Raw genomic sequence first — 72,089 nt, forward strand, 5'->3', positions numbered from 1 at the left:
GCCAGAATTCCCACTATGGTCAGACAGACAGACAAGGCCAGAATTCCCACTATGGTCAGACAGACAGACAAGGCCAGAGTTCTCACTGTGGCCAGACAGACAGACAAGGCCAGAGTTCCCACTATGACCAGTCAGACAGACAAGGCCAGAGTTCCCGCTATGGCCAGACAGACAGACAAGGCCAGAATTCCCACTATGACCAGACAGACAGACAAGGCCAGAATTCCCACTATGGTCAGACAGACAGACAAGGCCAGAGTTCTCACTATGGCCAGACAGACAGAGCAGGCCAGAGTTCTCACTATGGCCAGACAGACAGAGCAGGCCAGAGTTCTCACTATGGCCAGACAGACGGACAAGACCAGAGTTATCATTATGGCCAGACAGACAGACAAGGCCAGAATTCCCACTATGGTCAGACAGACAGACAAGGCCAGAATTCCCGCTATGGTCAGACAGACAGACAAGGCCAGAGTTCTCCCTATGGCCAGACAGGCAGAGCAGGCCAGAGCTATCATTATGGCCAGACAGACAGACAAGGCCTGAGCTCTCATTATGGCCAGACAAACAGAGAAGGCCAGGGCTATTGTTCTGGCCAGACACACAGAGAAGGCCACAGTAATTGTTATGGTCAGACAGACAGACAAGGCCTGAGTTCTCACCATGGTCAGTCAGAGACTGGGAAGATAGGGCAAAATAGTTACCTTCAAGGGAGGGAAGAAATAAGCAGAGACTTATATGTTGAGCAACCAGGAAGGTCAGGGAGAGTAAGTCAACAGACTCAAGGACAAGAAGTGGCTCGAAATCAGGGACAGAGATTTCAGTCTAGGGAAGGGCAGCAGAACAGCCACCAGGCATGGGAGCCCGAGGAGGATAACCAACACCACCAACACAAACTCATAGCACAAATCAAGCAAGAAGTGCCACATGGTTATAAAGAAGGTGAATGGCAATCATGTAGTGGTGAGCAGGGCCACAGACAGACACAGGCCAGGCATGAAGAGAGGCAGAGCCACCAGGCAGAGGGAGAGCAGGCCTGCCAAAGCTGGGGCAGACACGGTTGTGAGGGTCAGGAAACTCCATGCAAGATGCAGGCCAGGCAAAACCATGAAGAGGAACAAGGCCATCAGAGACGGGACAGGCAAACCCACGAAGATCTGCAGACCCATCAGAGACAAGAGAGGCAAACCCACGAAGATGAGCAGACCCATCAGAGACAAGAGAGGCAAACCCACGAAGATGAGCAGACCCATCAGAGACAAGACAGGCAAACCCACGAAGTTGAGCAGACCCATCAGAGACAAGACAGGCAAACACATGAAGAGAATCAAAACTATCAGCAAAAATGGGATAAGCAAACCCTTGAGGAGGAAGAAAGGTATCAAGGGTCCCAGGATCAACAACCTTATGGGATCCAGCAAGGCCGTGCTAATAGAGAAAAATTCCACAGGAATGAAAATAGCCAGAGGCAAAATTCCCAGGGAGGATGCAGTAACCTGACACTCCATCCCACCCAGAGCAGTGGGAGGCCCTCAAGGAGAGAACAGGGTGGAAGTCACCCTAACAAGGTAGCTTCTGCTCCCAACGCCCTCTATAACTATGTACAAGAGCAGAAAAGGAATCAGCGCTAGGTTGTGCACACACCAGAGCTAAAGCAGCCTGAAGCCAAAGAAATCTACATGTCAAGTTTATCCTTACTTCTGTTTAAGAGATTGAAAATGTATGTCTTCCTTCTCTCTTCCATCTACTTGTAAAGATGCTTTGAGGACTAGTATTCACTTTTAGGGCATTTCCGTTCTTTAAGCAGCAATTCTAGGGTGTTCCAGTTGGGTTAAGTCTGAGTGGCAAATTGGGTGACATAATCAGATCTCAATTTTGATTAGTTTGGGGATTTAAATCATTTCCTGGTTTTCCCTCTGTGTAGGTGGGGACATGGCTGGGTCACTGAATGGTAGAAACTTCTTCCAAAAGTTCAGAAACAGGGAAGGTATTCCAAAAATACATATTACAGCCCGAAGACAGGACACCTGGTCTTTTGTGAGCTTGGCTCCAATGGACAAAACACCAGGAATTGCAAACCTCATAGCCTAAAATGAAACATGGTGAGATGCTACTAGGAGAGTCAACTCTGAAGTCCACAACACCTCCCACACCTAGGCTCCCAACCCTCACCAGAGGGACATTTCCCTAAGCTGCTACAGCTGACTTGACTGGTTCCAGCTCCATAGCATTCCAGTTTCTGACCATATAAAACAGAGAGAAAGCATATGTCATCTGCTGACAGATTCCAACAAACCAAAACTGTCCCTCCATTGCTCTGGAAAACCCCTCAAAGAAAATCTATGGAAATGTATTAAAATATCCAATAAATGATTGGTGAACAATGACCTTGATGACTCTTTTCCTTCTTCATGGTGGGGATATGCTGTTCTATCTTCACTTGGGTGCTGCTTTCCAAGGATAAGATCTCATTTCTTGACTTCTAAGATGACTTTGTTCTTTGAGTTCCTGAGCACTGAAGAAGGAGAAAGAGGAGGAGGTTGGGGCGGGGGCGGGGAGAAGAGAAGCAGAAGAAGAAGAGAAGGAAGAGGAGGAGGAAGAAGAAGAAAAGGAGTCAATATGAAACAAATAACAAAAAGTCAAAAGGAATTTATCTAAATATTTTCAGCTCCTTCCTCCACAGAGGAGTCAAAGTTGACCCTTACCCTCATTCACCTCCACATTCAAATAGTCATTAAATCTTGCCAACTCTATATCCTTCATACCTTTTGGATCTCTTCCCACTTCTCCATTTCCACTTCCTTTATCTCCCTCTTGTTCAGTGGCTCCCAGTGACTTTAGAATAAAGTTCATACTCCTTAGCATGACACATAGGCCCTTCACCAACTGACCCAGATGACCTACCCAGTTTAGTCTCATGAAGGGTCCCTCCCAGGAGTACCCAATGCTCCAGCCATGCCAAGGATTTGTCTTTTCTTAGGATACCATGGTCTTTCATTAATTCATATCTTTGAATATACCATTCCATAGCCTGGAGTACCTCCCTTCCCTCTTCTGCCAGGTAAAAACCTGGGCATCTTCTGTGTCTCAACTAAAACATCACATCTTCTGGGAAGCCTTTCTGGACACTCCAAGCATTCCTTCCTCTAAATTTCCACTCATTTCTCTTATAGGCTTTGTCACACACTTTTCTGTGATTACCTCTCCTACAACCTGGGAATAAGACCGTATCTTACTCAACTATGCACTGCTCAGCACTTAGTGCAGCCACCAATGTCCAGGGACACTCATTAATTATTTGTTGAATAGGTGAGGAAATTAGTGTGGAAACAGAAGGAGGAAGTTAGTCTTCAGGACTAATTTAGACTTCAGGAAAAAATAAGCTGCACATTTACATAGTAACAGACAAAAGAGGCTAATTTTGACCCTTATTTAATCAAGACTCAATTAATGAAAGAGCAACATTTTTCTATATTTTAAGCAATAGCACATTAAATGCCTAGAATTATGAGATTTGAATTATTAGAAATCAGCAAGTGAACCCCAGAACTACTGAGTTCAAGACATCAATAGAGCTGTAATCCAGGAATCAGAAAGTTGGGATCCAGAGCTGCTGGCACTGATGCCAAAACTGCCTGTCAACATCCATGTTCCATAACCCTATTTACCAAAAGAAATAGCAAAAATCACTGTACCTTGCAAATATCATGGAAACATATCTAATTGGAAAAACATAATTCATATCGAGAACCCTAGCTACAAGGGAGTCTAGGAAATATAGGAGATAAGAATGGATATTGAGGGCCATCAGATTCACCACAGGAAAGATATATAGATTCATAACAACAGCCCCTTTTCTAAAGAAGATTACAATCTAGTAAGAAACATGTGTACAGCAAACAACCGTTAAATAAGGCAAGATGTCATAAGTACAGGAAAATTGCTGTCCCTAGGAATGCAAGCTGGTGCAGCCACTCTGGAAAACAGTATGGAGGTTCCTCAAAAAACTAAAAATAGAACTACCCTATGACCCAGCAATTGCACTACTAGGCATTTATCCAAGGGATACAGGTGTGCTGTTTCGAAGGGACACATCCACCCCCATGTTTATAGGAGCACTATCAACAATAACCAAAGTATGGAAAGAGCCCAAATGTCCATCGATGGATGAATGGATAAAGAAAATGTGGTATATATAAATAATGGAGTATTACTCGTCAATCAAAAAGGATGAAATCTTGCCATTTGCAACTACGTGGATGGAACTGGAGGGTATTATGCTAAGTGAAATTAGTCAGTCAGAGAAAGACAAAAATCATATGACTTCACTCCTATGAGGACTTTAAGAGACAAAACAGATGAACATAAGGGAAGGGAAACAAAAATAATATAAAAACAGGGAGGGGGACAAAACAGAAGAGACTCATAAATATGGAGAACAAACTGAGGGTTGCTGGAGGGGTTGTGGGAGGGGGATGGGCTAAATGGTTAAGGGGCATTAAGGAATCTACTCTTGAAATCATTGTTTCACTATATGCTAACTAATTTGGACGTAAATTTTTTAAAATAAAAAATAAAGTTAAAAAAAAGAAAAAAAATTTGCTGTCCTGACTCCAAAAATGGAGTAATTAACTGTGTGGAAGGACTGAGAGATGCTTGCATGGAGGACAGCATCTAAGCTAAGGCCATGATCCTGGGGGAGTGGAAATGAAAAGTGTCACAGCTCATCCTGGCCCTTAAGGTCAATGGGGATGCCCATATGTTGGCTGCTATTTACATGGCATAATTGTTCAGGGGTAAGATGGGTCTTCCCTACAAATGTTCTCTATAACTGAGACCCTCCCCAGAAAGCTAAACTAGAGGGTAGAAAATAAACCCAAAGCTGAGAGGTCTCAAAATCGGGAAGCTACTAAGGGTTCCTGGGGACTCTCAGTGGGTCAGCCAGGTAGTGAAGGGAGGGAGAGATTTAGGCATTCTAGGCAGGGGGAAGTATGAGTGCCACATGGTGAAGGAAGGTCCAGGGGTGTTCAGTGAAGCAAAAGGCACATAAGCTGAACACTAAAGAGAGAAAGCAAAGAGTCCAAGCTGGAGGGACAAATAAAGCCAGATAACGGAGGACTTCAAAATCTACCATGAAGAGTTTGGAATTTCTTCTGTTAGTAGTAGGAGCCACAAAAGTTTTCTGAGCAGAAAATGAAGGGAAAAGAGGAAAGAGCAGGAGAGATGTTTGGAATGACAAGAAATGGCTACTATAAGGGTGGAGTTAGATAACTTTGGTCTGGGTAACTCCCCATCACAGGTACAACATAAATACAGGTTGGGGGAGGGGATATCCTGGCTCTAAAGCCAAAAGACAAGAAAGGGGGTTCACCCTAAGAGGGTACAAAAGCAGAGAGGAAAGACATCCTACTGCACTAACCAGAGGTGGACTCTGCAGCAGGCAATAAAGCAGCTCTCTGGATCTAAACCAGAGAGCAACTTTCTGAATTTCTTCAACTGGAGCAACCAAATAGAGACCATCCCTTTTAAGCATGATCTCTACTTTCAAACTCTGAGAGAATCATGCACACTGTGAAGCTAATTCACAGAGCGTCCTCCAAATCTACCTGCACCAGAAAGATACCATTCCCTTGTAAAAGACATCTTCTCCTTGGGGTTCACTCCTCAGCTGCCTTCTCTTTTCTAACTACGGTTATCATATCCAGTCCTACAGCTCCAAATGTCATCACTATTTCTAAGCCTCTCAAGTCTTCATCTCCAGCCCTACCTCTTTCCTAAACCCCAGACTTGTGTGTCCAAATATCTCCTTACATTTCCACTGGGACATCAAACAGCATCTCAATCTTAGCATTCCCAAACAAGAGTCTTGAATTAACCTGTTTCTCCTTCAATTTTCCCCAGTTCAGTAAGTTGGGAGGACCACCACATTGCTCAAGCAAACGCCTAGGAGAGACAGTCTTTATTATAATCATTCCCTCTCCCAAATCAAACTCATCAGCAAGTCCCTTTGTTTCTGTCTCAAAATACAGTGTAGCCCAGATCCCACCATTCTTGTCATCTCCCCTGCCATCAACCGTCTGGCCACCGTCTCTCTCCTGGAACCCCACAACAGCTTCCTGATGGGGTTCCCTACTCCTCTGTGAAATGAAAACCACATCAGGTCACTCCCCTATGTAAAAAGCCCAATGACTTATCACCACACTAAGAAGAAAATCCAGCATTCTCCCAGGGCCTTCCTAGGATGGGGCCCTGCCACACTTCATTGTGTACCACTCCCCTCCATCCTGTTTTCCAACCATGCTGGCCTTCCACCTATGATTCCAGAAGGGCAAGCTGGTTCCCACCTCGAGGCCTTTGAACCAGCTATTTCTTTGGCCTGGAAGAGTCCTCTCTCCAGCTTTGTGTGGCTGGCTCCTTATTTCATTCAAGTCTCAGCTAAAGAGTCACCTCCTGGGAGAAGCTTTCTCTGACACTGAGTCTAAAAGAGTAGTCCCCAGTCACTCCCGATCACATCCTCCTCTTTCTGTTGCTGTTCTCAGCATTTTTCATATCTGTTATCTTGGTTTTGTGATACCTGTTTATTGTCCTTTTCCCCCTACTGGAACTTAAGGTCCATAAGAACACAGATTTTGATTGTGCACTCATGGTGCATGTTCAATGGGTGTATGTGTCCACTGAATGCACACAGAAGTCCTCTGTGATCTTGCTTCAGTCTACACTTACAGCTTGCTTCCCCACTATGCCCCCACATGCCACCTAGACTCCAGCCTAACCAGACAACTGCCCAGCCTCCACACCTCTGCTTATACCATTGCCTCCACTGAAGCACTATCCTAACCTTCACCTGGAAAAATTCTATCTATTCTATTAATTAGCAGCACCTCCTGGACCTATCACCAGTGCAAAATTTGTCACATTGCACTGAATCAACTCTACACCCATCTGTTTCCCACACCAAGCTACAAGGTTCTCCAGGCAGAAACTGCATCTTATTCAATTGTATCTTGGGCACCAAGCACAGTGACTGACCAACTCTATGCAAAGAGACTGAGCTTTGGAATAAAAAGACATGTATTTGAGACATAACTCTACCACTTACTGATTTTATGATATTAGAAAACTTAGAAAAATTCTTTGTCTCTTTAAATCTCAGTTCTTTCATCTATAAAATGGGGTTAAAAATTCCAATAGTTGCTTAAAAATAAATTGAGATGACATGCACAAAGTAGTTAGTAATCTGATATCTTCTTACTTATTTAGTTGGTATTTATCATCTTTTCCCCTTTGGCGTTATTTTTAATAGAAGCTTAATAAATGTTTACTGTATTATTGAAAAGCCCAGCTTACGTGTCAGCTCCTCCAAGAAACTTTCTTTGATCCCCATTCTTCCCAGGCAATAGCAACCACTTCTTTGTCTTCAAGCAATATCTTTGGAAAGCTTCTATGATCATCACCACAGTCTATGTTATTGTAGGTATCAGTGAATATTTTCTCTCCCGGAATGTATTAGAAACTCCTTCAGAAAAAGTCCACACTTTATTCTTTACATCATTATTAGCACCCAGAACACTCAGAATGAGTATTTGGTAGATGTTTGTTGAATCAAATTCAACTGAATGGACTCTCCATTACATTACATTGTGGCTCTGCCCCTCCATGCCTGGCACCACTACTCTGCCCCCTTTGTCCTGTTCTGTGCTTTCATCCCCCACCTTCCCCTTCAACCCAGGACCCAGCCTTTCTCTCTCTCTCTCAGACTTCTTGTGCATCCCTACTTAATCCCCATATATTATTTTCTTATATTTTTTATCGAAGTATATTGTATTGGCATGCAATGTTATGTTCATTTCAGGTGAACAACATAGTGATTGGACAATTGTATCCACTACACAACACTCACCACATGGTAAGTGTAGTCACCATCTGTCAACATACATTGTTAAAATATTACTGACAATATTCCCTAGGCTGTACTTTTCAGCCCCATGACTTACTTATTTTATAACTGGAAGTTTGTGCCTCTCCATCCCCTTCTGCCTAGTTCACTCATCCTCCCCCTGACACAGCCCCATTGAAACAGAACTCCTGAGGGTGGTAATCTCCCCTCAGCACCAACACTTTCCACAATTTGTAGGATCCCAGACTTTAGCCATTCTATTTTCTTACTCCTCACTCTACTCTCCCCCTTCTTCTCCCTTGCAGTCCAAACCCAACAATCCCTATCCCCCAACTACTGAAAAGACCAGTTCCAAAGTCCCTCATCTAATCCTCCATGCCGTGTTGACTTTCATATGCTCAGACTTCCCTGTGAGTGCTCTGCTTTCTGACACAGACACACACAAATGTTCTTTCATTGCTTCCGTTATGCCATTCATCCTTTCCACTGAAGCTACAAGCCATTAAGAAGCTGATGAAATTGGGGCGCCTGAGTGGTTCAGTTGGTTAAGCATCCAACTTCAGCTCAGGTCATGATCTTGCATTCCATTCAAGCTCCACATATCGGGCTCTATGCTGACAGTTCAGAGCCTGGAGCCTGCTTCGCATTTTGTGTCTCCCTCTCTCTCTGCCCCATCCCTGCTCATGTGCTTACCTCTTTCTCTCACAAAAATAATAAACATTTTTAAAAATTAAAAAAAAAGAAGCTGATGAAATCAAGGTAATGCTAGCTTCAAGAATGAGTTTGGAAGCTCTCCTCCCATTTCTATTTTTTGGAACAGTTTGATAAGAATAGGTATTAACTCCTCTTTAAATGTTGAAGAAATTGGTAGAATTTCTCTGGGAAGCCATCTGGCCCAGGACTCTTGTTTGTTGGGAGGTTTTTGATAACTGACTCAATTTCTTTGCTGGTTACAAGCCTGTTCAAATTTTCTATTTCTTCCTGCTAAGTTTCAGTGTGTGTGAGTTGCTAGAAATTTGTCCATTTCTTCCAAATTACCCAGTTTGTTGGCATATAATTTTTTTTGTTTTTTAAAATTTATTTATTGTTGAGAGACAGAGTGTGAGAATGGGAGTGGCAGAGAGAGAGGGAGACACAGAATCTGAAGCAGGTTCCAGGCTCTGAGCTATCAGCACAGAGCCGGACACAGGGCTGGAACTCACAAACCCCGAGATTATGACCTGAGTCGAAGTCAGGCGCTTAACCGACTGAGCCACCCAGGAGCCCCTGGCATATAATTTTTCATAGTATTATCTTATAATTGTTTGTATTTCTGTGGTGTTGGTTGTGATCTCTTCTCTTTCATTCATGATTTTATCTATTTAGGTGCTCTATCATTTCTTCTTGACAAGTCCGGCTGGAAGTTTATAAATTCTGTTTGTTATTTCAAAACACCAGCTTTTAGTTTTGATCTGTTCTACTGTTGTTGCTTTTTTTTTATTTCTAATCATTTATTTCGGCTCTAATCTTTATTATTTCCCTTCTTCTGCTGGATTTAGGCTTTCTTTCCTGCTACACCTCTTTTAGGTTTAATAATGAAGCAGTAGAAAAAGAAACCAAGGAATCAATCCTATTTACAATTGCAACAAAAACCATAATATACCTAAGAATAAACCTAACCAAAAAGGTAAAAGATCTGTAAGCTGAAAACTATAGAAAGTTTATGAAAGAAATTGAAGATGACACAAAGAAATGGAAAAACATTCCATTGGAAGAACAAATATTGTTAAAATGTCTATACTACCCAAAGCAATCTACACATTCAATGAAATCCCTTTCAAAACAATACCAGCATTCTTCACAGAGCTACAACAAGCAATCATAAAACTTATAGGAAACAGAAAAGACCCTGAATAACCAAAGTAATGTTGAAAAAGAAATCCAAAGCTGAAGACATCACAATTCTGGACTTCATGCTGTATTATAAAGCTGTAATCATCAAGACAATGTGGTATTGGCACAAAAACAGACACTCAGATCAATGGAACAGAATAGAGAACCCAGAAATGGACCCACAAATGTAAGGCCAAGTAATCTTTGACAAAGCAGGAAAAGAACATCCAATGGAAAAAAGTCTCTTCAGCAAATGGTGCTGGGAGAACTGGACAGCAACATGCAGAAGAATGAAAGTACCACTTTCTTACACCATACACAAAAACAAATTCAAAATGGAGAAAATCCCTAAATGTGAGACAAGAAACAATCAAAACCCTACAGGAGAAAACAGGCAGTAATCTCTTTGACCTCAGCCGTAACAACTTCTCACTAGACAAGTCTCCAGAGGCAAGGGAAATGAAAAATGAACTATTGGGACCTCATCAAGATAAAAAGCTTCTGCACAATGAAGGAAACAATCAATAAAACTAAAAAGCAACCAATGGAATGAGAGAAGATATTTTCAAATGATATATTGGATAAAGGGTTAGTATCCAAAATTTATAAAGAACTTATCAAACTCAACACCCAGAAAACAAATAATCCAGTGAAGAAATTGGCAGAAGACATGAATAGACACTTTTCCAAAATAGACATCTAGATGGCAGACACACGAAAATGTGCTCAACATCACTCATCATCAGCGAAATACAAATCAAAACCACAATGAGATATCACCTCACACCAGTCAGAGTGGCTAAAATTAACAACTCAGGCAACAACAAATGTTGGCGAGGATGCGGAGAAAGAGGATCTCTTTTGCACTGCTGGTGGGAATGCAAACTGCTGCAGCCAGTCTGGAAAACAGTATGGAGGTTCCTCAAAAAATTAAAAATATAACTACCCTACGACCCAACAATTGTACTACTAGGTCTTTATCCAAAGGATACAAAAATGCTGATTCAAAGGGGTACATGCACCCCACTGTTTATAGCAGTGTTATCAACAATAGCCAAACATGGAAAGAGCCCAAGTGTCCATTCACTGATGAATGAATAAAGAAGACACACACAATGGAATATTACTCAACGATAAAAAAAAAAATGAAATCTTGCCATTTGCAACAATGTAGATAGAACTAGACTGTATTATGCTAAGCAAAATAAGTCAGTCAAAGAAAGACAAATCTATGATTTCACTCATACTAGAATTTAAGAACCAAAACAGATGAACATAGGGGACAGGAAGGAAAAATAAGATAAAAACAGAGAGGAGGCAAACCATAAGAGACTCTTTACTACGGAGAATAAACTGAGGGTTGCTGGAGTTGGGTGAGGGGATGAGCTAGATGGCTGATGGGCATTAAAGAGGGCACATGTTGGGATGAGCACTGGGTGTTATATGTAAGTGATGAATCACTGGGTTCTACTCCTGAAACAAATACTACACTGTATTTTAACTAATTTGAATTTAAGTAAGTTATTTTTTTTAAGCTGATGAATGTCCTATTCCTTTTAGAACCCCACACGATGGATTTGCAACCACTTGTGTTCGCTAACTGACTGGGAGTCTCACTCAAGACCTGGAGCTTAATGTGAATTGAACATTTACTGAGTACCCACTGTCAGAACACATTTTGCATACAAGCAACTTGCATTCTTGAGGTGGAGATAAATAGTTAAATAGACAGCAACAGACTAAGAGAGAGAGAACTGAACTGGGAGTCAGAAAACTTAAGTTCTTGTCCTGGGATTGCTGCTAATGCCACGTATGACTGGATAATTTTGTCCCCATACTGTGCTCCAGTGTTCTCATCCTTAAAATAAGAAGCTGGCATAGTACAACTTACAATGTAGATTTCCCTCAAGTTATACTCCTCTGGTTTCATAACTAAGTGTCTAGGTGAATCAGTCAGCTTGATTAAGGACAGTAAATATTCCAGAGGCTGAAAAACACCTTGGCAGCAAACTGAAGGAAAAATATCATGTGGGATTCTAGTGCCACCTACTGGTCACTGGATTCCCTGTGTCCTGAGATGTCTAGAAAACGGACAAAAGCTGTTGAGAAGGGAACAGGTCAGAGTACGGCGCTGTCTGCCCAGTAAACAAGTAAGATTTTTGTCAGATGGACTCATCATCAGTTTCTACTACAGTAGCTACTGTCCCTTCACTGCACAGTGTATATACAGCAGCAGTTTGTGAGTCCAGTAGAAGTGAATTCCAATCTTGTCCCAACAACTTAAGTTCTTGTGTGACTTGAGCCTCAGTTTCCTCATTTTAAAATTCTGATAATAATACCTTCTTTACACAATGGAGTACTAAGTGGCAATGAGAAAGAATGAAATATGGCCCTTTGTAGCAACGTGGATGGAACTGGAGAGTGTGATGCTAAGTGAAATAAGCCATACAGAGAAAGACAGATACCGTATGGTTTCACTCTTATGTGGATCCTGAGAAACTTAACAGAAACCCATGGGGGAGGGGAAGGAAAAAAAAAAGAGGTTAGAGTGGGAGAGAGCCAAAGCATAAGAGACTCTTAAAAACTGAGAACAAACTGAGGGTTGATGGGGGGGTGGAAGGGAAGAGAGGGTGGGTGATGGGTATTGAGGAGGGCACCTTTTGGGATGAGCACTGGGTGTTGTATGGAAACCAATTTGACAATAAATTTCATATATTGAAAAAAATAAAAAAATTTAAAAATTTTAAAAAATAAAACTCGAGAAAAAAAAACTGAGAACAAACTGAGGGCTGATGGGGGCTGGGAGCGAGGGGAGGGTAGGTGATGGGTATCGAAGAGGGCATCTTTTGGGATGAGCACTGAGTGTTGTATGGAAACCAATTTGACAATAAATTTCATATATTAAAAAATAAATAAATAAATAAATAATAAAAAATAAAATAAAAAGTGAAAAAAAAATACCTTCTTTATAGGGTGACTGTAAGGACCTGTGGAGTGATTGCCATAGTGCCCAGCACATTCTAGGCACTACAGAACTATGGTAACACAACTCATGCTCTAAAAGAGCTTGCAATCCGTCAGGTACTAAGCTGAGCATATAAGTAATGATGATTCAATGTACAACACTTTTGTTCACCTCATGCATACGAAGGGCTATAACAGAAGGTGGTATCGTGATAAGAAAGAAAGCACCATGGAAACTCAAAGGAGGTGCAGATCACATGCTGGTGGGGCAAGATAAATGTCTTCATAGTCAAGGCTGCATCTTCAATGGACTTCAGTGAATGGTTAGGATTTAAATAGGCAGATGGGCTCATCCTTAAAATCTCACTTCAAATCTGATCTCCATAGTTATGCCATACACTTACCTTAGTCATACTTTTTCCACATCACGTGTCTGTACCTACTATTCTCATTCCTCTATTGTGACATTCTAATTTTTCTACTTAATTTAAAGTTCATAATTTGTAAGTGTCTTTCATGCTATCTTCCACACACTCAAGGAAATTATTGCTAGTATTCATTTATAAGACCCCACAGTGCAATGTCTAATAACAGCAGCATTTACATATGGAATATTAGGGCTAAAGTTCAAAAGTCTCAGATTCATTCATTCATTCATCCAACAAACAATGATGATCATAATCTGTTGGGCACTGTGCTGGCACTGGAGGTTTACAGAGATAAGAGTCCACCATCAAGAATTCATATATGGGGCAGGAAGACAATCTCAATTCCATGTGATGGGTCCAAAAGAACAAACAATTGTTTGCAAACACAACTGAAAAATAGCCCTTAACTTTCACAGAGCACTTCCTGTGCACTGGGCACAATGCTGATTCCAAAGCATGGAATCCTTTCATGAACCCTCATAAGTTAAGTGCTTTTTATCATCTCCACTTTACAGATGAGAAAGCCAAAGCACAAAGAGATTAAATAACTTCCCCAAAGTCATATATCTTGTAAGTAAAAAGGATAGAATTCAAATCCATGTCTGACTTCTGGTATGCATGTTTTTTAAATAACTTTTTGCCTCCGAAGCCAATGTAAAGAGCCTACCTGATAAGCACTTTAATTCATGGAGCTGAATCCCACACATAACTGCCAAGTCAACCAGTCTTTGCTTAAACAGCTACACATAAGACATGATGCTAGGACTGTGAGAGGTACAAACATAAACCAAGCTGCCCCTGCCCTCAAGGAGCTCACAGTCTACTGAAGAATGTAATACATAGAAACCAATACATTTAACCCAAAGAATAGTATAACAGTCTTATAATCAAGCACAAGAGCCAGAGGAAGACAATTACATCTGACTGGGAATACTAGTGGGATTCATGCTGAAGGAAGAATTTGTCTTTAAGGATGAGTATCTTTAGAGAAACGTAGGTGAAGAGGTAGAATGAAGGTCACTGGGCTTAACAGCATTAGGCATGACAGATGTGTGACCAGGGCTTTTAATTGATTGTCCTCATAACAGGAAAGTAGCAAACTGTAATTGCTTTAAGAAAAAATAAAACAGCCTAAAGCATCACACCAAAAGTAAAGGCAACAAAAGTAAAAATTGATAAATTGGACTACATCAAAATTAAAAACTTCTGTGCATCAAGGGACACAATCAATAGGGTGAGAAGACAACCGATAGAATGGGAAAAAAATATTTGCCATATACATCTGACAAAGGATTAATATCCAAAATGTATAAAAAGAATACCAAAAACTCAACAGCAAAAAAACTCCAAACAATCCAACTAAAAAGTGTGTGAGAGATTTGAAGATGTTTCCCTGAAGAAGGTATATAAACAGCCAACAAGCACATGAAAAGATGCTTAACATCACCAGTCATCAAGGAAATGCAAATCAAAAGCACGAGATACCACCTCACAGCCATTAAGATGGCTACTATTAAAAAATTAAAATTTTTTTTAAAAACAGAAAATAACAAGTGTTGGCAAGGATGTGGAGAAACTGGAACCCTGTGCACCGCTAGTGTTTATATAAAATTGTGCAGGCATTATGGAAAACACGTATGGCAGTTCCTCAAAAAATTAAGAATAGAATTATCATATGGTTCGGCAATTATACTTCTGGGTTCATATCCAAAAGAACTGAAAACAGAATCTTGGGACACCTGGGTGGCTCAGTCAGTTAAGCATCTGACTCCTGATTTTGACTCAGGTCCTAATCTCATGGTTCAGGGATCGATCCCTAAATTGGGCTCAGTACTGACAGCATGGAGCCTGCGTGAGATTCTTTCTCTCCCTCTTTCTGCCCCTCCCCACTCATGTGCGTGCATGTGCACACACACACACTCTCTCTAAATAAATAAATAAGTAAACATTAAAAAAAAGAAAAAAACAGAATCTTGAAGAGATAGTTGTACACTCATATCATCACCATTCACAACAGCCAAAAGACGAAAATAACCAGAGTGTCCATTGATGGATGAATGCATAAACAAAATGTGATATACACACAATTGAATGTTATCCAGCCTTAAGAAGGAAGGAAATTCTGACAGATACAACATGGTTGAACTTCAAGGACACTAAGCTAGGTGAAATAAGCCAGTCACAGAAAGACAAATATTGTATGATTGGATTCATGTGAGGACCCAGAGTAGTCAAAGTCATAGATACACAAAATAGAATAGTGATTTCCAGAGGTTAGGGATAGAGGGTAATGGGGGAATTATTGTTTAATGAGTACAGAGTTTCAGTTTTACATGATGAAGAGTACCAGAGATTGGTTGCACCACAATGTGAATATACTTAACACTATTGAACTACACACTTAAAAATAATTAAGATGGTAATTTTCATGTTGTATGTATTTTACCACAATTAATTTTTTTTAATTCTTTTAATTAGAAAACACTTTCAGCAGGACACCTGGGTGGCTCAGTCAGTTAAACGTGTGACTCTTGATTTCAGCTCAGATCATGGTCTCACGGTTGGTGAGATCAAGCCCTGTGTCCAGCTCTTCCTCTTTCTCTGCCCCTCCCCTGCTTATGCTGTCTCTCTCTCTTTTTCTCTCTCTTTCTCATATAAACTTAAAGAAAAAAAACTTTAAAAAACACCTAAAGAAATCTTAGATTGAATTAACAGAATTAGTGTCCAGCTAGGAAGGAAAAGAACTCCCTGCCCTGCACTGCTCAGTCCAGACACAAGAGAAGCAAGGCAATGGGATGAGGACCCATCTCCCAGGAAGACTTGAAAGACGCTAAGACATTTGCAAGTATCTGAAGATACTTGCATAGTGTAAGGACATAGAGTAAGGAGGGATTGTACATTGTTTGAGAGTAGGACTAGAGCCAATAGGTACAAGTTAAAAGGAAAGCAATTTTACCCAATTCAAAGAGAAATATCCTTATATTTATAACAGAGTCCACTGCTTTAGGAGGTAGTGATCTTCTCATCAGCAGCCCTGTCTAAGAAGAAGCTGCATGACCCTCAAATTGTGACCCTCTTCCCTTGACCATGACCTTTCTTCCCATGACCCTTTTTCCTTCTTCCAGAGAAGCATTCCTGAAGTACATGGGACTGGAGTTGGATGATTTCTAGGTTGAACTAGATGACCCAACTCTCAGATGCTGTAACATAAGGGGGTCACCTAGTGCAACCTCCCACATAAACCAGAAATCTCTGCCTTGGCATCCTTGCCAAATGGTTTCTCAAACTCTGTCAGAATCTCATTTAAAAATCAGTAAAGCTCTGAGATATTTTCACTCCTCTGCCTTACTTCTATGTATGGTGTAGCTGGATGAGATAGAGGTGAGTCAGATGAAAAATACAGAAGCCACTCTTCACATTCAGTCCCTCCATGTGTCTGAGCAGAGCACCCAGGGGCTTGTGAACCACACCACAGAGGCTCTCTTGGGTAAGTCCAGTGGTCCATACAGTCACTGCTTATATGCTAACTATGGAAAAGACAGGCAGAAGAAACAGTGTCCACACACATTAGGATGCCAGTTCACAAGCAACTCATTAGGCTTTAGCTTCTGCAAATTTGTCCAGGCTCTTCTGGAAAAAACCTGCACTCTCAACCCTATCAACCACATCACAGAGTTAATCCCACATATTTACAAACCATAATGTCCTAATTCTTCTCTCTTCATTTGACTTTGAAGTTCAAAGAGTGGGCCACTGTTCTTTAGAAAATCCCCTCCCAAAAAAAGGTAGGAATTTCCAGACAAGGGAGCCACATTCAGGAGACATAAGAGGAAAGAGCTTGAAGTAAGATTCAGTAAACTACCAAAGCCCTCTCCTCTTTAGGATTTATTCCCTTTGAGGGAAAATAAAAAAGGCCAGGAAGCTAAAGAGACTTTTCTCCATAGGAATTAATAAGAGTTTTCATTAGGGGTGCCTGGGTGGCTTAGTCGGTTAAGTGTCTAACATTGGCTCAGGTCACGATCTCACTGTTCATGAGTTCGAGCCCCACATTGGGCTCTGTGCTGACACCTCAGAACCTGGAGCCTGCTTCAGATTCTGTGTCTCCCCCTCTCTCTGCCCCTCTCCTCCATGTGCTCTCTCTCTCTCAAAAATTAATAAACATTAAAAAAATTTTAATAAGCGTTTTCACTATAATTGATTAAATAAAAGCTGAGAAAGAAACAAACAAAAAACCAGAGTAAGGAAAAGAGTCAGATTCCTTGACATACTGTTTCTGCCAGTTCAAAATATCTTTCCCATTGATAAGTAAATTTTATTTATTCATTCTTTGATTCTTTTATTCATTCATCAATAAATAGTGAGTGCCTACTACATCCAAGAACAATCTAGGCACTAGGGATACAGCAGTTTTTAAAAATGGACCAAAAAAAAAATCCATGGTCCTCACAGAGTTTACATCCTAATGGAGAAATACTAGGATATAAATAAAATACATATTACATCAGATAATGACAAGTGTTACGGGGGGGGGTGGAAGCAATGGAGGAAGACAAGGAATTTGAGGGTCACAATTTAAATAAAGTAATCAGGGAGGGTCTCCCGAGAAAGTAACATCAGAACAAAGACCTAAAGAGGAAAGGAACAAAGCAAATGAACACCTGGAGAAGAACATCCAGCCAAGGGAATGGCTGCTGTGAACACCTGGAGAAGAGCGGTCCAAGCCAAGGGAACGGCTGCTGTGAACACTCTAAGGCCACAGCAGGCCAGGTGAGTTCAGGAACAGCAGAGACACAAGTATGAGCAAGGGTGAGTCGCAGGAAATGAGGTCCAAGAGGTCAGTCTGCACACCCACTAATCTGATAGGCTTAAGGATTTTGGATTTTCCTCAGAGCAAGCTGGAGAGCCATCAGATGGTTTGGCCTTAACCCTTTCCTACTTCTTGCACACAAGTAGGATTTGTCCCTTATATGTCTGGAGCCCACTGATCCAGTCTAGATGATACTGACCCAAATAACATCCCATGCCTATACAGGCTATGATCTGACTCTTGGTCCCTGCACAGAGGTCCAGATGTCCTGTCACCTGGGAGCAACACCCTCAGGGATGCTGAGGTTAACCAGCATGATCCCACAAATGGTGTTGGCTGCCTAAGAATCACAACAGCCCACTAAACCCCCTTTTAGAGAGGTAGAAAAGAAACAAAACAGTCTGTCTCTAAGGAGTTTATAATCTAGTTAGAAAATCAAATGAATACACACACACACACACACACACACACACACACACACAGGCTTTGCTTGCAAAGCAACCTATTCACCTGTGTAAAATTTAATACCACCCTATACCATATGTATAACTTTCTTACAATTTCACATACAAATCTTACATCAATCCTTCAAAGTAGTAATAGCTATGAATACCTTACAGATTAAAAACAAAACAAAACAAAAACAAACAAAAAACAAACAAACAAAAAACTAGTGAGCTTTAATGACTTCCCCCAAAAGGCTCAGCTAACTAATTTGTAGTAGAGTCCAGATTTGAACTCAGATCTTCAGAGTCCAAGCTCAGGGCTTCAGGCATTGTCCCAGAGCTGGGCCATCTCTGACAAACCACTAAATGTATGAGGGACTACCTAAGGAGGATTCTCTGAATCTGACAAAATTAGCCAGATCTTTGGAGGAGGAGTTTTAAGCCAAGTCTTTATACATGAAACAGAAGTGGATTGGCATCCTAGCAAAAGGCAGGAATCTGGGTATCTACAGTAGTTTGAGCAGAGATACAGAAGGACATCTCCCAAGTTAAATGCAAGAAATAACCAACAGATTGGGAGCTTATGGGAAAGGGTCATTTCAGGAAGTGACTGAAGACTCTGTAAAAGAGGGTGCTCACTCCTTTCTTTCAGACTGCTCACCTTCTTAGCACCCATGACCCATTCTCTCCCTCCACTTCTGTCTCCTCCAGTGAGGCTTTTCCTGCTCCTCTTTATGTATGCCAAGTGCTTCTCTACTTTGGCTGCCACTTTATCATCTGGTGAGTTCTAAAAAACAAAAACAAAACCAAAAATAGACACTTGGATCCCATTCCCAGAAATCCTAATGTTCCTGTGATGTGTTCCAAGCTATCTGCATCGTTAGAATCTCTCCACCACCCCACGGTTCTAATGCATAGCCAGATGAGAACCACCATGCCACATACCACCCCGTACTCAATCTCAGCTCCTCTTGAGGCTACAACCATGTTGTTCCTGCTGATGGCTTCCAAATTCATATCTTCAGCCCAGACTTCACTCCTGCCTTCCAGACCAAGTATCCTATTGCCTCATAGCCCTCCTCACTTGGTATCTCACAGGCAGCTCAAACTCACACACTCAAAGATTTCCTCTCATGTCCCTCTCCTTGCCTTATATCTTCCCAAAAGCTCCAGACAAACCGAGATCTCCTCCTCATTCCTTCTTCCTCCTTGTCTTCTATATCCAATACTTCAGCAGGCTTTATGGGTTTCTACTTCTTAAAACATGATTCAAATTATTTTCTCCAGCCCAACTGTAAATATCTTAGTTTAAACCTCCATTTCTCAACTATTTCTCTGCAATGAATACCTAAGTGACTTTGCTGTCTTCTATCTAGCCCACCCTCAGTAACTTCTCAGTGTTTCTGCCATAGTGACCTCTCCAAAATGCAAATATGAGTATGTCATCATATCCTCTCCTGTCTTAAATCCTAATGGCTCTCCATAGTCTACAAGATGAGTCTAAATCCCTTCTCTTTGCCCACAAAATCCTTCATGATCTTCCCTGCTTAGCTTTCCCACCCTCACCTCTTATCCCTCTCTATCACACCCTATACCCAAACTGGTCCATAGGATTCAGCACAAGTCCAGCCTTCTCTAAGCTGCCCTCTTCAAGCCCACTGTCTGGGTAATGCGCCCCTTCAATGTGCTCCCATGATACCCTCTTCCATAGCTTTTATTATCCTGGATTAAAATAATGGGTTAACCTGCATGACTCCCTGACCACACTATAATCTCCTCAAGGGTTGGAACCAGGTATAATTCCTCTCTATATCCCTGGTTCTTCACACATCACAGGTGTTTAATTAAGGTGTGCTAAATAAATGAATGAATGAATGATGGATGGATGAGGAAGGTCAACTGGCAAAGAGTTGAACAACTGACTAGTAATTATGCAGCAGGCAGTCGCTGTAAGCTTCTTTTTTTTTTTTAATTTTTTTTCAACGTTTTTAATTTATTTTTGGGACAGAGAGAGACAGAGCATGAACGGGGAGGGGCAGAGAGAGAGGGAGACACAGAATCAGAAACAGGCTCCAGGCTCCGAGCCATCAGCCCAGAGCCCGACGCGGGGCTCGAACTCACGGACCGCGAGATCGTGACCTGGCTGAAGTCGGACGCTTAACCGACTGCGCCACCCAGGCGCCCCCGCTGTAAGCTTCTTAATCAGAAGAGTAGCATAATAAAAATAGTACTTGAGGAAGAATATTTTGATAATAGATTATATAATATATATATATACACAATATATATATATATTATAGACTGGACACTAAACAATGGATATTGGGCAAATCACTAAATTTTTATGAGTATCAGGTTCTTCATCCAAAAAAACTGGAGTATTATTACCTGTGGTACCGTTTTATAAGGCTGTTGCAAACATAAAATGAAATCAAATTTGCAACAGTAACTTTCTGAAGCCATAAATCACTATACAAATGTAAGAAATTAAAATTATGTGAATAACAAGAAGTGCAGCCACCATAGAATTTTTGGTAAAACTCAAATCAGCAGGGCATAGTGGCAAAGACAATGGACTGAATGGGACAACATCAAACTAAAAAGCTTTTGAACAGCAAAGGGAAAGAAATCAACAAAATGCAAAGGCAACCTACTAGATGGGAGAAGGTATTTGCCAATCATACATCCAATAAGGGGTTAATATCCAAAATACATAAAGAACAACATACAACTCAATAACAAAAAAATCCAATTAAAAAAATGGGCAAAGGCATAACATTATTTCAAAAAAGATATACACTCGGCCAACAGGCAAACAACAAGATGCTCAACATCACTCATGAGCAGGGAAAAGGAGATCAAAATCACAGTGAGGTATCACCACACACCTGTTGGAATGGCTAGTATCAAAAAGACAAGAAATAAGTGTTGATGAAGATGCAGAGAACGGAGAACCCTCATGAATTATTTGTGGGAGTGTAAATTGGGACAGCCACCATGGAAAACAGTATAAAGATTCCTCAAAAAATTAAAAATAGAGTTACCATATGATCCATCAATCCCACTACTGGTTGTCTACCCAAAGAAAGCAGAAACATTAATTTGAAAAGATATCTGCACCCCCATATTCACTGCAGCATTATTTACAATAGCCAAAACACAGAAACAACCTAGTGTCCATCAATGGCTGGATGGATAAAGAAGATATGGTATATATGCATATGTGTTATATATATGTATATATGTGCTTTTTTATTTATGTCTGGTTTTTTTATCTTATATATATAAATCTGTTGAACAGAATACTACTCAGCCATAAAAAAGCATGAGATCCTGCCATCTGAGATGACGTGGATGGACCTAGAGGGTATTACGCTAAGTGAGAGATCAGAGAAAGACAAATACTTCATTGTTTTACTTACATGTGTAATCTAAAAGACGAAACAAAACAAAACTGACCCTCACAGATACAGGGAACAGATTGGTGGTTGTCAAAGCGGTGGGGGGTAGGGGGTAGAATGGGTGAAGGGGATCAAGAGGTACAAACTTTCAGTTATAAAATAAAATAAGTCATGGGGATGTAATGTACTGCTTGGGGAATACAGTCAATAATATTCTATTAACTTGGTAAGGTGACAGATGGTAACTGCACTTACTGTGGTAATCATTTTACAATGTATACAAGTGTCAAATCACGATGTTATACACCTGAAACTAATATAATATTGTATGTCAATTACACCTGAATTAAAAATTTTAAAAAAGAATGTGGGCTGAATGTCATGTGACCTTGGGCAGGTCACCTGGCCTCTCTATGCCTCATTTTCCTCATCTGCCAAATATGAATACCACGCTCATAGGCTTATTATGTTATTTTTGTACCTAGTATAGAGCATGACAAATGGAAGGTATTCAATAAATTATAGTTTCCCTTCCCTCCTGAGCAACCACTCTGCACTTAACCCTGTGAGATATGATCCCAAGCCTCTGACACAGGAACCAGAGCCCAGAGAAAAGGAGGATAGGTGGAGAGCTGCACTTACTGAGACTGGTAGTAGTACTTACATAGAACAAGAGATAGAAAACTCTTTGCAACCAAGTAAGAACCACAAGGAGATAATGGGCTAAATGATGCCTTAGATAAATGAATTACATCAAAGATTAATGATGGATGGGATGAGGCAACAAAATAGCTCTGGAACCGGGTTTCTGAGCAAGCAAGATTATGGGAGGGAATGGGCTAGACAGAGTGGGGTCTGGGAGTGAGGTCAGGGGAGAAGAATCCATCACTTATATCCTCCTTCTCCCTTGTGCTCCTGAGTCACCCTGCAGCCTCAGGCAAGTCCATCCCACCTCTGCCTCCATCTCATCCTCAGGAAAATGGGTGTCATAATGACATCCACATAGCAGAACACTGAAATGGTCTGGGCTCCTGAGAGCAAAAAGTTTCTGAGATGCCAGATCCTGATGACTGCGGGTAAAGAAGAGCCTAAGACACCAGTCCTAGTTGTCCTGGACACATGGTAAGAAAAGGCCAGTGACAGAACAAATGTCCAGCAAACATGTCCCAGTTTCAGCAAGTGGGTGTTTGGTAGTTTTCATGAAGAGACTTTACCTGAATCCTGACACATAGTAGGAAAAAGATTTTATGCAGAAACATAAAATAATCAGGCTGAACACCCCATAATTCCAGAAGTTGATATCAACTGATGGATAAAGGACAGAGAGGCAAATCTCCCAGGTCTCTGTGCTTTCAAGGAGGGTAATGTTCCAGGCAACGCTTAGTGAAAGCAAGAGTCTGTGAAGGCCCATGAGCAGCTCCATGAGCAGGCATCTCTTCCTGGCCTCATTGCTCTCTCTTGGGATCTGATCGCCTGGGATCTATTCCCAGCATTCTGCATTTAGACGCCAAAAGAAGGAAAAGAACATGGCGATCCTTAAAAATTCTCTTCTTGAACATGGCGATCCTTAAAAATTCTCTTCTTGCTTTTTTCCTCTAGGCTCAAAACTTATATGACCTCATTTCTTCTAGCACCCCCACCCCTAAGAGGGAGGGAGGACGCAAGAGACATTATCTTAATTTCACACACAGACACCCAGGGCCTGGTGAATTTCAGTGACTCACCTAAGATCGGAGATAATACCAATCTCCAAACTGGACCCATAGCAGGAACTCTGCCCCCAGCCCACCAGCTCCCAATGTACCACATGGGCAGCCAGAGGCTACCTAAAAATTAACTGTTCCTGAAAAAGACACATTCTTATCCCCCTAACACTACTATATGCCAAAAATATCCAAGTACACAATTCTGGGAGGAAATTTGGTGGGGATAACACAAGGTCATTCTTACTATGTTAAAACATTATTGATACAAATGACTCCAAAATGTTGCTCATAATATAGTACAATCTGCATGATCTATACTCCTAAGACCTGTGTAAGAAGTTATGTCCAAACACATACCCCGTAATCAATATTCATGTATTACATTACAATGGCATAATGAACCAGGGCAAAAATGAAAAGTTCAGTTCAGAAGACACGTGGTTCACCTCCTGGCCTTGAGTACAAGCTCATGCCTAGAAGGTACGTGCAGTAAGGATGATATTTCACCTCCCATGAGAAATACAAAGGGAGCATTTCCTCCCCTCCCATGACTCCACAGGGCACAATGAAGTTCCATTAGGAGCCACAGAGAAGGAAGGAGACTGTGTGCTGCCTGTCTGAGTGGAACATGCTTGAGAACCTCAGCTTGAATTTCCTCAGGGATGTTCCAAGGACTGTCACTGTCAGAAGACAGAGTGAAGGAAAAAACAGAATTGGTTGAGTTTCAGATTTGGTGTACACTAGAGTCGCCCCTTGGAAACTCACAACACACAGAAGGCTTTGAGAAGTCCTACTGTTCAAGAATAATAAACAGGGGCTACTGGGTGGCTCAGTCAGTTAAGCATCCAACTCTTGATTTCAGTTCAGATTATGGTCTCACAATTTGTGAGTTTGAGCCCCACGTTGGGCTCTGCACTGACAGACCCTGCTTGGGATTCCCTCTCCCTCTTTCTCTGCCTCTCCCCTGCTTGTGTTCTCTCTCTCTCTCTCTCCTCTCTCTCTCTGTCTCTCTCTCTCTCAAAATAAATAAACTTAAAAAATATTTAAAAATAAAATTAAAATTAAAAAATAGTTTTAAAAAAGAATAATAAATAAATAATGTGTTTCAATTTGCTTAACCCTGAGTTCCTAGATTTTGTTAACATTAGAGCCTGAAGCACCTGCACCCCTAGGAAGATCCCATGAAACCAGTACTTTAACTAGAGACCCTCTGTGGAGAATGAGAGAATATCACAATGTTGCTTCCAAGCAAAAGAGAGCTCTCTCACAACGCTCACATGGCCTGTAATCAGCAAGATCATAACCACACACCACCTGGTTCCCTCTCTAAATGCCTGGAACTTGAAATCACTCATTCAAGACCAACTTCTTCTTCTGGAGCATAGAGGGAAAGCTGGCACATAAAAAAGGGAGAATCGCAGAAGGCCAATAGGAATGACTGAGCTCTTCTACTTTTGACTTATGGACACCAAAACCAAAATTCACACTGGAAAACAAAACACAAGTTTCAAACAACACATCCTACTACCTTCCAGATCCCCAAGATATTATTTCATTAGCTCTAAATTTCCTGATTCCCACATCAAAGGAGCAGAGCACATCTGGCCAACCCAGCAAGTCAGAAACCCATCTCAGCTGCAAACCCAGTTCAGCTATGGGTGACCTCTCACAGAAAACTTAACCTCACCGTGGCCCTGTTTCCACATCAGGAAAGCAGAGGCGGCAGCCCTTCTGTCAGGCTAGCCTGGATAGAGAACAACTAATAAAAAGGAGATCGTAAAACACTTGGCAATGCACTCAGTGTCCTATAAAATCTTAATGATTATAATCAAGCTGTGGCTAGAAGACTGCAAGGTCCGCACATGACATTCAGCAGTCACTGTCCTGGTATCTGATAACAGGACGCTCTCGGCCTCAGTGCATCAGCTGCACAAACTGGTCTAGGCTGACTCTGGTTTCTTCACACAAAGTTTTCAGGGGAAAAATATCACAGAAGTCCAGGTGTCTTGGTCTAAGAGCCACCATGTCTCATGGGAGACAAGATCCTTCCCTCCTTCCAACAAAGACCATGAACTTCTGTGTATTTGTGGCTGAGGCACCGGCCCTCATGAAACTGACACCTGTTGCAGAGGGCTGCCCCACATACAGCACGTGTTTCTTCTAGTTACATGGAGGATGCAAGAGCATTAGCTGACCATGAGGAGAAGTGGTAGAGGGAAGATCTTTTATCTTGAAATGGTACTTTCCATAAAAAAGTATTGCTACCTCCACACAGGCAGCAAAGAATTAAAGGAGTAGTACTGAAGATGGTAAAAGAGCATGGGTTTTAGAGTCAGAGAAATCTGGATTCAAATTCCAGCTTTGCCACTTGCCAACTCTTCAACCCTAGAGAAGTCACTTCCCACCTCAAATTCTCCATCTCCCCACCTACAAAATGAGAGTAGGCGTGCTTACCACACAAGACCAGTTAAGAACGAGAAACAACAGCTACCATCATGTCTGACTCACAGTGATGATGATGAGAGTGGTGGTAGTGGTCGTGATGGTCACAAAAACACAAAAAGACTCCTCTCCACCATGCCACATAGGCCAAACTCCCTTCACCAAACTGGAGACGGAGGACAGAGGTATTTCTCATCCATCTTTTCACTCTCAGTACCTGGACGCAGTAAATTTGATTAGACTAACTGATTATATGATGCTGAGTACAGAAGATCAGGCTAAAATATTTCAGATGCTTGGATTAGAAAGATGAGGCCTCCTCATGAGCCATTGTCTAAGTATGGGCAAAGCCAGTCCACTAACTCAGCCTTGCCTAGGCTGGGGCCCCAGGCACTTTTCCTCACTGCTGCAAATTCTGCTTAGTCAAGTCCTCATCTGAATAATAATAGCAGGAGACGTTCAGACTGGCTCAGGTGATACTCTTGGAACTGCTTTTAAATTACAGATATGAAACTAGCCCCTTGGTGAAAATAATTTCTTTCTCTAAACCTTTGTTTCAAATCTCCAAAAGAAACCACTGACCAGGGCAGTGTAGAAAGAACTAGGATATTAGTTTTATTGTCACTATTCTTGCCCTCCCCATCCTCATTCCCTTGCCACCAGTACAGTCCCAACCACCCATTCCACACTCCCAGCAAGACTTTAAAAAATAAAATAAAATTATGCCCTCCCTCCTATTTCATGGTTCATTATAACTTCTCTCACATGCTCTTAATCTCTCGATGCTCCTAATCTCCCATCGAAAAGTAACTTCTTCCGAACTATTTTAGGGCTACTTTCTGATCATGGCACTTATAGATGGTCTTGTACATGATGCATAAATGCAATTTGTTCATTCTTTCAATCAACAGATACTTCCTGAGTGTGTGCTCTATAACAGGCACTGGGGATTCAGCAGAAAACAAAACAGATAGACAATCTGCTTTCACGGAACCTACATCATACTGTATTCAATTCTTTCCTAAATGAATGGATAGACGGTTGATACTAACATCTCTTCTGTAAGGCCAGACCATGAAAGGACCAAGGAGACACAGCCCTTTATCAAAGAGTGATAAACTCCCCAAAATAGTCCAACTGGTCAACATTTTTCTCAAACATTTTTCTCAAACAAAATAGTCCAACTGGTCAACATTTTTCTCAAAATAGACTTTGCTTGTTCCTACTGCCCAGCTTTCCACACACTGCCTAGCATGCATGAAATCCTTGGCCTGCCTGAAATCCACTCGTCTTATCCAGAAGGAGAACCATCTCCTCCCAGAAGCCTTCCCAAACTATGTTAGCCAGCAGCGGTACCTTCCTTCTTTAACCCATAGACCATGTGTGGGTTATAACCAGACTTCACAATTCTGTCAAACTCTCGAATGCCCAGGGTGAGGTCTTCTTTTCATCTAGTTCAGTGCCTTCCATTTTATATAGGTTTTCTTTTTTTTTTTTTTTTATAACATTTATTTATTTTTGACAGAGTGTGAGGCGGGGAGGTACAGAGAGAGAGAGGGAGACACAGAATCTGAAGCAGGCTCCAGGCTCTGAGTTGTCAGCACAGAGGTGGATGCGGGGCTTGAACTCACAGACCACAAAATCATGACCTGAGCCAAAGTCAGACGCTCAACCGACTTAGCCACCCAGGTGCTCCTATGTAGGTTTTCAATGAAAGCTTTTGATTAGCTGAGGAGCAAGGTGCTGTGAACATTCATGGGACAGGTAAGGTCATACAAGTACTATTTTAGAGTTTGCATTCAGAGACTTTCAAAGAGTTTTGTACCTTGAAAGCATGACAAAAGGGACCCCCAGATCTGATTTTGAAATCTACTGGCACCAAAAGGAGGGATTACATTAATGCCAGAAAAACTTACTTTTCACCCTATGAGAACTTGCAATCATTCCCCATTTGCAATACCTATGCAGGTTGTGGTTCACTTCAAAGACTCTATGCTGCTGAAAGCACTTTTTCTTGTAATTTGGGAAATGCTTTCAAACAATGCAGTTATAGATGAGCCACTCATGGTGCTCTCTCTGATCAGAGCTGACAGCCAGCCAGCTGAGAGCCCAGAGCCAGTGGGGCTAGTTAGACAACCAGCATCCACAGCACTCTTCATCTGGAGATAAGGAAAAGCCTCAAAGAAAACTATCTGAAAAGTTCCAATTATACATCTGGCAGAAGAGTTAAAAGGCTAAAATTAATGCTTAGTGTGCAACCACTGTAGTGAATCTTAAGGCTCAAACAATTTAAGGGCTATTTCATGGCATTGTAATTAATATATATACATATATATTTATATATACATACATTTATTTATATATGTATGTATGTACATATAAATATATATGTATATATATACATATATATGTATATGTATGCATGTATATATAAATCCCCAAGTACCCTGCCAGATGCAATACCAAGTGAGTAAATGAGATGCATTCTTGTCTTCCAGAAGCACTGACACTTAGAAATTCTCCTGTTTCTGCTCTTTTACATCTTAGAATAAAATGTTTGATTCCCTCTATCTCATTCTGCCAGTTACTTTCTCTTTGTTTCATATCTTTTCTCTTGGAATTAAACTTTTGTTCTTAGGGCTCAATGTATTTAATTTTTGCACTGATAACACATTTACATGGCTCAAATATCAAAAAGTATAAGAAAGTATACTGTAAAAAAAAAGACACTTCCCCATCTCTCTCCCTACAGGTAGTTGCTGTTACTAGTTTTTTGTGTGTTCTTTTTTTTTAAATATTTTTAATGTTTATTTATTTTTGAGAGAGACAGAACGTGAGCGGGGGAGGGACAGAGAGACGAGGAGATGCGGAATCCGAAGCAGGCTCCAGGCTCTGAGCTGTCAGCAGAGCTGGACGCGGGGCTTGAACCCACAAGCCCTGAGATCATGACCTGAACCAAAGTCGGATGCTTAACCGACTGAGCCACCTAGGCGCCCCTGTGTGTTCCTAGCAGAACATATTTTGCACATCCAAGGAAATACTAATACATAGCCTTATTTTGGGAATTAAATATGTCCTGCGCCAAATCATCAGAGGACAAGGTGGAGTGTCTTTTGGTGAGAATGGCGGTGCCTGGCACCATACCTGGTGCAGAACAGGGACAGAATGCTTGTGGGCCGGAGAGACAACCACAGGAGGGAAAGAGGGAGAAACAACCACACAGCCAATCTTCTGCGTCACCAGGAATGCTAGGAGCTCACTCGGATCATCATTCGAGCCAAAGGGACAGGGACCTTGACCGGTCCCGTCCAAAGTCCCTTCCACCCTTTCCTAGTTACTTGAGTTTTGATGATGTGGTGGAGCAGTGAAAACTTTTTTCGAAAGCAGAGAAGAGAAAGGAGCAAAGAAAGGCCCCGGAAGAAAGGCATCGGAAGGAAGGCTGCTGGGGCGGAGGGTGAGGCCAACCGCAGGGAAGCCTGTGCTCCTCCGAAGCGGGCCGGGACGGCAGAATGAAAGCCACCAAAAATTCTGAACATTGTTCTCCTACTTGTTCCACTTCCATCCTTCCGTCAGGGATAAGGTGGGATTCAGGGGGCTGAAACACCTAGGATTCGGACACAATAGCTCTATCATGACACAGGTGACCGTTGAATGTCTGGAGCTGGAGAAAATAATCTAAGGCAGACGGGAGCGTGCCGTCTGTGCTGACACTGCCCTTTTCCACGTTGGGAGGCTGCGACTCTTACTCCCACAACCCAAATCTTCTACTAAGTGTAAAGCCTCAGCTCCCAATCTGTTTTATGTTATGCCTTACTATCAGAAGCAAAACCTTTCTCAAAAAAAAAAATTTTTTTTTTAGTTCTTTAGACATAAATCCTCTATCTCATCCCAAAGAGTGACTTACCATTGTATTAGGTACAGATCTAAGTCCAAGAGGGAATGTCACACAGCACTTGACCCCTGAAGAGCTATGGCCCTTCTTTTGTATGGCAGCTGTGAGCCTTTTTATAATAGACATCATCAAGTCTCCACTGCCCAACCAAAGATGCCTGCTTCTTTCCTTCAGTGTTCATAAAATTATTAAAATTAAATTCATTTTTCCCATTCAGTGTGTCCTTTGTTGGATCCCAACACTGTGAAATTGAGGAGCTTCTGGTTAGGATACATAGTTACAGGACAGAGAAAAAAAATCACTTGAAATCTGTGACCAGTTTAATGACAAAGAAAGCTAGGAGCCCTCTGCTATTCTAGGTGAGAGCGGGAGTAAACAGAAGGTGGAAGTGCCCTCCCTGGGCACCCATGCCCAGTCACCCTCCCTGGCATGATGTAAGATGAAAGCATCTGCTGACTCTCAGAGGTGTAATTACCACCAGGGTGGGGGTATAATTAAAGTAAGAATAATTTACCTTAAAGAAGATAGAAATTAAAAATTATTAATGATCATAATAATTAGTCCTCTTATATCTAAGAATCACAAATGCTTTACAAGCTGTAATTATCACAGCTCCCCTCTGAGGAAGAGATTCATATCTTACAGCTCCTCACTCAACAGAGGGGTGAAGTGATGGCCATGGGGGAAGGCAGAGAGGGGTGGAGTAATGCCTCCTATCATCTGTCCCACACGTGGTGAAACTAGAAAGAGGCCGCAAGAGGGCTGACTCCCATTATGGTGTATGCTTTCATCCCCAGACCCAGAGAACTCTGTACCAGATCAAGCAATCATCTCATTCTGACCTGCTGGCCATTTAAACTGCTGCAATGCAATAAAATTATATCATATCAGTAAGGACTTTACTAAACACCTAGTCAAAATGAAAGATACGGCATTGCCTTCAAGGAACTTAAAACCTAATTGAGAAGACAAAAAGAGCCCCCAATAAAATAGAGAAAAAAATCTGCAAATTACACATTAACTAGTGCTAGGTTGTATGACGCTGATTATGCATGCTGTGTAATTTTTTTTTAATTGGAAGATCATTATATGTAAAGGTCAAAGAAGGTTTGGGAAGAGATGGAACTTGTACAGGACCCCAGAGAAAATACATTAGGTCTTAGACTGGCAAAGGTGGGATCACAGCGGATAGATCAATGAAAAAGAAAAAAACAGTAGGAAAACTTGAAAGGTTTAACACATAATTTTAAGAAAAAAGTTCTTCATTGGAGAGGTTTTTAGAGAGTTTAGCAAACAATCTTTTTTTTAAAGCCATCTAAAATCATCCTACTTGGACATTTTCCCGGAGTTCCACATTGTGGCTCATACAGTGTTCTGTAGAAGCCGTTAGGCTTAGGATGACACTGGTGCTTTCTCTGCTTTACCTAAATTTTCACTTTGGAGGTGCTGGGTGGCTCAGTTGGTTAAGTGTCTAGCTTCAGCTCAGATGATGATCTCACAGTTGGTGGGTTCGGGCCCCACATCAGGCTCTGTGCTGACAACTCAGATCCTGGAGCCTGCTTCAGATTCTGTCTCCCTCTCTTTCTGCCCCTCCCTTACTCATGCTTTGTCTGTCTGTCTGTCTCTCTCTCTCTCCCAAAGTTTAATAAACATTAAAAAAATTTTTTTTTAATTTTCACTTTGGTGGTTTCCCAGTAAAGCCAAGATAGGGCCTGGTCCTGGTAGAATGCCACAGAATGTCAAATCTATTATCTCCTTTTTCTGAGTTCTGACAAGAGAAAATGAGATGTGAGCCTTTGACTAGGATATAGACAAAGGAAACCTAATACTTCCTTCGTTCTGTTAATCCAGCAGAGCTCCACCCTGAAAGATTTGAGCATGATTGACATAATATTAAAGCATCTGATGGGGCTCCTGGGTGGCTCAGTCAGTTGAGCAACTGGCTCTTGGTTTCAGCTCAGGCCATGATCTCATGGTCATGGGATTGAGCCCTACTCCCGGCTCCATGCTGACAGCACAGAGCCTGTTTGGGATTCTCTCTCTCCCTCTCTCTCTGCCCCACCCTTCCACATGTGCACATGCTCATTCTCTCCAAATAAATAAATAAACTTAAAAAAATTTTTTTAAGTATCTGAGTGATGAAATTTATTTTCTCTTTAATTCCTCTGTAATGAAGAGCCCAAGTCTCAAAACCAAGTAACAGTACAATACTGTAACTGTGCTCTGGACCCAACAGCATTAACCCTTAATAAAGAAGGACATTCTTGCAAAATGGAGCAGGAGCACTTGGGTCTTCCCGGGCCAGTCAATAGTATTTTCTGACCTCTCAGTGCCTTAGTCTCCAATCTTATAAAAGAAAGATAATGAAATTTTTTCTGTCTATAAAAAGAATGGAGATCCTCAGATAATGAAAAACACCATTCTTTTTTGATGAACCATAATGAGAGAATACTGCTACATCTCAAGGATTCCCACTTGGTCTTAAAAAAAAAAAAAAAAAAAACCACCAGACTGAACCAATATGTTAGGACTTGATAATTTTCTACATTCTTTGGCATTTACCAACCTTTTAAGGAACTAGAAAACAATGAAAATTATTTCCCTGTCCAAATATCATATCAGAAGCTTCTTTTTAAATGGAATTTTAAAAGAATGATATTGTGTTAACTAAAAGAACATTATATAGTAATGAGGGCCACTTCATTAGAGAATATAAATGTGATTTTACAACTTAGCATCTGAATTTACTTAAAATTTTTCTGATGACCGACAAAGAGCAGCAAGAAAAACAGGCTAACTGTCTTAGGTTTTTCAGTTTTTTAAATATTTTGCCTCATGGTGTACTGACTTCAAACAAGAGTGGGTAAGAGAGCCATCACTAGATTAAAGATCTAGCTTCATTCAGAATGGGGGAGGGGCTTTTCTGAAAGCAATTTCAGCCATTTTCTCATGGCTATTCAGAATCACTTTCTTTTTGGGTTTGCCTCTCTATTGTTTTGCTTGTTCAACCATGATTTTAGAATGATTAACATTTTCCCTTTATTCTCATAGAACCTAATTACTGTCCAGTGTCCTTTTGAGTATATTGACTACAGGAAGGTAATGGAAACACAAATGAATCCCAACACCTGGGTTGAGGTTCCCCAACGGATCACATGCTCACAGATAACAGCAGAATCAGACACAAATCAGGGTTTGTCCAGGGAATTCCTTGAAGGACACCCATAAAAAAAGGCTATCCTTCTGTGAGAAATAGAGGTTCTGAGATTATCTGTGGTTACATTGTATACAGTGCTCATGGTGGTTCTACCCTAAAATCCAAAGATTAAGAGAACTGTATAGACCCCTAAATAGAAGGGAAAAAAGAAAACATTAAGTTTGCCATCTGATCCCAAGAATTAGTGACAGTTCCGGGAAAATACCCTAGGTCGTAGTAGGCTTCGGTGTTAAAGTCCTTAAGGATGCAAAGTTAAGATACAAAGGATGCAATTGTCTTCTCACCACCTCTCACTTCTACTTTCCTCTTCACCCACCTCTGGGATGGCAGCAAGTGAGAAGAGAAATAAAATTCAACTCTACTGCCATTTGCACCAATCTGCACATAATGTACTAGCCATCAAGATTTAGGTTTTAAATCTTCACTTTAAAGGGCCCTACAGAGTCTCTGCAAAATTCAGAAAACCAACAGTTGGATGTGTTGGACAAAGGAGAAAATAGAAATGCTGAAAGCCATTGAATCATTTAATAGTCTCCATAAACCTATTGTGAAGCAAAGTTTCATAAAGTGTGAAATGTAAGGGTGGAAATCACTGACAAGCAGGGAAAAATCCAGTTCCTTACAATAAAACAGAGCTGCGATTTGCGAGTGATCGCCAGGGTTGAGAAAGGCCTGACAGATATAATGGGCTAGAATGACCGATTACCTTAATGTGTTTCCAGGAGAAGCAGACTCAAGTGCTTAAGTGTCATAATCATTAGTAACTTAGGCTGAGTAGGATGATTATATCTACAATAATGCATTACACCAGCTCTTTCTCTCCAAGGGCTTCGATATGCTAATGAGAAAAGAAATGAGCAAACTTCATTTAGATGTAATATCCTAAGAATGAAATTTCACAGATTTCATATTCTCTTTTTTTTTTAATGTTTTTGAGAGAGAGAGAGACAGAGTGCAAGTGGGGAAGGATAGAGAGAGGAGACACAGAATCCAAAGCAGGCTCCAGGTTCTGTGCTGACTGGGGCTCGAACCCATGAACCGCGAGATCATGATGGATACTTAACTGACTGAGCCACCCAAGCGCCCCACAGATTTCATGTTCTTATGAACAATTAATGAAATCATATTTATAACGTGCCAAAATTGCTTACCAAATAGGCAATCCCAATCTGTACAGAAATCATCATAAAACCCAAAAATACAAATGCAAACTTTTTCCCACCTGCATTTTTAGAGAAAAAACTAAAACCAATTCTTTACACAGTCTCGTCATCCTAGAATTGCTTCAGGCAGAGTTATATTATTTGGTTCTCACCAGTTTATGTTAAAGTTTCTGTTTAACCCCATTCTAGAATTTATATCTTTTATAAAGTAAATGCCTAGAGGTTACTACTTTTTTATGAAGTCATAATTAACTAAGATTCTAAACATTAATTTCTTCATTTCACTGTTTTATTTAAATTTTAGCACTTTAAAAAATTACAGATTCTGTCATATATTCTAACCATTCATGTTAGGTGGAATCAGTAGCACCTCAACTGTCAGGAGGCACGGTCTGTGAACCTCATGTCAAATAGCTACGTGAGCAAATAGTGAGATAAACAAGTCATTCGTGGAGACAGAGGTGGAGCTGGGCTTGGTTAGGAATGAATCAGGCCATCCCACAGAGTAGGTGTCTCCTTTGCAAGTTGCTCTTCAGGGCACAATTAAATCCCTTATAAAAGGTCCAGCTCCCAGCTGCCCAGTACACTTGCCAGCAGTGTCAGCGAGCGCTCAACTTCCTTTGGTGAAGTGGGTAAGTCCCAGCCAATGGGGTCATATTTTTCTGTACAATTCATTTTCCAGCTGTAGTAGATGCTGGGTGGGGGTCAGGAGGATCTATGTACCAGAAAGGATCAGTATCTTACAGGGATATCAAACTCCCGCTAACTCCATGCCATTTTATAGCTGAAGCCATCACTTGAATGGAAACATGGCTCTTCTCCCAAGTCTCTGAATTCTTTTTTTTTTTAATGTTTTATTTATTTTTGAGAGAAAGAGACAGAGACAGAGTATGAGCTGGGCAGGGGCAGAGAGAGAGGGAGACAGAATCCACAAAGCAGGCTCTAGTCTCTGAGCTGTCAGCACAGAGCCTGACACAGGGCTTGAACCCGTGAACCCCGAGATCATGACCCGAGCCAAGGTCAGATGCCCAACCGACTGAGCCACCCAGGTGCCCTCCCCCCCACGTCTCTGAATTCTATAAGTTTGTTTGCATATTAGGGCGTGGAGAGTGGTTCATGTGTGACTCTTATGGGGGTTCATCTTCCTAAAAACTGCCATCTCAAGAAGTCACCAATCCTCAGTACTCCTTTTTTATGGTTCTACTCAATATGGGCCATCTTCATGTAGTTATGACATCTGAAGTATTGGAGTTGAGAAATAATTAAAGAAGCTAGCCAATAACTGAGTATTTGCAACATATCTGAGTTAATACAAATAACATGTACTCTGTTTTCTGCATTGTTATACCTGAATATTATAATGCCACTTTTGCCTAGGAAGAAGAGGTGCTTAATCTTAGAAATAGTGACTTATGGGGGCGCCTGGGTGGCTCAGTCGGTTAAGCGGCCGACTTCGGCTCAGGTCATGATCTCGCGGTCCGTGAGGTCCGTGAGTTCAGGCCCCGCGTCGGGCTCTGTGCTGACAGCTCAGAGCCTGGAGCCTGTTTCGGATTCTGTGTCTCCCTCTCTCTGACCCTCCCCCGTTCATGCTCTGTCTCTCTCTGTCTCAAAAATAAATAAACGTTAAAAAATTAAAAAAAAAAAAAAAAAAAAAAAAAAAGAAATAGTGACTTATGAATTATCCTCATAGATCTCATATGTACTACATATGTTGGAAAATAATCCACATTCCCTTTTTATTTTTCTGGTTACCACCTAATATTTTGCTGCCACAATTAGATCTACATGGCTTATATCCACCTTAAGATACTCTCAAATCTTCCTTCACCTTTTGGCTTTCATTTATTCTCTTTATTCAACTTTAGAGAAAGATACTTATGAATAGCAACATATCAAATTTAAAATTCTACACTCAGATCACTATTTGATCTGAAATGTGGTAGGGAGCAGGAAGAGACAGAAGAAAAGGATATGGATAATCCAGATTGACTAGACGATCAAAAGCTGACTACAGAATAGTCTGAAGATAATTCCCTAGCTTCAAATTTCTCAGGATCTGTCTTCCCCTTTCTAAGTACAATACTGAAAAATAAAATGCTTTGAAAGCCCAGGTTGAAAATAACTACTGTTAGGACACCTGGGTGGTTCAGTCAGTTAAGCATCTGACTCTTGATTCTGGCTCTGGTCATAATCTCAGGTTGGTGAGATCGAGTCCCATGTAGGGCTCTGTGCTGACAGTGTGGAACCTGTTTGGGGTTCTCTCTCTCCCTCTCTCTGTGCCCCTCCCTCACAGTTCTCGTTCTCTCTCTCTCTCTCTCTCTCTCTCTCTCTCTCTCTCTCAAAATCAAAAGAAAGAAATAAAAGAAAATAAATTACTGTTGTAAATTTAGGGCTCTGACTGAAACAGCATGGATTAAACCTCCCCAAGATGGGAAACAGAGTTTTAATTCTGAATCCTACTTTATTCTTCTAGATTTACTTGAACTTGAAGGAAGGGGAAAAAAAATGTCTCCACTTCTGAAAAGCATCTTGGATATCACTGAAATTTTCAATCAATATGCCTTACATGATTGTGATGGGGCAGCACTAAGCAAGAAAGACCTGAAGAACCTCCTTGAAAGGGAATTTGGAGATGTCCTTCGGGTAAGAAATAACAAGAAAAGGAAATCTATTGATTTAGAGTTATAAAATTTCTTCTCAGGAGAGATCATAGCAAAGAATGGTGACTTTGTATCCATTTTATACCATCACAGCTCTACACTACAGTCTTCATCTCTGAGTCTGAAGGCACTTAACAGGCATTGTAGTCTGAGTACTTAAAGAAGTTGCTAACAAGTATTTATTTCATGTACTTGATGGCAACGTCAATGTGAATGAACATTGGAAATTATCACCAAAGATGTCAGATCAAACTAAACTTGAAAGGAATTTAAATTTACTTCCAAAGTTTAATAATTAAAATCAGTGTCTTCTCTAGTAAAATGGTGTTAACATAAACGTTTTCTTCTGTTTACAAACATGGGATAAAAATCTATCAAGGGTACTATTTCAGACATAAATGGCTGCTGTAAAACTTCAAAATTTTTCGTTGTTATTTCTCTCTTGAGGATGAGTTCATATTCACCCAGCTAAAAAGAACTTGAGTTCTTTTGATCAGCATTAAATTACAAGTTACAAAAATTTCCAACAAATGTATGCTTTAAAATGAAGTGTTCACATTTTACGTAGAGACAAGACTTGAAACACACTGGATGTTTTTCTAATTGCTTTCAATGTCTTCTGAGTGTCAGCATATCACAAAATATTCATTGTGTGTATGACTTAAAGTTTACTATTTGTAAATAGTACATTGTAAAATTTTTGTTTTCATTTTTTCATAGAGGCCACATGACCCTGAGACAGTAGATCTGATCCTGGAACTTCTGGATCGCGACTGTAACGGGCTCGTCGATTTCAATGAATTCCTCCTGTTCGTTTTCAAGGTGGCTCAAGCTTGTTATTACGCTCTCAGCCAGGTTTCCGGGCTGGATGAGAAGGGGGTCAGGTGTGAGGGAAAGGAGAACCCGTTACAAGATCCCAGGCAAGAAGACCAGAGATTTGAGCCCCGGGACAGACAACTGGAAGAACACAGGCAGAAAAGGCAGGAACTGGAGAGGGAGCTCGCAGAGGAAGACAAGCAGCGGCTGCAGAGGCGAGAACCGGAAGAGCGCCTGGAGGAGGAAGAGCAGCTGAAGAGGCGCAAGGGTCGGGAGCCTGAGGAATTTCCTGACCGAAAGCAAAGGCAAGAGAGGCGGGAGCAGCGCGAGCTCCGGGAAGAAGAGGAGCAGTTGCAAAGGCAGAAGCGGGAGCAGGAGGAGCCGCGGTTGCAGCAGGAGCTGAGGCGCGAGAAGCAGGACAGACGCGAGCAGACAGAAAGGCGCGAGCAGCAGCTGAGGCGCGGGGAGCCGCGCTTAGAGCAGGAGCTGAGGCGCGAGCAAGAGAGACGCGAGCAGGAACTGAGGCGCGAGCAGAGGCTGAGGCGCGAGGAGCAGGAGAGACGCGAGCAGATAGAGAGGCGCGAGCAGCAGCTTAGGCGTGGGGAGCCGCGCTTAGAGCAGGAGCTAACGCGCGAGCAAGAGAGGCGCGAGCAGCAGGAGAGACGCGAGCAGGAGCTGAGGCGCGAGGAGTTGCTCTTTGAACAGGAGCTGAGGCGCGAACAGAAGAGGCGCGAGCAGGAGCTGAGACGCGAGCAGAGGCTGAGGCGTGAGGAGCCGCGCTTAGAGCAGGAGCTGAGGCGCGAGCAGGAGAGACGCGAGCAAGAGCTGAGGCGCGAGGAGTTGCTCTTTGAACAGGAGCTGAGGCGCGAGCAGGAGAGGCGCGAGCAGGAGCTGAGACGCGAGCAGCGGCTGAGCCGCGAGGAGCCGCGCTTGGAGCAGGAACTCAGGCGCGAGCAGGAGCTCAGGCGCGAGGAGCCGCGCTTGGAGCAGGAGCTCAGGCGCAAGCAGGAGCTCAGGCGCGAGGAGACGCGCTTGAAGCAGGAACTCAGGCGCGAGCAGGAGGAGAGGCGTGAGCAGGAGGAAAGACGAGAGCAGGAGGAAAGACGAGAGCAGGAGGAAAGACGAGAGCAGGAGCTGAGGCGCGAGCAGGAGCTGAGGCGCGAGGAGCCCCGCGTGGAGCAGGAGCTGAGGCGCGAGCAGCGGCTGAGGCGGGAGGAGACGCGCTTGGAGCAGGAGCTCGGGCGCGAGCAGGAGCTGAGGCGCGAGCAGGAGCTGAGGCGCGAGCAGGAGCTGAGGCGCGAGGAGCCGCGCTTGGAGCAGGAGCTGAGGCGCGAGCAGCGCCTGAGGCGGGAGGAGACGCGCTTGGAGCAGGAGCTGAGGCGCGAGCAAGAGCTCAGGCGCGAGCAGGAGGAGAGGCGCGAGCAGGAGGAGAGGCGCGAGCAGGAGGAGAGGCGCGAGCAGGAGCTGAGGCACGAGCAGCGGCTGAGGCGAGAGGAGACGCGCTTGGAGCAGGACCTCAGGCGCGAGCGAGAGCTCAGGCGCGAGCAGGAGGAGAGGCGCGAGCAGGAGGAGAGGCTCGAGGAGCCGCGCTTGGAGCAGGAGCTGAGGCGCGAGCAGCGGCTGAGGCGAGAGGAGACGCGCTTGGAGCAGGACCTCAGGCGCGAGCGAGAGCTCAGGCGCGAGCAGGAGGAGAGGCGCGAGCAGGAGCTGAGGCGCGAGCAGGAGGAGAGGCGCGAGCAGGAGCTGAGGCGCGAGGAGCCGCGCTTGGAGCAGGAGTTGAGGCGCGAGCAGCAGGACAGACGCGAGCAGGAGCTGAGGCGGGAGCAGGAGGAGAGGCTCCAGCAGGAGCTGAGGCGCGAGCAGCAGCCTGCTGAGGAGGAGGTGGAGGCCCGTGAGCGGGACAAGAGCCGCACCTCAAGGTGGCAGTGGCAGCTAGAAAGCGAGGCCGACGCCCGTCAGAGCAAGGTCTACTCCAGGCCCCGCAGGCAGGAGCAGCAGAGGCAACGCCAGGAACGCGAAAAGAGGCAGCGCCTGGAGCTCGAGCGGCAACTGCGGGAGGAGGACGCCGAGTGGCCAAGCCGGTCCGGGTCCCTCCGGGAGGAGCGCGAGCAGCGGCTGCGCCGAGAGGAGCAGGCACGCCTGCAGGAGGAGGAAGAGCAGCGCCGAGACTTCAAACGGCAGTGGCAGGCGGAGGAAGAGAGCGAGAGGCGCCGCCAGAGGTTCTCCGCCCGGCCCCAGTTGCGGGAGCAGCAGGAGAGGCAGCTGAGGGCGGAGGAACTGCAGGATGGGGAACTGCTGCGTGAGGAGGAAGAGCAGCGTCGCCAACGACTCGAGAGGGAGCGGGAGCAGCAGATCCTCGAGGAAGAGAAGCAGCTCCGGTTGGAGCAGAGCCTCCAAGAGGATCAGGAGAGGAAGCTACGCCGGGAGGAGCAGTGCCGTGACCAAAAATGGAGGTGGCAACCAGAAGAGGAAAGCCAGAGACGCCGCCACACAGTCTACGCCAAGCCAACTCAACGAGAGCCGCTGAGGGAGGAAGAGCAGCTGCAGCGAGAGGAACTCAAGACAAGGAGGCTCCAGGAGCTGGAGAGACAATATCGGGAGGAAGAGCCGCTGAGGGAGGAAGAGCAGCTGCTAAGAGATCGGAGGCGCCAGCAGCGCGGCAGGCAGTATCTGGAAGAGGAAGAGCTGCAGCGCCTGGACAGAAAGAGGCAATTCCAGGATGAGGATCAGAGCCGCGATCTGAAATGGCAGTGGCAACCAGAAAAAGAAAATGAAGTTCGTAATCACAGGGTTTACTCCAAACGCAAAGTGAACGAAGAAAGGATCCGGCAACTCGAAGATTCCCAGGTTCGAGACAGACCATTCCGGCAGAATCGGTGGCTCCTGCAGGATGAACGGGATGAGAGAGCGCGAGAGAAAGAGAGGACCCGGCAACAGCGCGACATGCAATTCCCAGCTGAGGAACTGCTGGAGCGAGAAGAGCAAAAGGAAGCCAAAAGGCGAGACAGGAAGTTCGGCGAGGAGGAACAGCAGCAGCGCCGCCGGGAACGTGAGCAACAGCTTCGCCAGGAGCGCGACAGAAAGTTCCGTGAGGAGGAACAGCTCCTTCAGGAAAGGGAAGAACAGCTGCGCCGCCAGGAGCGCGACAGAAAGTTCCGCGAGGAGGAGTTGTTGCGCCGCCAGGAGCGCGACAGAAAGTTCCGCGAGGAGGAAGAGCTGCGCCGCCAGGAGCGCGACAGAAAGTTCCGTGAGGAAGAACAGCTCCTGCAGGAAAGGGAAGAACAGCTGCGCCGTCAGGAGCGCGACAGAAAGTTCCGCGAGGAGGAATTGATGCGCCGCCAGGAGCGCGACAGAAAGTTCCGTGAGGAAGAACAGCTCCTGCAGGAAAGGGAAGAACAGCTGCGCCGCCAGGAGCGCGACAGAAAGTTCCGCGAGGAAGAAGAGCTGCGCCGCCAGGAGCGCGACAGAAAGTTCCGTGAGGAAGAACAGCTCCTGCAGGAAAGGGAAGAACAGCTGCGCCGTCAGGAGCGCGACAGAAAGTTCCGCGAGGAGGAAGAGCTGCGCCGCCAGGAGCGCGACAGAAAGTTCCGTGAGGAAGAACAGCTCCTGCAGGAAAGGGAAGAACAGCTGCGCCGCCAGGAGCGCGACAGAAAGTTCCGCGAGGAGGAATTGATGCGCCGCCAGGAGCGCGACAGAAACTTCCGTGAGGAAGAACAGCTCCTGCAGGAAAGGGAACAGCTGCGTCGCCAGGAGCGCGACAGAAACTTCCGCGAGGAGGAATTGATGCGCCGCCAGGAGCGCGACAGAAACTTCCGTGAGGAGGAACAGCCCCTGCAGGAAAGGGAACAGCTGCGTCGCCAGGAGCGCGACAGAAAGTTCCGCGAGGAGGAAGAGCTGCGCCGCCAGGAGCGCGACAGAAAGTTCCGTGAGGAAGAACAGCTCCTGCAGGAAAGGGAAGAACAGCTGCGCCGCCAAGAGCGCGACAGAAAGTTCCGCGAGGAGGAAGAGCTGCGTCGCCAGGAGCGCGACAGAAAGTTCCGTGAAGAGGAACCGTTCCCGCAGGAAAGGGAACAGCTGCGTCGCCAGGAGCGCGACAGAAAGTTCCGCGAGGAGGAATTGATGCGCCGCCAGGAGCGCGACAGAAAGTTCCGTGAGGAAGAACAGCTCCTGCAGGAAAGGGAAGAACAGCTGCGTCGCCAGGAGCGCGACAGAAAGTTCCGCGAGGAAGAAGAGCTGCGCCGCCAGGAGCGCGACAGAAAGTTCCGTGAGGAAGAACAGCTCCTGCAGGAAAGGGAAGAACAGCTGCGCCGCCAAGAGCGCGACAGAAAGTTCCGCGAGGAAGAAGAGCTGCGCCGCCAGGAGCGCGACAGAAAGTTCCGTGAGGAGGAACAGCTCCTGCAGGAAAGGGAAGAACAGCTGCGCCGCCAGGAGCGCGACAGAAAGTTCCGGGAGGGGGAACAGAGGCTGCGCCGCCGCCGAGGGCTAGATGGTACCCTCTCTCAGGAGGAGCAACTGAAGGGTGCTGAACAAGAGCAAGAGCAGAGCGTCCAGCAGGAGAGAGAAGAAAAGCGACACCGACAGGAGCAGGACAGGCAGTTCCTCGAGGAAGAAGAGCAACTGCCACGCGAAGAGCAGGAAGAGCTGAGGCGCCGGCAGGAGCGAGGCCAGCAGTACCTCGTGGAGGAGCAGTTTGCCAGGGAGAAGAGGCGCCGTCAGGAACAAGAACTGCGGCAAGAAGAGCAAAGACGCCGCCAGCGGGAGGAGGAACGAAGGCACCGCGGGCAAGTCTGGGAAGACGGAGACAGGGGCCGTCGGCAGACTCTGGAGCCAGGCAAGAGTCAGTTTGCCAGTGTCCCGGTGCGCTCCAGCCCTCTCTATGAATATATCCAAGAGCAGAGATCTCAGTACCGCCCTTAAGAGATGCTGCCAATATCCTGACACCTGCCAAAGCTTCCAGCAAAGGAAAAAGAAACACTGGATACCAAATGACTCAAATGTTTCTGGTTGTGGGAGAACTCTCTGATGTTCCAAAATCTTTTTTTTCCAAAATCTTAAACTACACTCATTTCATGTACCTTGTACTCTTGCCTTTTATTCTTCCTCAAGTAGTTCTTTACTGCAGGGTGTCTTTGCTCTTTGGTGCAGATGTGGTGTGCAATTTTTAAAAATCTAAATCATTTAATTTGTTTAAGGAGTTTTGTTTCGGGAACGTTTATTGCTTTCGAAAGTAACAAGAATAACAATGATTTAAGATTCAAAAGAATTGGGTCTGTTTTTTTCAATGGTTGATTCATCTTATGGAGAGTTTAGATATTTTTTATGTTCCAGTTGGCATTTTTTTTCTTGAGCCTAAATTACACTAATATTTACCTCCAAATAGACTCTCATTTTTTGGCATAATTAACACAGATTCTGCAAGGGGGCTGAATTTTTACAAGCCTTGAATACCGAAGGACAGGGGAGGAGGGAGTGACTTCTACAGAAAAATTCCCTGTGAAATCAGCCCCTAACTGGAAGAAATCTGAAGATTTAGCTTCAAAACCTAGAATTTGATTTTTTTTCATACTTGATAAGCACTTAAAATCTCCTGAGCCAAAAGCAAGGTATTTCCCAAAAAACTCCAGAGCTCAAAATTTAAAACTGTCTACTGTAGTCTGTAGTGTTCAGTTCTTTTCCCCCCAATCTTTGATGAATTTGAGAATATTCCTACCTTTGTTCATTTTAACTGAGAGAGAACCTGCTCAAGATCCTATAAACATCTACTTCACTCTAGAGTCAAAAGGAGATCAAAGCATTTTTGGGGAAGGAAAGGGACAAATTTGTGAACAGAAGGGCAAGTTCCCAGAAGCCCTTAGATGAGACCCATCAGCTCGCAATCCTTTAAGACCTATTGATACTACCTTGGAGACATTCTTGTTGAAATGATTGGACTGTGTAAAAAATAAATGTTTGGCAAACAATTATTTTCGTCTGTTTTGATTATGCATCAAATCATGACATCTATTGGTCTGTAACTGATATAAGTTCCCACTAAGAAGTATTTGGCTACTATTATCCATGTCTAAATAGGAAAAGGGGGGGAGAAAAACTATTTTCCCCAACCATTTTTTCCTATTAGGTTGAATAGGAAATTTCCATCCCCAAGCTATACAATTCTCTTTCCAAAGGCTTTTATTCTTGACCCCACAGCTTTCTGTGTCCTTTCTTGCAGTGGCTCACTGGTCATGACATTATTATTTGTATAATGTCATGGACTAGTGTTTGTTAATATTTCCTTCTAAGGCTACAGCAGCTTCTTGGTCTCTGATGTCTGATAAGCCAATAGTAACAAATGGCCTGAAAGTCCAGCTCAGTATTATAGAAATTACAGATGACCTGTTGATTTAAGCAACATAATCCATGAGGTGACTTAGTCAGAAGATGCTTATACCAATCAGGCCAAAGTATCAAGTTGTTATCTAATAATCCAAATACCTCTGTATCACCTGCTGAAGTCTATATTTAGTATCCATACCTTAGTAACTAGGAATAAGTCCAAGAAGGCCCTGATCCAGGATAGAACCATTTCTAATTGTGAGGGTCATGGATGAGAAGATGTTCTAAGTTATAGACACTTAACATTTTTGATCAATGGTGCAAACAATAAAGCTAAGCCTGCAGCTCCTGAGAATTGATCTGGTAAAGTAACATTTTCTGCAAGGAACACCAGCCTTTCTCTCACTTTAACACAAATAGCAGATGCCCACCAAGGATAGAACCTGGGAATCCCCTGACCCTACCTTGAAACTTCATCTCTTTCAAATGATTTCTAACTGCAAAACTGTTTTCCCCTTAAGGTAAGCATAAGCTTTTCTTTATTTAAGGATCTTCACAGGGGCGCCTGGGTGGCTCAATCAGTTGGGTGTCAGACTTTGGCTCTGGTCATGATCTCACAGTTCATGGGTTCAAGCCCCACATCAGACTCTGTACTAACAGCTCAGAGACTAGAGTCTGCTTTGGATTTTGTGTCTCCCTCTCTCTCTGCCCCTTCCCTGTTCTCTCTCTCTCTCTCTCTCTCTCTCTCAAAAATAAACATTAAAAAAAATTTTTTTAAGGATCTTCACAGAAACCCTGGAAAAGTCTTACTGGTTTTCCCCAGGATCCTCTCAATGGGCACTCATCTCAGAGCCTCCGTATAAATGTCAGCCCCAGTATACTCCTGAAATATACACTCATCATCTAAGCAAGAGTTCGACTATAATAAAAACAATCAAATTCCTTCAGACTTCTTGTAGCACTTTACAAGATGAGGAAAGAGGTTCCAAAGAAGAAAGTACTGTTTCATCAGTTATAATAACATGTAGTTAAAAAAAAAAAAAAAACAGCCAGTTCATGCCCTATGGCTCCTTTTTTAGTTGCTGGCAAGCCAGTCTTCCTACTCCACCTGGATAATGCACATGTATGGACAGAACCTTGAGGCTGTTGAGCAACTGGCTGCTTAACTGTAAACTGGGAGCTCTATTAACATTACCTTGGCTGATGGGGTGCCTGAGTGGCTCAGTCAGTTAGGCATCCGACTTCAGCTTAGGTCATGATCTCATAGTTCATGAGTTCAAGCCCCATCTTGGGCTCTGTGCTGACAGCTCAGAGCCTGGAACCTGCTCTGTATTCTTTGTCCCTCTCTCTCTGCCCCTCCCCAGCTGAGGCTCTGTCTCTCCCTCAAAAATAAATAAAAACATTTAAAAGAACAACAACAACAACAAAAACATTACCTTAGCTGCTGCTGGGGAATGGGGTTGACAGTTTAATACATATGCTCTGTGATGAAAAAGCTAATTTCCATGTTATGTGCTGAATTATGTCCCCTCTATGGGTTTATATGTTGAAGTCCTAACCCTCAACATGTTAGAATGTAATCGTATTAGGATATACAGTATTTGAATAGGCAATTAAATTGAAATGAGGTCATTAGGTGGGCCCTAATCTGATATGAATGATGTCCTTATATGAGGAAATTTGGACACAAACACAGAGGGAAGATAATCTGAGAACACAGGAAGAAAATGGCTGTCTACAAGCCAAGGATAGAGATCCTTGGAACAGATCCTTCCCTCACGGCCCTCAGAGGAAATGAACCCTCCCAGCACCTTGATCTTATACTTCTAATGTCCAGAACTGTAAGAAAACAAATTTGTGTTGGTTAAACCACCCAGTCTGGGCATTTTGTTATGATAGCACTAGCAAACTAACACAATGTAAGGTGAGGTTATATTGCTAGGGTAACATATCTGTATTGTAATTATAATGATCTTTATCCTTTGACATTGTACAAGCAGATCCTGTTTCCTTAAAGACACTACTGTGGTTCATTTTGTTTTGTTTTTTAATTTTATTTTAGAGAGAGTGCAAGTGGGGGAGTAGCAGAGAGAGAGGAAGAGAGAGAATCTCAATCACGTTGCATGCCCAGCACAGAGCCCAATACAGGGCTGAATCCCATGACCCTGGGATCATGATCTGAGCCAAAACCAAGAGTTGAACACTCAACCAACTGAGCCACCTACGCACCCCTCAAGGCACTATTTTATTAAATCTGCCATAGTTGCTATGGTGCAGTGGAAACAATGCTACAAGGAATCAGGTTCATTCATTCATTCAGCAAATATTGAGTTCTTGCTATGTGCAAGGCTTTCTAAGGCAATGTGCATACAGTAGCAAAATAGTCCTTCTCACCTGTTCCTTCACTTAACTATCTATGTGTCCTTGTGCAAGCCACTTAAGCTTTCTGGGCCTTATTTCATGTTTCAAACTGTTAGGTTGAAATATCCATCACCAAGGTTATTCCTAGGACTGAAAAAAAAATTACTTTAATTCTAACGTTCACTTTGTTCGACTAAAAGTCTAAAAGCAACACAAATAATGTCTCACCCCAGCTTCTATCTTGAGCTAAGAGAAAGCAGGAAAAAGAACTGATGGTGATCATCAGAGCCTAGTTCCAGCTTCAAAGATCTTTCCTTTCTAGACAATCAGATCTGAACTTCCTTCCCTCTATCATCGCTGTTCCTCTCAAAAGTGCTTTCCTTTCATCCCAGGTTTATTCACTGAGAGAGAAGACCCTAAGCCTACCCCACTTTCTATGATCCTAGAACCACACATATACATTTAATTACTCCCATATGTTTCAGAGGAGAAAAAGAAGTCCTGAAACTTGGTTTCACTCAAAGTAAAAGTCAGTGGCCATTATTTAAGTATGAACCCATCTCTGCTTGATCTTCTGCACTAATTACACATTGCTACTATTTTCATTCAGTCATAATAATTAGTCTGTTGAGCAAGTGTACTGGTAATATAAGCCACTGAAGATTATGATCTATGTAATATGTAATAAGCACGTTTCCCTTGTTAAAGAGCTGACAGTCACATGCAATAACCTGAAATTAATGCATAACATAGATTTCTGAGTAGGTTATTTTCTGAACCCTCAGGACATCTATGGCAAATATTCAAATTACAAAAACTTTTAAAACTTTGATTTCTATTTGTCATCACTCCGCTAAAAATGGGTGTGGCATTTTCTGCAAGATAAAGTTTAAGATCTTCAGTCTGGAATTTAAGGCCCTCCACATTCTAGAGATAATATACCTTTTAACTCTGGCCCCCTCAATATCCCTTGAACCTACTATGTTGTTAAAAGCAGACTAGCCTACGGGCACCTGGGTGGCTCAGTCGTTGAGCATCCAACTTGGGCTCAGGTCATGGCCTCACAGCTCAGGAGTTCAAGCCTCACATAGAGCTGGCTGCTGTCAGCAGAGAGCCTGCTTTGGATCTTCTGCCCCCCTCTCTCTATGCCCCTTCCCCACTCCACACTCTCTCTCCCAAAAAAAATAAATCTTAAAAAAAAAAAACAGACTACTCTAAGTTGTCATCAGGATATCTTATGATTGTCCTTCGTTCAAAACCTTATTGGCATAATTTTATCTGTTTGGAATACCTAACTCCCTGTCAACCTGGACCATTTCTACTCAGTTTAAAAGACCCAGGCTGAGTCCCACCTCTTCCCTAAAATCTTTCCTAAGCACTCTGATACATATTCACTGAGGTTCTAAAATATCTATTATCTTTACTATTCATTAATTGTTTACAACATCTGCCTTAGTTGGCTTTATCCTTGCTTCATCTCCAACTAGATTGTAAAGACCACGAAAACAGAGACTACAATTTGGAATTCTTGATTTTTTATAGCCTTTCCATGATAAACAATAATTAATAGAACTCTATGAAATTCTAATGAAATATATGGACTGTCTCACTAGAAAAGTATACATACTCAAAAATTTCACCTAGGATTTCAAAAGCTCTTAGTCCCTATGAAGCCTTCTTAACTTTATGCTAAGAAACCTGGCCCAAGGAATTGTGAGAATTAGATGCATAATGTAAGAATTCAATAAATATTTGTCACACGAATCACTATAACCCTTATAGTTCTTTTAGTCCAAGGTTCCTACTACCCATCTAACCTATCATTCATTTCTTCCTCCTGAATACCAAAGTCCTAAGTCCTTTCTTGTATTTTGAAAATTCCTCAATCTTGGGCATTACTGAATGTTCATGACGGGGAGAGAAAGGTTGGGTGGGGTTAAGGACACAAGGCAGGATTTTATAAAGTAGGAGACTTGAGCAGGTGTAAATGCTGATGGGAAGGAACCCATAAAGAGAAATTGCAGTATAGAAAAGAGAGGGGAATTATCAAAATAGAAAATTTCCTGAGAAGGCAGGAAAAAAACAGGACCCAGAGAGAAAAAGAGATTAGGCTTAGATGGATACCTTTTCTGATATAACAGAAAGAAACCATCCATATAAATAGGTGCCAGTAAATTTGTAGTTTGGTGGAAGGAAGTTAAGAATTCTCATCTGAGAAAAAATGAAATATGGCCTTTTGTAGCAACGTGGATGGAACTGGAGAGTGTGATGCTAAGTGAAATAAGCCATACAGAGAAAGACAGATACCATATGGTTTCACTTTTATGTGGATCCTGAGAAACGTAACAGAAACCCATGGGGGAGGGGAAGGAAAAAAAAAAAAAAAGAGGTTAGAGTGGGAGAGAGCCAAAGCATAAGAGACTGTTAAAAACTGAGAACAAACTGAGGGTTGATGGGGGGTGGGAAGGAGGGGAGGGTGGGTGATGGGTATTGAGGAGGGCACCTTTTGGGATGAGCACTGGGTGTTGTATGGAAACCAATTTGACAATAAATTTCATATATTAAAAAATAAAAAAATTAAAAAATAAAAATAAAAATAAAAATAAAAGAATTCTCATCTGATTACTTTTATTTTCTTTACGAAGTAAACAGGCAGGACCATCTTCCAAGAGTAAGGAAGGTGGGGTGACTGGGGAGATGTCAGATAACCAAAGGGCATGGAGATGGTTTAAAATAACTTGTATTGGGGTGCCTGGGTGGCTCAGTCGGTTGAGTGTCCGACTTTGACTCAGGTCATGATCTCACAGTTTGTGGGTTCGAGCCCCACATCAGGCTCTGTGCTGACAGCTCAGAGCCTGGAGCCTGCTTTATATTCTGTGTCTCCCTCTCTCTCCCTGCCCTTCCCTGCTCTCTCTCTCTCTCTCTCTTTCAAAAATAAATAAACAAAATTAAAATGTATATATATAACTGGTGTATTACAAAGCTGTAGTGATCAAAATACTATAGGACTGGCACAAAATAGACACATAGATCAATGGAATAGAATAGAAAATCCTGATATAAACCCACAATTATATGGTCAGTTAGTCTTTGACAAAGCAGCAAAGAATATCCAATGGGAAAAAGACAGCCTCTTCAAAAAATGGCATTAGGAAAACAGGACAGCAACACGTGAAAGAATGAAACTGGACCACTTTCTTACATCATACACAAAAATAAATTCAAAATGGATGAGACACCTAAATGTGAGATCTAAAACCATAAAAATCCTAGAAGAGAACAAAGGCAGTAACTTCTCTGACATTAGTCATGGCAACTTTTTTCTAGATATGTTTCTTGAAGCAAGGGAAACAAAAGCAAAAATAAACTATTAGGACTACATCAAAATAAAAAGCTTCTGCATGCTGGAGGAGACAATCAACAAAACTAAAAGGCAATGTACAGAAGGGGAGAAGCTCTTTGCAAATGACATATCCAATAAAAGGCTAGTATCAAAAATATATAAAAAACTTATAAAACTCAACACCCCAAAACAAATAATCCAATTAAAAACTGGGCCAATGGCCAACAGACACATGAAAATATGCTCAACACCACTCATCATCAGGGAAACACAAATCAAAACTACAATGAGATATCATCTCACACCTGTCAGAATGGCTAAAATCAACAACACAGGAAACAATAAGTATTGGTGAGGATGTGGAGAAAAGGAACACTCATGCACTACTGATAGGAATGCAAACTGGTATTGGCACTTTGGAAAACTGTATGGAGGGTTCTCAAAAAGTTAAAAATAGAACTCTCCTAAGATCTAGTAATCTTTTGAATCTCAGTCCCATTCCTTAGAGAAAGACGTTTTTTTAAAAAAAAAAAAATTTGTTGTTCCTCTGGTAGTAATCTCTGATAGTAAAATTTATCCATTTAAAATGATATAGTCACTATAAAAAGGGAGGATTTAAATCATTTATACTGCCTCTCTTCTCCTCCCTCATTCTCAGTGTTTATTATTTCATTATTCTGATCTTCTTTTGCCTTTCTAACTCCAAATAATACACTTATTTTTCTTTTTCCATCAACTTCTAACAGTATCACTTCCACTTTTACATTTCCAACCACAACCAAATATATCAGGTATTGTACATACACAGACTTTAACACTTGGAAACCAGTAAATGCCTACATTGTGTATTAAGCACATAGGCACAGAAGTAAGATTGCCTAAGAGCAAAAACTGGGTTTACCACTTAATCGCTTTGTAGCCTTGGGCAAGACACTTGACCTTTCTTTTCCTCATCCTTGGGGTTCTAGATGAACATTTTGTGGACCTTTTAAAATCTGAAGTTTCTAGGAAATCTTCATTTAATGTTTTGATAAATTAATCTTTTATCTCCCTGTTTTATCTTTCTAATGTTCCTATTAGTTGGAAGTAGGATCTCCCGAGTTGATTATGTTTCTTATCTTTTTTCCTACCACTTAAATTTCTTTCTCCTTTTGCTCCATATTCTAAAACTGTATTATCCAAGGAGGTAGCCACCAGATGAATGTGGCTATTTGCATTTAAGTTTAAATTAATAAATATCAAATAGGGGCGCCTGGGTGGTTCAATCGGTTGAGCATCCGAATTCAGCTCAGGTCATGATCTCATGGCTCATGAGTTCCAGCCCCACATCTGGCTCTGTGCTGACAGCTCAGAGCCAGGAGGCTGCTTCATATTCTGTGTCTCCGTCTCTCTCCCTGTCCTTCCCCCCACACGCTCTGTCTCTCTCTCAAAAATAAAAACATTTAAAAACCTTTTTTAAATTAATAAATATTAAATAAAAGTAAAAATGTAGTTTCTCAGTCACACTAGCCACATTTCAAGCCACATATAGCTAGTGACTATCACATTGGATAGTGCAACTATCTAAGATTCTATTGGATAATGCCATGCTAAAAGATTTTGTCAACATTGGAAGGTTTGTTTTCATTCCATTGTTCTTTTTAAATTTCAGTTATTTTTTTAATTTCATTTAATTTAACCTAAAAATACCACTTATTCTCTGATTTTTCTTCTCTGTTCTTTTAGAGCATCTTGGTCTTGCCTCAATTAATCTCTTTGAAGTATATTAATTAGAGGGTTTTTTTTAATTTATCTTCTTCCTGAATTATATCTACTCTATTTCCTCTGGAATCAGTTTTTATCTGGAATCCATTTATCATGTTCTTTTTTTTCATGCTGTTGATTTATTAATATGCCTGATTATTTAGTATATTCTTTATATCAGTTAAAACATCTGAGTTTCTTCTGATTGGTATACATAGGTCTGTTTTCACACCAACTCTCTTATATGAATGGGGACTTATGGCAGGCTGGAGGAGAAACCTGTGAATTTGCAGAGGCTGTCAGGCTTCAGACCTGCCCCTTCCCCTGCATCCCCATCTAATGCTATTTGGAGAGGGTTTTCCCAGAGCAACACTGACACTAGATACCTTAGTTCTCAGTCCATCTATTAATCAACAAATATGACAGAGCACCTACTATAGTCCAGATCCTCATTCAGCTTCTAAGGATAATATAGAAAGTAAGATACAGAGTCCTGCTCTCAAGGAGTTTACATTTAACATTTCTAATAATTTTGTTCAATTTCTTTAGGGAAGAGCCATTTGGGGTTTTGCTAGGAAGGTTAGGTAGTATATGCCCAGAGGTCTATATTCTGTGCTCTAAATAGAAGAGGGAGATGGGAATGGCCACTGAGACAGAAGTTCCTCGTATAAACTCTCAATTACTTTCCCTATGTAAAGCTCCACTTCCCACTCCCACCTCCATCATATCTGCTAATTCTAAGTCCAGACCTTCTCCAGATTCTGATGCCAGAACCGCCTTCACCTCTGATCCTCCTTCATAACACATTCTGGGCTGTGTCATTCTCCATTTGTTTCTATTATGAACATTCAATGATCCACTTTTCAGCTTCCACAAATTTCCTAAATCTAAGCTGTAATTCTCCAGCTCTGTTTATAATACTGGTTCATTTTTTTAATTCTTGTGTATTTTTATTTTAGAGGATTCCAAGAGAGACATAAGAATATATGGTTGTTCAGTCCATCATCATCTTGAACACTTTTATAATAAGTAAAAAAGATAATGAAACCATATCTATAAGCTGAAGTCTTCTTTTTCACTTGCTGCATTTTCCATATTACAGACAATCATTAAAAATTGTTTTCTTTGCCATCTTTTCCAAAGTAGCCATCATAGAACTTTTATTTGGAGCTTTCATTGAAGACCTTAGTTGTGATCTTGAAAAGTAAGTAGCTAGGGGCACCTGGGTGGCTCAGCCAGTTAAGCATCCGACTTCGGCTCAGGTCATGACCTCGAGTTCTTGAGTTTGATCCCCATGTTAGGGTCTGTGCTGACAGCTCAGAGCCTAGAGCTTGCTTCAGATCCTGTGTCTCCTCTCTCTCTCTGCTCCTCCCCTGCTTGCACTCTGTCTCTGTCTCTGTCTCTCTTTTAAATAAATTAAAAACATTTTTTTAAAGTAAGTGGTTCTTGGGGCGCCTGGGTGGCTCAGTCGGTTAAGCGTCCGACTTCGGCTCAGGTCACGATCTCACAGCCTGTGAGTTCGAGCCCCGCGTCGGGATCTGGGCTGATGGCCCAGAGCCTGGAGCCTGCCTCCCCCATTCATGCTCTGTCTCTCTCTGTCTCAAAAATAAATAAAAATGTTAAAAAAAATTATAAAGTAAGTGGTTCTTTTTTTTTTAAGTTTATTTACTTTGAGTGAGAGAGAGAGAGAGAAAGGTGGGGAGGGGCAGCGAGAGAGGGAGAGAGAGAATCCCAAGCAGGCACCACACTGTCAGTGCAGAGCCAGATGCCAGGCTCGAACTCATGAATCACAAGGTCACTACTTGAGCCGAAACCGAGTCAAATGCTCAACTGACTGAGCCACCCAGGCACCCCAAAAAGTAAGAGAGTCTGAAACATAGTTCTTTATTAATCAATTTCTTTTCACCCCTGTCTCTCTTCCTCCCTTTCTTCACTATCCCTACACAAAATTAGAAGGGAGGGAACATCACAGAGGGACCACAAGAGACATCTTTTTAGAAAAAGAAAGGCAGTTCGGGTCTTTTCTTCGGTAATAGTAGAGTTGTTTGTGGTCTATTGTATAGTAGTCTAAATAATTTTTTTTAACAAAAGATTATTCTTACCCTTCTCCTCCCATCTCTCTCTTGCTTCTGCCATCCCTTGAGTCACTACCCACCCAGAAGTAGGGATAGTAATTAAATGGTCTTAAGTAAGCACTGAAAAAATAGGAATGCCTATAAAAGGGCTAGGAAGCCAGGCCTTACATTGTTCAAGATCCAAACCTGACCTTCTAAAGAGAAACTATAACCTAAAAACATAGATATTTAGGGTTGGAAGAATCCTGTGACCTTCACCGTAAGCCACTCTAGCTTTTCCTCCTGCTGTGGTAGGACTCTACCATGACCTAGCCAATGGACTGTGATTCAGCCTCTATTTGACAGTTCCAGTGACAGGGATCTCATTACTTTAGGAACAGTGTGTATCATTGCCAGACAATACTGCTCCTTGTAGATATCTTAATAAAACTAAAGACTTCTTTTTAGAAAATGTCAATCATTGATTCTAGCTCTATTCTCTGGCATTACACAGAATAAGGAACTCAACATACTGGAGATACCATGAACTCAAAGATATATTCTTGAGGCATTTCCATTCTAAATCTGGGCTTGCCATTTACTGGGCACATGGCCATAGGCAAGTTACTTACCAGCTAAGAGCCTTAACTTCCTTATCTGCTAAAAGAGGATAACTACCTAAAAGGTATATAAGAACTTAAGTCAGACAGCCAAATAGAGTACCTGACATATCACAAGTATTCAATGAATATAAGTTCCTTTCTCTTATCACCTCATTCCTCATCCCCATGAAAACCCTTCAAATATTTGAAAACAGTCATTAGGTTTCCTCTAAGTCTTTCTTTCCAATCCAGGCTTGAAGATACTCCATTTCCTTCAACCATTTCTCATGAGACTAGCCTATATGACCTCCAGGGCAGGGAGACAGAACTTACTCAACTTTTTTTTTTTTTAAGTGATTTTTTCATATTTTATTTCTTTGGACATTCTAGAATGATAAAAGATAATTTTTGCAACTGCCCACTATACAGATTGTTTGATTTACCTGAATACCCAATTTTTGATGAGTCAAAATAAAAGGCAATATACTTTATTAAACTGAAATATTTTCTATATTTAATACTTTATTGTGCCTTAATGTCTGTATTTTTAATGAAAAATAACTGTATTTCTCAAAATAAAAATCTCAAAAAAAATGGCATTGCTTTATACTTGCAAATTTCTTTAATGTTTGGCTTTAAGTTAGCTGGATTCTCATATTTACATTTTCTTTTCTTTTTTAATTTGTTGGGTTTTTTTTTTTTTAATTTACATCCAAGTTAGTTAACATAGAGTGTTAACTCAATGATGATTTCAGGAGTAAGAATCCAGTGATTCATCACCTACATATGTAACACCCAGTGCTCATCCCAATAAGTGTCCTCCTTAATCCCCTTGCCCATTTAGCCCATCCCCCCACCCAAACCCCTCCAGCAACCCTCAGTTTGTTCTCTGTATTTAAGAGTCTCTTATGTTTTGTCCCCCTCCCTGTTTTATATCATTTTTGCTTCCCTTCCTTATGTTCATCTGTTTTATATCTTAAATTTCACATATGAGTGAAGTCATATGATATTTGTCTTGCTCTGACTAATTTCACCTAGCATAACACCCTCTAAGAACTTACTCAACTTTAAACACCCCATTGCCTGGCACAGTGGCTGAGAAATAGCCAGTCGTCAGGAGATGTTGACTGATCAGAATTAAGATGACCTTCACATGCCAACCCCAATTCTCAGGAGGAGGCCTCTGTCTTGTAGGGGAATTCTGAGAAACTTTTTTTACAGGCCAGGACTATCAACATGGATTTCCCCTCCCCCCACCCCCAACACTCAGTTCCCTTGTACTTGCTTTGATTGTCAGAAAGATCAGAACAAGGTTTTGCTCAATATCGATGCTTCCCTTAGCCAGTCTTCTTGTAAAATTACCCCCATCTCCACCCCTCCATTCTCTTGGTTTTCGCCTTTTATGCTTGTTTTCATGGGTCTGTTTCTTACATCCCTTTACAAACAGGCAAGAATGTTTTAAAACATACTCTGTTCTCTTTTTAAATATATAATAAAATAACCAAATATAATTCTGCTATTAAATATTCTCTGTGAAGAGGGACCCAGATCTAAAAGGTAATAAAAATATTTGCCAGTTTAGCATCTCAGGTCTCTCCCACCTGTCCTCAGATTGGTGGTTTCTAGGTCTCCCTTTCCCTTCTACAAGAAAGAATACAGGAATATAGATGCCCATTTCTAAGCTCCTTGGATATAAAAAGCACCTTTAAAGAGCAGATATCAATCACTTTTTAAAACTAGCACATCCTAGGTAAACAAATTTCTGCACACCCAGCAAGATTTTTTGTTTCCTGACTCTGCCTCTGGGCAAGGAGAGCAGAACATTGAAACACCTCAATCAACTGGTGTCTCCACTCTGGCACATTGTTCAATGGGGCCTCTATTTTTAAACATATGATTGATACCCATTTGACTGGGTCAAATACAGTCCATCCTGTGGGCAGAGGGAGGAATCAGATGACTTCTGGTGTCCCTGCCAGCCCTATGATTTGACAAACAGAAATATAATTGTGTCCTTAGGTTAAAAAAGAAAAAAAGCCAGCACCACCCTCAAGATTCCTCAAAACTATAACCTGCAAAAGTGAGTAAATGAAACAAGATATCCTCTCTCCTTCCTTCGGATGAGTCTGAAGCTAAGACTTAACTGAAGCTTCTTAAAGAAGGAAATAAAAATAAGAGAAGCTGAGAGTAGGCAAGGAAGGGAGACTGGGTTTGATGGTGATGAATCAGGGCATCAGACCCAGAGGGTGTCTCCTTCCTAACTGTGCAATTAGGGACTCAATAAAAGGTTTCAGTGCCTGCTGTCAGCTCACAGCCTGCTGTTCATTTTATTCTACTTGCTCTCATTCGTGAACAAGGTAAGTCTCATAGACCATATGCTTGAGCTTGGATCTCAGCTGCTGCTCTGCTTATCTGGGAGATTGTGTAAGGATTCCAGAGAAGATATACCCCAAGTCTAATTTGACCACTATTAATCCCACTAAACTGGGATCTCCAGCCTCCCACATGAATCTTTGCTTATGAAACTTCTCTGATCATTGTCTTTTTTAAAAAATATAAACTGTATGACATAGGCATGAACATTTTTTAACAAGACATGGGACTCAGAGCTATACTAAAGTGAAAATACAAAGTCATTTAAATGGTGGGTAAAGACCAAGGGGTCAGGCAGGATTCTATTTGTTTTACCAGTGAGTTCACTGAGCCGTGTCTTCTAGGTAAAAATATGTTCCTTCAGCCTGCAGATACAGGGGTTGATTTTCTTGGCATTACTTCTCTTTCATCTATAAGCTTTTCTAACTTTAAAAGTTATGCTTTCCCAAGGTACCTGGGTGGCTCAGTCGGTTAAGCGTCCAACTTCGGCTCAGGTCATGATCTCACAGTTTGTGAGTTTGAGCCCTGTGTCGGGCTCTGTGCTGACAACTCAGAGCCTGAAACTTGTTTCAGATTCTGTGTCTCCCTCTGTCTCCCTCTCAGTCGGTCCCGTGTTCATGCTCTGTCTCTCAACAATAAAAATAAAAGCAAATAAAGTTATGCTTTCCTAAGCAGAGGAGTTAGACTGAAACAAGGTAGGAAAAAAACAGGTGGACACTCTCAGATAAGGCTGGAAGGATTGGTCCCACTCTGTTGGCTTCATTTGTGCATTTCAGTACTTACGTTTGCGTTCTTTTTCCACTTCCTTTTGCAATAAAACTTTCTCTGAACACCTGAGTGTCGCTGTCCTCCACAACGTGGGGTGAAGTGTCACTTCTAATACCTACTTGTGCCAGATCTGATCTCACTACATTATCCTGTACAAAACTAAATCACTGAAGTTTAGATACTGTATCTTGAGATACAGAATAGAGCAGATGATACCAGTGGAGCAGAGGGAGAGACAGGAAAGAGAACAACCTCGGCATCTTGTTCCTGAAAGGCCCATCCTAGGAAATGAGCTTTGTTTGTTCTTTCTCACAGTCTCCTGAGTTGGGAAAGATGTCTCGGCTCCTGAGAGATGTCCTCTGTGTAATTGAGACATTCCACAAGTATGCCCGGGAGGCTGGTGATGAGGCAACACTGACCTGCGCAGAGCTGAAACGGCTCATCCAGGGCGAGTTTGGGGACGTTCTTCAGGTGAGGTGTTCACAGAGCTGTGGAAATTCTCCCCCACTTACTCTTTCTCCATAATCTATGCAAGATGGGCTTAAGTAATCCCTGCTTGTTTTACATTTGGCTACCAGCTCTCGGTACTCACTGATTTTGAATAACTTTTTCCAGTCTTAACTCCCTATTCTGTGTAATTGCTTAATCAATCTTACAGAGAAAAATGAGGCTTTCCTCTGGGACTATGCTTCAGGAGAGTAGGTTCTGAGAGGTGTCACGAACCATTATACATGCAACTCACAGTGATGTAAAAGCTCCTTCTTAGGGTGCCTGAGTGGCTCAGGCAGTTAAGCTCCTGACCTCAGCTCAGTTCATAATCTCACAGTTGCATGAGTTTGGCTCTGCATCGGGCTCTCTGCTGCCAGCTCAGATCCCACTTCAGATCCTCTGTTCCCCTCTCCGTGCCCCTCCTCCCACCAAAATGAATAAACATTTTTTTAAAAAAAGCTCTTTCTTAGCATAGCTCTCTAATGAAAAATGGGATCCAGAATCAACAAGTTCTTACTGTTTTGGGAAATTTCACTAGTTCTTAAGGAAGAAGTTTAAAAAAGGGGAGGGTGGATTCTTGGGAGCTATGTAGATGCTCAGGGCACTTGACCACATATAAATAGGCTGATTCCTCATTGTGTTTTCATGCAGCCACATGCCATTCTTGCTGTGGAGAGAAACTTGAACCTTCTGGATATCCACAGCAATGGCACCATCAGTTTTGATGAATTTGTTCTTGCAATCTTCAACTTGTTGAACCTCTGTTACCTTGATATACAATCGTTACTAAAATCAGAACTCAGACAAGTGTCTGAACCAGAGAAGAAGCCAAGCGGTATGGATCTTCAGGTGACCAGTGGCACTGACCAGTGGACAGAGCAAACTGCAGCAACTCAAGACAGGGTGGCACTTCCTTCAGGAATGGCATTATCAGCTCAGCTCAGCCCTAAGGAAAGGGGACACAATGGAGTTGACCCACAAGGAAACACCAAGACTTACAAGCTAGTAGAAGCATCTGAGCACAATGACTCTAAGAACCAACACCTGGAGAAAGATCAACAGAGCCAGAAAACAGCCCAAGGTACACCAGCTACAGGAGACAGTGGGGCTCAACTTGAGAGCAACAAGTCAAGAGCAGAATCAGAACAGATCGGCGGTCCCACAAAGGGGAAGGGACAGGATAAGGACAGTCCCAGGGAGGGAGATAAACCAGTCAGGGAGCAAAGTAGCACTAAGACAAGAGATCAATCTGGAGAACAGGAAGGGAACCTGAGAACCCAAAGTGATCTACCAGAAAAAACACAGAGGCCTGCCAAAGATCAGGAAGTTGCAGCAGAAAAGGGTATTAAGGAACATTCTAAAACACAAGAACTATCACTGCCAGGAAAAGATGTTCCCAGTTCAGAGCACACTGACCTGCCAGAACAAGAAACTGACCAGAAATCCTTGCAGACAGAGAAACCAGTTGAGCCTGAGGATGATGATAGAACATCTGAGAACCAAGAACCAGGAGAGGATGCTGGTAGGACACCACCTGAGATAAAGAATACAGTTGAACCCAGGGATGATGGCAGAACATCTGAGACCCAAGAGCCACCAGCGCAAGAAAAAGAACATGAACCAATGAACCTGCTTGACCAAGGTGATAGCATAAATGTTTCAGAAACACCTGATGTTAGAGCTGTAAGGAAAAAGAGGAGAGGCTCCAAAGTCCATGGAACAGCAGGGGAAAAAGAAAATGAGAGAAAAATTCAGCTACCAACTCTGGAAGACCAACCACAGGATGGAAAGTATCAGGAACTCCAGGTGTCATCAAAAGGAAGGTTAGAAGTTTCTAAGATCAAAGGGTTAAGCTCACAAAGAGGAAACCAAAACCATCCTGAAATTGAAGGAAGAGTCACTCCAGAAGAGGCAAGACATGCTGAGAAAGGCATAGCAGAAGCACTTAAGGGCATCAAAAATGCCACTGTAGCAGAAGGGACACCAGGAGCAAGAGAAAGAACACAAGAATTGGAACCACTCAAGAACCAGTCTGGAGAAGAAAATAAGAGGGTCACCAAGACTCATGACAAGCCAGTCAAGGAGGACGATGGTTACCAGGGAAAGGATCCTGAGCCCACACTCACACAGAATAATGACAGTTCTCCCGAAACTCCCAATAGCCTGGCTCCAGAGGATGGTGACAGCAGCTCAGAGACTACTGACTTGCCTGTGAAAGAGGATGCCCAGAGTCAAATAGACCCTCTCAGAGAGCCTGTGGAAAGAAGTCACAATAATAACCCAGACCCTGAGAAACAAGTAGCACTGGGTGAGGAAAGAACTCAGGAGATCATGGTGCCAGCAGTGGGAGGGGATAAGCAGCTCCCCGAGGAACCAGAATGGGCTGCCAGAGAAGATCACAGGAGTCAGGGCTCAGGGACCAAGGGCCCAGGTCCAGCTGTGCACCCCGATGGACATCCAGAGGCACAGGAGTCCACAGCAAGTGGTGAAAACAGAAAGTCACTGGAGACAGAAATCCCAGGTACCCTGGATGTAGGCTTCACTGACCAGCTTTCCATAAGGCAGCTCCCTACAAAGGAAGACAGCAGTAAAACGCTAAAGGCCCAGGGCCCAAGTACAAAAGGAAAAGAAGGTGGAGCACCAGAGACCCAGGAGGCTCGAGTAAAAAGTCTGGATGCGGACAATTCAGCCTCTCCCAAGACACAACTTGAAAGAGCGGAACCTACAACATTGAAGGAGGATGAAATCCCCCAAGAGTTGGCAGGAGAAGCCAATGACCAACAAAATCCAGCCAAGAAAGGATATGATGCTTCAGTCCCCCAGTCAGGCCTTGAAGAGAAGACACAGATGGACAAAGAGCCCCGTTTTGTGGAGAGGGGTGCAGTCTATGCTAGTCCTCTGTACCAGTACCTGCAAGAAAAGATACTGCAGCAAATGGACATGACCCAAGCAGAGCAGCAAAATCAAGCTCGATCAGCCAGAGCATCAAACCCAGATCATCCTATCTCCTTCGATGACAGCCAAGCATTACATTCCACCAGGGAACATCTGCCTGGTACAGATCCTACCCATGCACAGCAAACATTAGCCCCCCAGGCCTCAGAAGATAAGCAGGACCACCTTCAGGGAGAGAACCCACTACTGCAAAGGGAGGCAAGCACTGAAAAGCAATGAATCGTTATCACGATTGCAGGTGAAGTTCCAAGGAACTTCATGCATCTTAACATGTCCCAGGCTTCTTCCCTCCCAACCACCCTAGTGTTCACATACACACATGCAGATGCAGATTAATAATAATCTTTTAAATTCCCTTCCTGGGTTTCCACAAATGCAAATAAGAAAGTATTCAGCAGTGGGAGCTGCCACCAAAGAAATATCACACCAAACATGCTACCATATGATGCTACTTCCAAGTAACAAAATGGATTTTCTCATGACAAAATTTATCGCAATTTACCTGTCACTAAAAATAGAAAAATTCCTTTCATATTTTTAACAGATGATGATTTCCTCAGTTGATTCATTGGCTTTTTATAATGTGACAACAGTGAGTACGAGACTCCTCAATACCACCTTATAATCATAAAATATCACTAATTCATAGATGCAGATTATTCTGCTTCATATTTCCTAACAGATTTCAAGTTTATCCTAAAACTGTATCCTTCAAGATAATCTCAGATATTGCCATAACTTAAAATAATTTTTCTAGCACCCAGAGTAGATTCGTGACTCTTTGCTAATGTCTGAGTGCAACTAAATGTATGCCATAGATTCATTCATTCATTGATTCAGCAAACTTCTATTAAATCCCACTCCTTACACAGAGTTTTCAGAGTGTCTGGCTCAAATAAGCAATCAGAATAATTATCAAGGAGAGAGAGTATACAAATCTAACATATGCTTGATTCTATAAGAAGCTCTTAGAACCTATGATCCACTAAGTCTATAAAATGTTTACCCATATGGTTTGCTGACAGCATTGTATCAAAATTAGCAAATAAATGACCTTGTAATCAATCTCTTTTGTTCATTCTTTTTTTCCCCCTTTATTCACCATCTAGCCCTGAAGACACTGGTCAGAAACAAAAACAATCTTAGATTATTTTAAAAGACTGTAATTGGGGCGCCTGAGTGGCTCAGTCGGTTGGGTGTCTCACTTCGGCTCATGCAGATTAATTCTGTGTCCTCCTCTCACTCTGCCCCTCTCTCTCTCTCTCTCTCTCTCTCTCTCTCAAGAATAAATTAAAAAAAAAACATTAGAAAAGACTGTAATTAAAGGATGATGCCTCAGAGGATGAGGCCCAGGAAAGGAATAAAATAGATATTATATTATGTTTCCTGAATCCAAAATGCCCCATCTCCCATTGCATCCTGCTTCTGAGTTTCTTCCACTTCATCTCACACCTCTTCCAGAATTTAAAAGTCTCCTATATTTCTTCCGCCTCCAACATCTTCAGCTCTCTTCACTCTACCTTTGAACATGAATGAATATCCCTATCTAAAATTTTTTTAATGTTTATTTACTTTTGACAGAGAGAGAGACAGAGCATGAGCAGGGGAGGGGCAGAGAGAGAGGGAGACACAGAATCTGAAGCAGGCTCCAGGCTCTGAGCTGTCAGCACGACACGGGGCTCGAACTCACAGACCATGAGATCATGACCGGAGCCGAAGTCGGACGCTCAACTGACTGAGCCACCCAGGCACCCCATAAATATCCTTATCTAAAAAAATATATATGCACTCTAATGACCAAGAGACATAAGCCAACTCACAAAAAAGAAAAATATATACTAGAGCTTAAACTAACCAGCCTTTTTCACAAGCAACGGGCAATATGTATCAGGAACCACAAAAATGGCAAAGGGCATAAATAATAGATTTGCAAAGGAAGCTATACATATGGCCAATGAATGCATGAAATCCTCACTAGACTTTAAGGAAATGCAAATTAAAAATAGTTTTTTCAAGAGGCACCTGGGTGGTTCAGTCAGTTAAGCGTCTGACTTCAGCTAAGGTCATGATCTCATGGTTTGTGAATTCGAGCCCCACATCAGGCTCTGTGCTGACAGCTCAGAGCCTGGAGCCTGCTTCAGATTCTATGTCTCCCTCCCTCTCTGCCCCTTCCCTGATCACTCTCTCTCTCTCTCTCTCAAAAATAAATAAATATTAGAAAAAAATTTTTAAGTAGTTTTTTCACTTGTCAAGTTATTAAACGTTATTTGTTTCTTTTTAATAACCACACAGTGATTAGAGAAACAGGAACTTTGAAATACAAATGATAGATGTATAAATGAGTAAAACTTTCCAGATGGCAATTCAATAATATACACAAATAGGGGCTCCTGGGTGGCTCAGTTGGTTCAGCATCTGAATTCAGCTCAGGTCATGATCTTGCAGTCTGTGAGTTCGAGCCCCATGTTGGGTTCTGTGCTGACAGCTTAGAGCCTGGAGCCTGCTTCTGATTCTGTGTGTGTGTGTCTCTCTCTCTGCCCCTCCTCTGCTTATGCTCTGTCTCTCTCACTCTCAAAAAATGAATAAATGTTAAAAAAATTAAAAATAATATGCACAAAAATATTATTAAATATTTCTCAGATGGCATTATAAGGAAATAATCAGGGATGTGTATAAAAATTCATCTACAAAGATATTAGTCATAGTGTGTTACAGACAGAAAAAACAGAAATAACATAAATGTCCATCATTATAGGAATGGTTAACTAAATTATGATTACTGGATACTGTGGAATGCCAAAAAGCGCAACTGGCGGAAACCTAGAGGCATTGACAATAGGGTGTGCAGAAGATTCAAGGGCCAGATCTTGATGCCCAACATTGGTTATGGGAGCAACAAGAAAACAAAGCACATGCTGCCCAGTGGCAGCATTAGAAATTATGAGGTAAGAGGGGCGCCTGGGTGGCGCAGTCGGTTAAGCGTCCGACTTCAGCCAGGTCACGATCTCGCGGTCCGTGAGTTTGAGCCCCGCGTCGGGCTCTGGGCTGATGGCTCCGAGCCTGGAGCCTGTTTCCGATTCTGTGTCTCCCTCTCTCTGCCCCTCCCCCGTTCATGCTCTGTCTGTCTCTCTCTGTCCTAAAAATAAATAAAATTTAAAAAAAACGAAAAAAAAAAAGAAATTATGAGGTAAGATTTTCTTTAATTGAGAAATGATTCATAAAATACTAAGCTTTGAAGGATTATAAAATTGTATGTGGAGTATGATTCTCTTAAAGATTAACAAATAAATAAATAGGCAGACTATGAGACCAAAATCTTAATAGTAGTTATCTCTAAGTAGGGCAACTGTAATGACATTTATTTCCTGATTTAAGATTTTCTTCATTTTCCAAATTTTCTGTAATGAAAACGCAATACATTTGCAATCCCAAAAATAAATGCTATTTTAATAACTAATTATAACCTTTAAATCTAGTCTCAAGAAATAATGTAAAACAGAAAAAAATGTTCTTCAAGATGTTCACAACATCGTTATTTTTGTAATAAAAAGTACATAAAACCAAATTTTTAATACCTTATAAATAGCATCAAATATCCCTTTGATGTTAAAAAAAATATCCCTTTGGTGTTAAAAAAATCCCTTTTATAACATTTATTCATTTTTGAGAGACAGAGTGTGAGTGGGCGAGGGGCAGAGAGAGAGGGAGACACAGAATCTGAAGCAGGCTCCAGTCTCTGAGCTGTCAGCACAGAACCCAACGTGGGGCTCGAACTCACAGAACGCAAGATCATGACCTGAGCTGAAGGCAGATGCTTAACTGACTGAGCCACCCAGGCACCCCTGATGTTTATATATACTCTCTAAAATGTGTATTTATGAAGCATCTGCATCATATGGAAAATCCATTATGTGGAAAAGCATGATACCATCTGTGCTTACAGCAGGATATCGACAATATATATGATGAAGAGAAAATATACCTAAGTATCTACAATGTTCATCTCGGTGATAGATTTACAAGTGACTTTTTCCCCTTCTTTCTAAATTTCTATATTTTCTATGTTGAATATATCTGATTTATTTTATAATAAAAAAATTGAAAAATAAATAATAGTTTTTTAAACATTCTCTTCACATTCTAGCAACCATTCAATTTTTCTCTCCCTCTCTCTGCCCTCTGTTCTATCTTTAATACAAAGCAATGCTTTTTTCCATCATCCAATAAAAATTCTTCCTCTGAAGAGGGCATTGCCCTCCATCTGACAAGCCTAGCGACCTCTAACCTCCACGTTTTCAGACCTCTTGTGGCTGATAACTGCCTCTCACTTCCCCAGTCCTTCCCCACCTCCTGTGGGTTCTTCTCAACCAAATCACAAGACTATGGGTTATTTCCAAGGGTTTTTTTTTCTGGACTTTCTCTCTCTGAGAACCTCTCCCTGGCCCAGTTACTAGTGTCTCTTCCACAGTGGTGTTTCAACTCACCTTGTTCAGATTTGACTGTGTAATTCAATCCAGTTTATGCAATTGCTCACAAGATATGACCCCTGAGACTGCCAACCACTCCCCATTAAACTGGCTTGTCTTCTCAATTTCCCTCATTCTGTCCTCTCCATCCCCATTCTATCAGGCTTCAAAGGCACAAACTTTGGAATCATCATTTACCTTATTTCTCTTATTCTCCATATCTAATCCACTACAATATTTCCATAGTCGTCCTTAAACCAATTTTCCAGATCCATCTTCCATTCTCTGCTCCCTTTGGGACTTCAAATACCCTCCACCTAAAATAATGTCTCTCCCTCCCCTTTTACTGAATGTCCAAATCCTGCCCATCCCATGGGATCCAACTTCAATGTCACTTCATTCATTCATTCCAAAATTGTTTTTAAAAGATTTATGTTAGGGGCGCCTGGGTGGCTCAGTCGGTTAAACCGCCAACTTCGGCTTAGGTCATGATCTCCAGGTCCGTGAGTTCGAGCCCCGCGTCGGGCTCTGTGCTGACAGCTCAGAGCCTGGAGCCTGTTTCAGATTCTGTGTCTCCCTCTCTCTGACCCTCCCCCGTTCATGCTCTGTCTCTCTCTGTCTCAAAAATAAATAGACGTTAACCAAAAAAAAAAAAAAAAAAAAAAAAGATTTATGTTAGTACCAAATACTGGGTGAAGAATTTGAAATACATAAATGACAAGACAAGTAGGTACTCTCTACCTTGGAGCTTACATTCTACAGATGGAGGGGAGAGACAAACAGCAGATAAGGACAACCATAAATAAACAAGATAATCCCAGAAAATAAAGCAAGGTAGCATGATAGAGAGGGACAAGGGCGCAGGAAGGCAGAGGCAGGTAGAAGTGCTGCTAGAGAAGACTACTTGAACCTTTCCTGATGCCCAGCCAAACGGACGCTGTCTTCTTACGACTCCATAGTCTTTACTTGTGCCTCTTTTTCAGATTTCCTTCCATGACTCACAATCATGGGTGAACTTCTCTTAGCTCTCCTCTCAGACTATAAGCTCCTTGATGGCAAGGTTCACGATTTACACATCTTGCTATCCTTCATTAGCATGGAGTTTAGCACCAAATATGTAGTATGACTTCAACAACTGTTAAGGGGCGCTGGGTGGCTAAATCACGTTAAGTGCCCAACTCTTGATTTTGGCCCAGGTCATGATCTCACAGCTCATGAGATCAAGCCCCGCATCATCAGGCTCCTGCTAACAACAGCACAGAGACTGCTTGGGATTCTCTCTCTCCTCTCTCTCTGCTTCTGCCACCCCCAGTTCATGTGTTCGCTTGCTCTGTCTCTCAAAATAAATAAATAAACTTAAGAAATAAGTGTTTGTTGAATAAGTAAATAAATCCAGATAATCACTGCAACAGCCTCTTTGCTGGGCCCCCTGCTCCCAGTCCATCCCTCATTTAATCACTCATGAATTTTGCAAAACATTGTTTTCATCTCCTCTCTCTCTGTTCAAGACCTGTCAGTGATGCCTCACACTTTGCTCTGTGGCACATCAAGTCTAAACTGATCAGACTCTATAATCTTTCCCTCCAATTATAATTTATCACTAGTTTCTTTAGAAATCCTGCTGAGGACATCAGATTGGTCATCTAATTTAAATCTTCACCTTGATCACTTAAATCCTATTTTACTAAATTCAAAGGAACATTGTTGGGATTGAATGCATTCTTTCATTTCATTTATACGTATTTATTGAACACGTACTATGTGCTGGGCACTATGGTGAGCACTGAACATGCCCTGGTCAATGGAACAGGCATGATCCCTGCCCTCATGAAGGATGTAGTCCTGCATAAGACAACTGTAAAGTCCTGCAAGGAACTATCCAAAAGCAAGGTGTTAGTCACATTATTTCATCCATTTCCATGCCTGCCTCTGCTTCTGTGGTTCACCTTCCCTGAGATGTGTTTTCATTTCCTCTACTTCCTCAATTATACCAGTCCTTAATGTACTAGACTAAATCCTACCTCTACCAGGAAGCTCACACTGATCCTTTAATTACTATGTCATTCATAGCCTATACCACCCACACTAATACTTTAATACTTACTGACTAATATTACTCACTAATTTTTCTCTGAGTGTTATTTCCCCAACTAAATAGATTATAAGTCACTAGAGAGAAAAAATAATTCTTATATTCTAATACCCAACATGTCTATCAGCAAGTGACTTAACCCCTCTGACCTCAGTACCTGTCATTTTAATAATTCACAGGGCTATTGTAAAGAATTAAAAAAAATCCAGAGCTAATATCCAGAATACAGAATATACAAAGAATGCTTATAAGTCAATGAGAAAAAGACAACTTTCTAAACGAATAAAAAAACAAACAAAAGTAAAAGACATGAACAGGCACTTCAGAAAACAGTATATCAAAAAGAGCCAATGAAAAGGCACTCAACCTTATCGGATATCAGGTAAGAGCCAGTTAAGCCACACTGAGAACAATTTATATCTACCAAATGTCTGAAATTAAAAAGTGATAATATCAAGTGTATGCAAAGAGGTAGAACAACTAGAACTCTCACCCTGGTAGCAGGAGCATAAGTTGATACACTAGTCATTGAGATAACTGTAGGGCAATATCTACGAAAGCTGAATAGATACAAGCCTATCACCAAGTAATTCCACCCCAGGTATATAACCAAACAGAAATGCACCAAAAAACATGTTCGAAAATATTCATAGCAGTACTGCTTGTAACAGCCCCAAAGAAAAGATAACCTAAATGTCCATCAACTGAGAGTGAGGCAATAATTTGTTCCATACTCATATAAAGGACCACATTTAAAGGATACAGCAAGGAGACTGAAAGAATTACAATCAGTAATGTACAGCATGGTGACTGTGGTTACCAACACTGTATTGTATATTTGAAAGTTGCTAAGAGAGTAGATCTTAAAAGTTCTCATCACGGGGGTGCCTGCATGACTCAGTTGGGTGAGCATCCAACTTTTGACTTTGGCTCAGGTCAAGATCTCGCAGTTCATGAGTTTGAGACCTATGTCCGGCTCTGCATGGATGATGCAGAGCCTGCTTGGGATTCTCTCTCTCCCTTTCTCTCTGCCCCTTCCCTGCTCTCACTCTCTCTCTCTCTCTCTCTCTCAATATTTATTTATTTATTTATTTATAAACAAATTTAAAAAAAAGAAAAAAGTTCTCATCACGGGGAAAAAGAATTGTTAACTATGTGTGATGATGCATATTAACTAGACTTACTGTGGTAATCTTTTCACAGCATATACAGGTATTGAATTAGTATGTTGTACACTTGAAACTAAAATATTATATGTCAATTATATCTCAAAAAAAATTATAGCGACACAAAAAAACAGCATAAAAGAACTTGATAAGTACGATGTTGAGGAAAATAAAGCCAGACACAAAAGAATTCATACCAAGTGACTGAGTTTACATCGAGATAATGGTACCACTGGTGAGGAGGAGGATGATAGAGTAAGGGCGAGAGAGGGACTTCTGGGGCACTAGTTAATGTTCTGTTTCTTGATTTGGGTGGTGGTACATGAGAGTGGCCGCCTCATGATAATTCATCAAGTGTGCACTTATGATTTGCATATTATACTTCAATAAGAAAGTTTGTTTTAAAAAATAATCAAGAGCAGAAAACATGAATAGACACTTCTCTAAAGAAGACATCCGGATGGCCAACAGGCACATGAAAAGATGCTCATCGTCACTCCTTATCAGGGAAATACAAATCAAAACCACACTCAGATATCACCTCATGCCAGTAAGAGTGGCCAAAATGAACAAATCAGGAGACTATAGATACTAGAGAGGATGTGGAGAAATGGGAACCCTCTTGCACTGTTGGTGGGAATGCAAATTGGTGCAGCCACTCTGGAAAACAGTGTGGAGGTTCCTCAGAAAATTAAAAATAGACCTACCCCATGACCCAGCAATAGCACTGCTAGGAATTTACCCAAGGGATACAGGAGTACTGATGCATAGGGGCACTTGTACCCCAATGTTTATAGCAGCACTCTCAACAATAGCCAAATTATGGAAAGAGCCTAAATGTCCATCAACGGATGAATGGATAAAGAAATTGTGGTTTATATACACAATGGAGTACTATGTGGCAATGAGAAAGAACGAAATATGGCCCTTTGTAGCAACATGGACGGAACTGAAGAGTGTGATGCTAAGTGAAATAAGCCATACAGAGAAAGACAGATACCATATGTTTTCACTCTTATGTGGATCCTGAGAAACTTAACAGAAACCCATGGGGGAGGGGAAGGAAAAGAAAAAAAAAAAGGTTAGAGTGGGAGAGAGCCAAAGCATAAGAGACTGTTAAAAACTGAGAACAAACTGAGGGTTGATGGGGGGTGGGAGGGAGGGGAGAGTGGGTGATGGGTATTGAGGAGGGCACCTTTTGGGATGAGCACTGGCTGTTGTATGGAAACCAATTTGACAATAAATTTCATATATTGAAAAAGAAAGTAGTATTAGATTATAACGCAAAAAAAAAATCAAGATAATATACATAAAAGTGCCCAGCAAACTGCTTGGCATTAGTAAGTATTCAATACATATGTACTTACTATTTCCCAGTGGACCTAGAATAGTACTAAATCCATGGGAGGCACTTTGCTCATCTTTGCTTAATTCAACAACTGACCATCTACTAAACTATGTTTACAGGGTATATAGTGATGAACAAAACGGACATAATTCTTGACCTCATAGAATATAGAGTCTGATGGAGGAAGAGAGTCATTTAAAAAATTAACAAAAAAACAATGCATGATTACAAACTGCACTAAGCGCTATGAAAACAAAAAACAGGGAGTACTAATTTATTTGTTTAACTTTATTTTTTATTTTTTAAAATTTACATCCAAATTAGTTAGCATATAGTGAAACGATGATTTCAGGATTAGATTCCTTAATGTCCCTTACCCATTTAGCCCATCCCCCCTCCAGCAACCCTCAGTTTGTTCTCCATATTTATGAGTCTCTTCTGTTTTGTCCCCCTCCCTGTTTTTATATTATTTTTGCTTCCCTTCCCTTATGTGCATCTGTTTTTTCTCTTAAAGTCCTCATATGAGTGAAGTCATATGATTTTTGTCTTTCTCTGACTAATTTCACTTAGCATAATACCCTCTGGTTCCATCCACGTAGCTGCAAATGGCAGGATTTCATTCTTTTTGATTGCTGAGTAATACTCCATTGTATATATATACCACCTCTTCTTTATCCATTCATCCACCGATGGACATTTGGGCTCTTTCCATACTTTGGCTATTGTTGATAGTGCTGCTATAAACATGGGGGTGCATGTGTCCCTTTGAAACAGCACACCTGTATCCCATGGATACATGCCTAGTAGTGCAATTGCTGGGTCGTAGGGCAGTTCTATTTTTAGTTTTTTGAGGAACCTCCATACTGTTTTCCAGACTGGCTGCACCAGCTTGCATTGCCACCAACAATGCGAAAGAGATCCTCTTTCTCCTTATCCTCACCAACATCTGTTTTGTTGCCTGAGTTATTAATGTTAGCCATTCTGACAGGTGTAAGGTGGTATCTCATTGTGATTTTGATTTGTATTTCCCTGATGATGAGTGATGTTGAGCATTTTTTCATGTGTTGATTGGCCATCTGGATGTCTTCTTTGGAGAAGTGTCTCTTCATGTCTTTTGCCCATTTCTTCACTGGATTGTCTTTTGGGTGTTGAGTTTGATAAGTTCTTTATAGATTTTGGATACTAACCCTTTATCTGATATGTCATTTGCAAATATCTTCTCCTATTCTATCAGTTGCATTTTAGTTTTGCTGATTATTTCCTTCACTGTGCAGAAACATTTTATTTTGATGAGGTCCCAGTAGTTCATTTTTGCTTTTGTTTCCCTTGCCTCCGGAGACATATTGAGTAAGAAGTTGCTGTGGCCAAGATCAAAGAGCTTTTGCCTGCTTTCTCCTGAGGATTTTGATGGCTTCCTGTCTTACATTGAGGTCTTTCATCCATTTTGAGTTTATTTTTGTGTATGGTGTAAGAAAGTGGTCCAGGTTCATTCTTCTGCATGTCACTGTCCAGTTTTCTCAGCACCACTTGCTGAAGAGACTGTCTTTATTCCATTGGATATTCTTTCCTGCTTTGTCAAAGATTAGTTGGCCATAAACTTGTGGGTACATTTCTGGGTTCTCTATTCTGTTCCATTGATCTGAATGTCTGTTCTTGTGCCAGTACCATACTGCCTTGATGATTACAGCTTTGTAGTATAGCTTGAAGTCTGGGATTGTGATGCCTCCTGCTTTGGTTTTCTTTTTCAAGACTGCTTTGGCTATTCTGGGTCTTTTCTGGTTCCATACAAATATTAGGATTGTTTGTTCTAGCTCTGTGAAGAATGCTGGTGTTACTTTGATAGGGATTGCATTGAATATGTAGATTGCTTTGGGTAGTATCAACGTTTTAACAATATTTGTTCTTCCTATCCAGGAGCATGGAATCTTTTTCCATTTTTTTTGTGTCTTCTTCAATTTCTTTCATAAGCTTTCTATAGTTTTCAGTGTATAGATTTTTCACCTCTTTGGTTAGATTTATTCCTAGGTATTTTATGGTTTTTGGTGCAACTGTAAATAGAATCAATTCCTTGATTTCTCTTTCTGTCACTTCATTGTTGGTGTATAGGAATGCAACCAATTTCTGTGCGTTGATTTTATATCCTGCAACTTTGCTGAATTCATGAATCAGTTCTAGCAGTTTTTGGTGGCATCTTTTGGGTTTTCCATATAGAGTATCGTGTCATCTGCGAAGAGTGAAAGTTTGACCTCCTCCTGGCTGATTTGGATGCCTTTAATTTCTTTGTGTTTTCTGATTGCAGAGGC

At 42.0% G+C, this 72,089-nt stretch overlaps 3 protein-coding genes across 4 annotated transcripts in view; all 3 read left to right on the top strand.

Annotated features, from left to right (window-relative positions):
• RPTN (repetin) overlaps positions 1-2,387 on the top strand; it is a 5,991-nt gene extending 3,604 nt beyond the window's left edge. Inside the window, exon 3 of the mRNA XM_058715714.1 lies at positions 1-2,387. This exon is cut by the window's left edge and continues 1,357 nt beyond it. Within this exon, the coding sequence (XP_058571697.1) occupies positions 1-1,631 (1,631 nt within the window). The 3' untranslated portion in view covers positions 1,632-2,387.
• Positions 2,388-34,821: 32,434 nt separating this feature from the next.
• On the top strand, positions 34,822-43,671 carry TCHH (trichohyalin). 2 transcript variants are annotated; one of them, XM_058715716.1, is made up of 4 exons: positions 34,822-34,867; positions 36,709-36,878; positions 37,616-41,686; positions 41,732-43,671. In XM_058715716.1, the coding sequence occupies exons 2-4, from the start codon at positions 36,741-36,743 to the stop codon at positions 42,626-42,628; spliced, it is 5,106 nt and encodes a 1,701-aa protein (XP_058571699.1). In that variant the 5' UTR covers positions 34,822-34,867; positions 36,709-36,740; the 3' UTR covers positions 42,629-43,671. The 2 variants fall into 2 exon arrangements, with proteins under 2 accessions (XP_058571699.1, XP_058571698.1); XM_058715715.1 differs by having other exon boundaries at positions 37,616-43,671.
• Positions 43,672-56,442: 12,771 nt separating this feature from the next.
• Positions 56,443-61,236, top strand: TCHHL1 (trichohyalin like 1). The gene is made up of 3 exons (XM_058715717.1): positions 56,443-56,486; positions 57,586-57,741; positions 58,411-61,236. Exons 2-3 carry the CDS (start codon positions 57,604-57,606, stop codon positions 60,931-60,933), a joined length of 2,661 nt encoding a protein of 886 aa, XP_058571700.1. The 5' UTR covers positions 56,443-56,486; positions 57,586-57,603; the 3' UTR covers positions 60,934-61,236.
• Positions 61,237-72,089: the final 10,853 nt, after the last annotated feature.

Source organism: Neofelis nebulosa, chromosome 2 (genome assembly GCF_028018385.1).
Source record: "Neofelis nebulosa isolate mNeoNeb1 chromosome 2, mNeoNeb1.pri, whole genome shotgun sequence".
In the NCBI taxonomy this organism is placed as follows: domain Eukaryota; kingdom Metazoa; phylum Chordata; class Mammalia; order Carnivora; family Felidae; genus Neofelis; species Neofelis nebulosa.

What these genes read in the sequence shown, in the direction of transcription:
- TCHHL1 (XM_058715717.1), top strand. Translation starts at nt 57,604, where the DNA reads ATGTCTCGGCTCCTGAGAGATGTCCTCTGTGTAATTGAGACATTCCAC. An exon ending in AGTTTGGGGACGTTCTTCAG is followed by an intron (nt 57,742 to 58,410) that starts GTGAGGTGTTCA and finishes GTTTTCATGCAG; the next exon opens with CCACATGCCATTCTTGCTGT.
- TCHH (XM_058715715.1), top strand. Translation starts at nt 36,741, where the DNA reads ATGTCTCCACTTCTGAAAAGCATCTTGGATATCACTGAAATTTTCAAT. An exon ending in AATTTGGAGATGTCCTTCGG is followed by an intron (nt 36,879 to 37,615) that starts GTAAGAAATAAC and finishes ATTTTTTCATAG; the next exon opens with AGGCCACATGACCCTGAGAC.